At 53.7% G+C, this 70301-nt stretch overlaps 2 protein-coding genes across 2 annotated transcripts; one reads left to right on the top strand and one right to left on the bottom strand.

Annotated features, from left to right (window-relative positions):
• Positions 1 to 24701: 24701 nt before the first annotated feature.
• On the bottom strand, positions 24702 to 31835 carry LOC124993765 (uncharacterized). Its single transcript, XM_047565539.1, has 5 exons — positions 31772 to 31835; positions 29424 to 29460; positions 28422 to 28486; positions 26124 to 26383; positions 24702 to 26090 (listed from the first exon to the last, which is right to left on the bottom strand). Exons 1-5 carry the CDS (start codon positions 31833 to 31835, stop codon positions 25707 to 25709), a joined length of 810 nt encoding a protein of 269 aa, XP_047421495.1. The 3' UTR covers positions 24702 to 25706.
• Positions 31834 to 42110, top strand: LOC124993766 (uncharacterized). Its single transcript, XM_047565540.1, has 4 exons — positions 31834 to 31938; positions 39139 to 39400; positions 40863 to 41055; positions 41758 to 42110. Exons 1-4 carry the CDS (start codon positions 31834 to 31836, stop codon positions 41948 to 41950), a joined length of 753 nt encoding a protein of 250 aa, XP_047421496.1. The 3' UTR covers positions 41951 to 42110.
• Positions 42111 to 70301: the final 28191 nt, after the last annotated feature.

The following is a 70301-nucleotide window of genomic DNA, read 5'->3' on the forward strand; positions in this document are numbered from 1 at the left end:
GATTCCTGGGCTAGCCCCTCACAGCCTCCTGCTCCACCCAATCAGATAGTGTCCTCTACTGCTCCCTCTTCACGGAGCCCCATGTCACTCAGGGCTAGGAGCAGAGTCCTCACAGAGTGGCCCTGACCTTCTCGACACCTGATCCATCCCTCTCCTCTCCCTCCATGTCCTCTGCCCTTGCTGGCCTAGCTGCCCCATCACAGGGCCTTGGTCCAGCCGCCCCTCACCTGGAACGTGTGCACCCCAGAGAGCAGGAGACTCCCTCAGCTCCCTAGCCCCTCCCCCCTCCTGTGCCCACCGAGGTCTATCCTGACCCCGGGGGTGAGCATCACCCCTCAAATGCGCATCTACGTGAGACAGAACGGGCGGCCTTTCCTAAGCAGCGTCCTTGCAGATGTAGTTGGTTAGACTCTTGAGATGAGATCGTCCTGGATTTAGGATGGTCCCTGAATCCTGTGACTGCTGTCCTTATGTCAAGAAGAGAGGACACACAGAGAGACAGAGGCCGAGGAGTGTGACCACAGGCCACAGTGGGCAGGGACACCTCCCTGGGGCCCCAGCGACGGGAGGCCTGCTGGCCCTGGCCTCAGCCCTGCCTCCAGAGCTGGAGTGAACCTCGGCTCCGCTGGCCTCTTCCGCTTTTTCTGCACTTATCACGATGACGGGGAGGGTCCGTCCTCCCTGGCAAGATGGAGGAGCCCTCTCCCGGTGACACTGGAGACGCAGCAGAGAGCTGTGGCAGGAGGGCGCCGCCCTGCCTCCCCGGGCTCAATCTGAAGGCTTGGCACCGCGTGTCCCACCCACCCAGGCCCCTGGACTGCAGAGGAGCTGGCCCCACCAGCCACCCTGGGATTTCACAACCACACACCTCAAGGGGGATGAAGCCGCGCGTGGGCCACCACAACCACGGCCAGAGGCTCCGTCACCACTGAGAGCCACCGAGCCTCCACCTGCGGGCAGGAGGTAGGCAAGGGTTTGGGGCTGGGCGTGACTAGTGTCCAGTGTCCACCTGGGCACGGGGCAGGGAGCCCAGGAGCTTCCTGAGGCTTCCCCTGTGAAGAGAAAGACCCAGCGCGCGGAGGAGTACCCATGCCAGCGCCGGATGTGGCGATCACTGGACGTGCACTGACTGAGGAGCAGGCCACCTGGCCTCCACCCGCCCAGGGCTTCAGCCCAGCCGGGCCAGGAGGGCCTGGGGACTGTGACTTCTCCAGCCCCCGCTTCCCACCTGCTGCTCGGCTCGAGTTTGCTGTCGTTTCCTGCACCTGCTCTGCTTCATGAGCGTTCTGGAAACTCTGCAGAGGAGGCCTGACCTGGGGCCCCTCTCAGACTCCTCTGGAAGGTGCGTGTGGGCATCGTCCTCCCAGGGGTTCCGCCTCGGGAGCTGCGGTGGCTGCAACTGCAACCCCACCTGGAAACCTGGCCCCCATACTGAAGGGGAGCCACCCAGCCCCACGGGCACAGCTTCCTGAGCGAGAGCCCGTTCTGGTAGGTGATCTCTTGGGGTTGGCATCTTACCGGAGAGTTGTCCTCACTAAAGAAATTACCTCCATCGCCCAGAGTCCAACGACTGTCACCACGTGTTCCTGTGATAGATACGCGTACATGTACACAAGCACGCACATCTACGTATCACCATCTCCCTTTCCTGAACCATTCGAGAGCAGGTTAGACGCATCCCGGTTCTACATCCCGGTTCTACACCCTGTGGTCCTTAGTATCGTGTTTCCCTTTTATCTTACTGCTCGGGTAGTCATTTCTTAAAAACACGGATATTCCCTTAAAGATCCACAACAAAGATAGCAAATTCAGAAGATTTCACAAAGACACATTTTCACTAACCTCTGGTCCCACTTTCATGGTTATCCCCCCGGCGTCTCTTGTAGAAGTTTCCCTATTAACGCGGGTCCCCTCGGGACAAGAAGCTGCATTTATTTGTCACGTCTTTTTGTGTCTCTCTCCCTCCCTCTCTCTTTCTTTCCCCCATACCGAGGACCCAGAGCGCATGCATGTTAGGAAAGACACTCCCACTGGACTGCAGCCCCAGCCTTTTTACTTTCTTCAAGGTCTCACTGCATTGCTGAGGCTGGCCTCGGACTCGCAATCCTCCTGCCTCAGCCTCCTGAGTTTTTGGAATTACAGGCATGTGCCACTGCACCCTACTCTTTAAGTCTCATTTTCGTCTCTTTTAGTCTTTAAAAACTGCTCTCGGGGCTGGGGCTAGGGCTCAGCGGTGCAGCGCTTGCCTCACATGCATGAGACATCAGGTTCAATCCTTAGCCCCACATAAAAATAAATAAATAAAATAAAGCTATTGTGCCCATCTACAACTAAAAAACAGAAATTGCTCCCAATCTCTCTCGTCCCTGAGAGTTTGCAGAATACTGGCCAGTTATTTTATAGGCTGCCCCCCGAATTCGAGTTTGACCAATGTTACCCAGTGGCTAGATTCAAGGTGAACTTCCCAGCTATATACGTCATGAGAAATGTTGTGTCCTTCTTAGGAAATTTTCTCTAGAGGCATCTGGAGTCATCTGTCTCTTTGGATCATATGGTAAAGATATTATGGTTTCTTCCTGGCATCAACTCTTCTTCCTCCCCTCTTTCGAATAGCGCTCTGTGTTAACACCATGTGACTCTCTTCCTCTCAGCGCACACGGCCGGGATCGAGCATCCGTGGGCATCTTTTCTGAACTGATCTTCACTGTGATGGCTGCAATACGATGGTCTCCACCCTGAAGCACCCCTCCTCCTCTCTCTCGTTTCTTGTCAGTGTGTCCCCAGCATGGGGACAGCCCAGCCCTTGAGGCCACCACTTCCAGGACGCACTGTAAACGCCACTCAGGGTTTAAAGTGGGAGCTGAGCGCCGACTTCTTTGTTCTATCACGTCTGCACATGGACGGAAGAAATAGATGCCTCCACATTCACGAAAATCGAGAATAAAAATAAATCAGGCGATATTTTAAAATATTATTTCATGATGCCTATATGGAAACAGAGAATAGAAACTTGTAAGCCAAGTAACATCAACATTTTAACAGAAAGAAATATTATGTATTCCTGAAACCAGACAAAAATGATTGATGAGTCACAATGGAGTATGAACTGTGTTGAAAGAACCTTCCCGAAGAGGAGGAGGCACGAGTTCTGCAGAGGAGCATGGGTGGAAATCCATCAGCTTTGGCTCCGCAGGCCTCCGAGTACCCAGCCAGCAGGAACAGCAGGGACAGAGGTGAGACCGCGTTCGGAGTACATGATGGGCCACCCAGCGGGCAGAAGACGGGTGGCGCTTGCCCATCACAGATCACGCGCCAGCTGGAAGGCCCGGCCCCACGGTAACGGCAGGAGGTTCTAATTAGGCAAACCTGTGATTAGCGTCTGGCTCGCATCCTTAGAAATCTCGGCTCTCACAAACTGGAGCACAGGGGCCGGGTGGCACTGGTCACGCCCAGCAGGCTGCCACCCAGCCAGTCCAGGCGCGGGAGCTGCTGGGCTCCAGGTCAGCGAGTTAACGTAGCAGCCCAGGGAGGATCCTGACGCTGCCCTCCTGACCCGCCAGGCAGGACCCGTCTCTGCCCCTCCGGGACGCTGGGACCGAGTCTTCTAAAGCGCTGAACTCACTTGCATTCCCTATACACAGCGCAGCTCCCAGCAATCCGGAAATCATTCCTCAAACCTCTCTTCACCCTTTTTTTCAGTGTGGATGAAACTTTATTCTTACTAATTTATATGAGGTGCTGAGAATTGAACCCAGTGCCTCACACGTTCCACCTCTGAGCCACAACCCAGCCCCCGACTTCACCTGCGTGTGTGTGTGTGCGTGCACATGTGTGCACACCTAAAGGAGCGGAAGACGCGCGTCCACAAGAACCTGCACACGACTCTCTTGACAGCAGCCTTCTTCATATTTGAGGAAAGCTTGGCAGCAACCCAGACGGTCCATCTGGGCGGCCTGCGGGCCGTGGGAGTCCAGGGAACAGCCCCTGGGCAGGGCAGACTGTGGAGAGGGAGAGAACAGTGAGCCGGGGAACGGTGCGCGGCGGGTGCAGAGGTTTCAGGGCGACCTAGGCACACACAGGACGCGGCAACGGGGGCACCTGTTGCCACACGTGTGTCAGGGACAGCACAGACGGTCCAAGCGAGGGTGCCCCCTGAAGCCACAGACGTCGGGCTACCAGGCATGGCCCGACACCGGCTTCTCCACAGTAACGAAGGAGCCACACCTGTGAGCGCTGTTCCTGACAGGAGACATGTAGGCGCTCTGCGTCCTTGCCAGCACCTTTGTGAACCTAAAACTGCGACGACAAAAAATAAAAGTGAAATCTACCAACTTGAATATATATAGCAGAGCCACAAGATCCACTCTGCACAAGACACAGGGTTCTACGTCCCTGCTGGATGTGTTAAAGTTAGTAGGTGGACGTGCCCGTGGCACCTACTGAATTCAGATCCCCTGGGTGCAGGGCTGGGCCTGGAGGCTGGGTGCTCTGGGCTGGGGTTGCTGGCATGGGTCAAGGGAGGGTGTTCATCTTGAGACATGCACGGGTCCAGCAAAAATATTTTGTAGAACAAACAAGCGAGGAAAAATTTCAAAGAAAAAATTTAATTGAATGTTTGAGTTAAAACCAAACCCCAGTGTTCCTGGCCACCCTCATGAATCTCCCAGTCTAAACACAGGTGCTCCTACGCTGGGTCCCTCCAGTCCCTTGGCACAGCTCTGCCTAAACAGAGGCACCTAAGTGTTAGCATTTCTTCAGTTAAGCCGAGGGATAAGCCTTCGGTGGAACACGGCACCGTGTTTTCAAGGCTACAGACTCTGCTTTCAGGTCGGGAAGCGAGCGCTTGCCCGGTCCATCCTGTGAAATTGAAGCTCTGTGCAGATTCCAAGAGAAAGGAGAGCTGTTTCCACCGGGAACCCCATAGCTCAGACCACATGTTCTGCTGCAGCTCAAACCTAAACGCAGAGCCCGTCTGCATCCCTCATACACAGCCGTAGAACTCGGTGGTGCCAAGTCGGGCTGGCTGAGGCGGGAGCTCTGCTTCCCGGGCTCCCCAGTCTCCTAGGCTGAGAACAAACAGCGCATTCAGGGAGATTATGAGCCAATATCAGGGTTATTTTATGAAACGGCTCCTGGGCAGAAAGACCACCTTTATAGAAAACCAACCTAGAGAGGATCTTTGAAACAAAATAAAATTCAAGATAGTAGACTTCTGTTTTAAAGAGCGTTCAATTGAATAGGTTTTTTTTTTTTTCTTTCTTTCTTTTAATCAAAATTGTGTTGGAATTCTGGTCCCAGAGGAGGTGAGTTCAGATGGCCACATCATTTGGGGCACATTGCAAAAGGAAGAGGCAGTGCCCTCTCTTCAGGAATTCAGAACTTCCCTTCCAGGCGGCAACACACAGCAGTATGCCGTGTGCCCAGCCCCTCTGAGCACAGGGCCCGGAAGGACTGAGAGGCGGAGCGTCAAGAGGCCGGCCCCAGCAGCGTCCTGGACCCCGCCCCGAGCCCCGGGTGCTGTGAGACCCTGGCCAGCCACTCACACCCCGCCAAATTGGAGAAACCAGAAGCGCATCTGGGAATCTTCCAAACCTCTGCCTCTTCGCAGTGAAGCTAGAATTTGACCTACGTCTGCCATATACCAGCATGAGAATCGTGTGTTTTGAAAATGATCCTTTTTATCAGAACTCGACCCTTTTCTTTCCTCTCAAGTTTGAGGCATCTCACACCCCCATCCTGCATCTGCGTGAGGGACTCCAAGCTGCCCTGAGCAAGCCCAGCAGCAGCACCTCCATGGGGGCCCAATGGCGGGGGCCCTGGGGTGCAGCCTAATGATCTGCACACTCAGGTGCCCTTTCCTGGTGAGCTCACCACACATGAAACCTTTCCAAAGAAAACCATTAAAACTCCCTCCATCCAGCGATTCTAACTCTTGGTTTCCACGCACCCCCTCCGAAAAGCCACACCACAGAGACGAAACACGGATCAGGAGAGGTCTGCCTTGCTGAGCCAAACAGCGAGGACTTTGGTCTTTGCTTCTCTGCTTTACCATAGTTGTGCAGCCATGAAGTCTGACATTTGTTAAAACTAAAAAGCCATTAACCCCAGCAGCAGGGCTGCCCAGCTGACAGAGGGGCTGTCCCCTGTCTAGAAAAATAAAGGGGCTTTACTGGAAAGGATTTGAGTTGCTTTCCAACTGGATCATATTTTCTTTTATTATTTTAATAAAATTTAAAAATAAAACCATTGAATGCTTGAATTGATAACATATCCATAGGGTATCAAAAAAACGTACACGTGAGGTCCTCCCTGCCCCCTCCAGGGTGACGCCATTCCCTCTGTCTCTAGGTCGCCACCCTCAGTGAGTGGTTTTCTACCCTTCCAAGATTATCTCGTGAACACAGCGGAGGCAGGCTCTCTCCACACCTCGTCACGCACGCGGGCAGCCTGCCGTGAGCCCTGCTCCGCGCCGTCCTATTTAGCTCAGCTACTTCTTGGAAATCTCTCCTCATTGGCACATAAAAAGGTTTTACCCTTGTCAGTGTCCACTGAGGGAGTGCCCCATAATATACATGACCAGTCTTTTCTTAGGGACAATCAGGCTGCTTCCAACAATTTACAGTGACACAATTACCAGATCTATTTTCAAATGCTGTACGTTCCCGAGCGCCTGGCAGAGCCCCATGCAGGCAGGGAAACCATGACGGAACCCCAGCTCCACGGGCCGCAGGGCGAGGCCTGGGTGGTGGCAGGGACACACAGGACAGGCCACACTCCTCCATTCCACGGCCGTTTGGAGCCCAAGATTCTTCCCCTTCCACCTGAGTTCTTCCAGAAATTTTGCTGAGAATTTGCCTCTAACCTAAGGATTCAGGACTTCTTTATGTCCAAAGGACAAGGGTGAATGGTGCTGATTAAAATGAGACTGGTGGTCTCCACATTCAAGGAGCCCACCAGCAGCCTTAAATGGCCACTCTTATTCTTTCACTTGAGCCCCTTTGTTACATGAGGAGGTGTGAACTTGCAAGGGATGACTAATTTTAGCACAAGAATTACCTGGTGAAATGCCTCTCCTGCGGGCACTGCTCCCGAGTGACAGCCCAGAACAAGGAGCCGCCTGCACCCTCTTCCTGCAGTCAACGAAGCCAGCACCAGAGAAACTACAGGACGGTCACCCTGCCGCGGGGCCGCACAGACCCATCCTCCGAGACAGCGCCTGAGCTCAGCCTGGCCGCAGACCCTGGAGCAGACGGGAGCCCTGGACCCAGCGCGGAGGCTCCCGGATCCACCATGCACACCTGCAGAGAGGCCCTGCCCGCTTCTCAAAGTGGAAGCTACTTCACAGTCACGCCGAGATGGTATTGTCTCTTTTCTCTTGCCATCTCAGCTTTTCCAGAAACCCTGACCCAGAGGCAGAACTGAGGATCCAGCTGTCTCTCATTAAGCCAGTCACTGAAAAAGCTTGAAAAAAATGTAATGTTGCTCTTCTCATTAGACTACTCTCTTGAAAAATATAGGGTTTTTTAAAATCAAAACATGCTATTTATGTCAAGATGCAGTGGGTTTGTTACTGTTACTTTTAAAAGAATTTTTTAAATTTCTCAATGTTACTTTCTAATACATTTTAGAAAAAAAAAAAAAAAAGCTGTTTAGTATAATTAACAATACTCAAGGTCTCCAAAAGTTTTTAAGAATGTAAAAGGGCCCTAGAACTAAAAAGCTTGGGAACTGCTGGTCTGCAGAAGAAACGAGGCTCGCCGCTGAGCAGCGGCTCCCACGAGGCTCCGGGCTGCCACCCCGCTTCTCAGATGGCTCCGGCTCCCTGCGCAGTGCACAGCAGCACGCCTGCGCGGGGCCGGGGCCGGCGGGAAGAGGAGCAGGAACGCAGGGAGGAAGAAGGGGGTCCTTCCGCCAAGTGCCACTAATAGCACAATGAAGTCAGAGAGGAGGAAGCTCGGCAGTAGGTGGCAGAAGCGATGGGGGTGCACTGCTTACCCGTGGGGACTCAGGCACATGGGGCACGTGGGGGGAGGATGCCCAAGACCCACGGGGACCGTGCCGCGGGCCGCCCATCGGCCATCACCTCTACCTGCCAGCCCCGTGGCTCTGATGAGAAGGTGCTTGTGCTCTCTCTCACCATGGATGGCACCGTGGGCAGCAGCCCCGTCGCTGGGCACGGAGCGTGTCTATGCCACCTGGATCACCTGCCATTTGCTCCCAGGCTCCTGCACCTGCCTCCACCCGCACCCGCCGTGCCTGCTGAGGCTCCTCTGCCGCTTGCCCACCAGCGCTCAGCTTCGGAAGCTCCCTGGCTTTGCTACGGATCCAAAGCACCTCTCATTTTTTTGCTTGGCTCTCCTCTCCCTGCTGAGACGCCCCTCCTATCTCTGGGTTGCTGTTCCTACAAACTGCCCGCTGACTTCCTCCAGCATTTCCCGTCAAGACTTGCTCTCACTGACTTGGTGTCTCTCCCGTCTCCTTCACTGGTGTTGATTATGGACTTGTCTTTCTCAACCTGGCGCCATCTCCGAATCTCTATCATCCTCCCTGGATCCGTGGGATCCTCGTGGGCAACAACATGGTATCAACTTGTTTACTTACAACATGAGCTTTTTCCTTTCCTGTTTCTAATAGGGCCAAAGATATCATCATCGTCTATGGAAAGTGTGGTTTGCCTTTCACATTAGGTTTCAGCCCAGCTGGAGTCAAGGTTGATAATGAAACATCTTTAAATTGTAAGATGAACCGTGAGCAAGCAATGCATAGAACCAGGCATTTTATCAGCAGTTCCAGTTACCAGAGGGTTGCTGTGCTGAGCCGCTACCTCTGGGGACTACTCTGTAGGTGTGCTGGTCAACTTGCCTAGGCCATGAGAAGAGCAAGTATTCTCCATATGATTGTGAAGATGTTTTGGATTAAAGTGACATTTGAATCGGTGGACTGAGCAAATCAAACAGGAGCCTCGTCTAATCAGTTGAAGGCCTGAATTGAACTGTTAAGACTGACCTTCCCTCTCTGCCATTCTGGACCATCTGTCTTCTCCTGACCTCAAACTCAGATGGACCCAAACTACTCCCCTTGCTGACTCAGATGTTGGGACTTCTCAGCCTCTATTACCATGTGAGCCAACTTCTTGTAATAAATATTACATTTACACACATAACCCTTAGATAAAGAGATCATACAAAGTATGCATTCTACATCTCAGTTGTCCTAGGTTCTCTTTTCCTGGAGAACCCTGACTAACACAGTAAGGATAGTCTAAATGTCAGTGGTTGATCCCCAAGGGGGTCCTTTTAAAGGAGCTGTTTGGTTCAGAACACCTGGGAAGAATAGCACTGCCTCCTTCAGAGAGGCAAGCCCACTGGGCACCACCGTCCTGGGGTCACTTGGTACACGGTTTCTAGGAAAACTAACTGGTGGTCCACATGTGGTAAGCACGGTGTCACCGGATCAGTGTCCACAATGCATTTCTGTCCAGCGCTTGTCTGCCAGGACCCGTCGTGAGCTCTGTATGCCTTGTGCTTGGTCTTGGTGACGCCCGTGTCCTCATGGAAGCCTTCTCGCTGGGCACACTCCAGGAAGGAAGCATTGGGACGCGGCGGGAAAACACCAGGCTCGTCGCACCCCCAGGAACCTCTTGCCTGTCACTCCATGCAGCATCTGCTTCCTGGAGCCATTATGGTCCCTACGCCTCTGAGCCCAGCGTTGCTCGAGATAATGGAGACAGCTTGACTTTTTAAATTCAGCTAAGGCTAAAGCAGAGTCGCTGTCAGAAATTCCCGCTACTCAAGTTGCAACTAGCTGCTGCCCAGGCCCAGGTGAAGTGAACCAAGCCCTCAATTCTTTGCAGGCTGAGGCAGGACGGGACCCTTCCCGTTCCTTCCAGTGGTTCTTGAGTTTGCAGCCTCCACGTCCCAAAGCTGGGGCTTGTGCTCCTGTGCAGGCTGTCCACCCCAATCGGGGTGGGCCCTGCCGGAAAGCGAAGCTCATTTCTTCCGTCTTATACCAAAACACGTGTGCACAGGACACACAGCACACCTGTGCGTGCATACAGGACACGTTGTCACCCATGAGGAGCCGTGTGCCTTGGGCACAGGCACACACGTGAATATCCACACACGTGAAAAGTGTGCATGTGCAAACATGTATGAATGTGCATCTCCGTGTGCACACACTGCACCCCTCCCACCAAGGCTGCCTCACCAAGCACCCTGCACAGCCCCAGACTGTGCTGACCATCGGCAGCCCAGGGAGCCGAGGAGAGCCCTGGAGACAGGCCGGGGCCGTGCCTCCTGCAGCCCCCGCTGCTGCGTCCCCGCCAACACGCCTCCCTCCCTGCTTCTCTGCCTGTCCCTGCCTTGGACAAGGCAGGTCCCTACACGGATTGCCTGGTCCCCATAACGCTTGCTTTCTTTGGGAAGTTTCACGACCCCAAGATTGTCTCGAGGAGTTTTTTGAGAATTCTGATGCCACTTGCTCATCATTGACTCTGTAAAACCTCCTCATATAATAAGAATCGGTGCCTATCAGATCACCTTTATGAAGGACAAGATCCCAAACACTGGAAGCAGGAAGATCAGAACCCCTGAAGATTAAAATCCTGAATGTCAAAACCCTGAGAGACGAATCCCAAAACCCATCCATTAAAAACAGCAGCACCAGGTGGAAAATGAGCGCGAACACTTCTCTGAGGACAGCCCTGCCCTAAGAGGAGACGAGCAGCTTTCGTTGCCCTGCAAGACTTCAAACCCACCAATGATGGAAGGGGACCACCTCCCGGCAGCTGCCCGTCATCCATCCCTGAAATACACTTTAGCATATGTCTTTCTTTTCTTTCTTTTTTTTTTTAGTCTTTTGTTTTTGTTTTTCTGTCTGGAAGAGTTAGGTTCCCCCCTTCTTTCTAAAATTTTTTCCCACTACATTCAGTTGTCAACCTTGTATTTTTTTTTACAATTCACTCTGCTATTCATTCCGTCTTTGCATCAACCTCGATACTTGAGGCAGAATTTGCACAAAGACTTCAGGAGTTCTAACTCACCTGAAGCATTCTTTCCCAAATCTGACTCCACAGAAGTGTATCAACACAACCCTGGTTCAGTACATAAGCATTGTGTGTGTATATAAAAATGTGGAGGCTTCTTTTATCTCCATAAACAAAGAGATGTCCCTTTTGTACATTTGCATGTGTAAATGATAAAATTTCTTAAGAGCTCAGCTCATTAGGTGACTCTATGGCAGTGAGGCTTTGTGGCTTTCAAGTCGTTTTGTCCAAAGTCTTAGGGCACAGCGGCGCACACCTGTAACCCCAGCATCTGGAGAGGCTGAGGCAGGAGGATCGTGAGTTCAAAGCCAGCCTTAGCAACTTAGAGAGACCCTGTCTCTAAATAAAACATAAAAGGGTTGGGATGTAGCTCAGTGGTTAAGTGTACCCCAGTTCAATCTCTAGTACAAAAAACAGAAGTTGAATGTTATTATTGCCTGTGACCTATGAAATAGTGTCGTGTTTTTATCCATTTCTCAAATAAATCCCCTTTTTAAAATGTAAAATATATTTTAAAGAACTCTTAGATTTTTCTCCAGAATTATGCTTGCTCTTTCAGGTTTCAACATTAGGAATCTGGGCATGTAGAGTGTGTCTTTCTGTATTACAGCCTGAATCCAGAAGGAACCCCAGTCTCCAGGAAACTGGCCTGCCAAGGTGGGTTCTGAGTTAGACTATCACTTCCCAAGAATGCTGGGTGCCTCTCAGCTACTTTGCCCATTGTTCTCTCAGGACCAGAGACAATGCCAGGATCGCAGATGTGGCGTTGGGCCAGAGTGTTCACAACCTGCCCAAGCGACCCCACAAGACGCCCTGACGTGTTCTCAGTGAACGGGAAGTTCGCACAGGTGACTGTCAGTGCTTTTAATCTCTGGGTGCACCTTCCTCTGACTGACCCTCCCACCTAGAGGTGGCATGGAGTTTGGAGAGCCTGGAACAGGAGGTGGGAAGGCTGTGGACATGACCTGGCAAACTTGGAATCCTCACAGGCCAAGGGTCAAGACGCCAACAACAGACACAGCCCCCCGCACAGCATGGAGGAGCCTGTGATTCTAAGCCCTGAACCAAACTCCAGTACTGAATAAGGACAACAAAATCCAGAGCACAGGGTTGTCCCCCTGAGAAAGGAGAGGAAGGAGGCTTAGCATTTCCAAACCTTTCCATGGATCAAAGGCCAGCACCGTCTAATCTGCAGGGTGGAAGGGTGATAAACTCTGCAGTTCCCACTTAGCTCCCTTCTGAATCCTAACTCAAAACCACAAAGCAACTTTTGGAATCGTTCCACTTGGTCACCTTCTGTTGATTTAACGATGTGGACACTGAATCATGGTCCAAGTCTCTGGGCTCTTGGAACCACCACCGAAGCTTACCTCGGAATTCATGGTTGGTGTCCAGCTGACTGGAACGGAGGCCCTCGCCACACCCAAGCCAACCCTCGGGCTCTTCCGGGAACGTTTTCCCTTGGGGAAAACTCGAGGAGCTCAACTTCAGTCTGCCAGCTGCCTGCTGCCCAGCACCTTGCTGGGAAGTCCAGACAGTATCTATCCACTTCCACCTCACTAATGGGAGTGGGAACTGGTTTTTTCCCCAAGAGGATTCTTGACAATGTTTTGCAATGAAAAGAATAAATGCAGAAAGAAACACATGCTGGATTTGGGAAAAGGTCCCTTTTTCTCTATCAATTCCAATGAAACATATATTCCAAGTGGCCAAATTTCATTGTTTCAAAATTCAAGGACGGGCAAGAATTGGCTCTGAAAAAAAGAAAAAAAAGACTGTCATGGGGTATAGGCTGGAGCTGAATAAGACCCCATGGAGTGTCCACTTAGTGCCAACGATATTAAACCCTACTAGAAAGTTCACCAACAAGGTGTATTAATCCTTTGTGACTTCTCACACTCAGAAACATTCACTTTTTCAAGATCACTCAGTAATTGGAAAAACCAAAATTCCATGCATAATTTTGTCTGATCCAAAACTATTGGTCTGTACCCGTCTATTTCGGATGCTAAAACAAAATATCGCGGACCAGGTGACTTAAACAAAGGAATTTATTTCTCACATCTCTGGAGGCTGAAGTGCATGATCAGGGTGCCAGGAGAGTTGCTTCTGGACAGTTGTTTACTCTGACTTACAGACGTCACCTTCCCACTGTGTCCTCACTTGGTCTTTCCTCAGGACTAGAGGGAGAGAGAGAGCTCTACTGTCCCTTCTCCTCCCCCTCCCCCTCCCCCTCCCCCTCCCCCCCCCTCCTCCTCCTCCTCCTCCTCCCCCTCCTCCTCCTCCTCCCCCTCCTCCTCCTCCTCCCCCTCCTCCTCCTCCTTTGGTGGTGCTGAGGATTGAACCAGGGCCTCGCACACGCTAGGCAAGTGCCCTACCACCAAGCTCTATCCCTAGTCCTCTTCTTTTCTTAAATAAATTCTGTTGTGTTTAGTCAGGGTATACAATATGACACGTTACATATAAACAGTAAAAAGGTGACCATAGTGCAGCCAATCAGCATAGCCACCACCCCATACAGTTAATCATTTTTTGTTTTGTTTTTGTGGCAAGAACAGCTAAACTTCACTCGTCTGGCACAAATACCAGACACAGGATGATTTTGTCCCCTCTTGCCTTTTGCTGTGCATGAGCTCTCCAGACCTGTCCACACCGCATACCTGCTGCTTTGTGTCCTCTGGCTCGCATCCCCCCAAAGTGGGCAGGAGTCAGTAGTTAGCAGGGAACGTCCGTCCACCCCCAGGATGCCAGCTGTGCCCAAAAATCTGCCTGTCTCAGAGTCCTGTCCACCTAACATCTTTCCCCGAAGAAGACCAAGCCAGCAAATCAAGGAAAGGAGGGAACAAGAGAAGAGAGATTTGCTCCCAGCAGTGAAAGACATCATCTTTTTCTAATATTTTGATTCCCTTGCAGAGCAGAAATCATTTTTCTCAGTTTGTCGAGCTCACAGGAACTTCTCACTGCAGGAGGGACTTTAAATATGTTGGTGGGATTCTGCACCCCACGAGGCCTGGGGTTCACAGAAAAGCCTGGCCAGACTATTACCCAGCGTGCACCGGGAGCCCCAGTGCAGCCACGGACTCGGAGGGACTGCGTTCCAAGGCAGACCAGGAGGATGCAAGACCAGACCAGACCGGCTGCCCCTGGGCAACAGGGAGGCGTGTGGACAAGTGACTGAAGCACAGCAGGCTTTTTCCTGGGGAGACCAGAGGCCAAAGGACACTTTCAGAGAGAAGGGAAGTCGGGAACTGAGCTTGGAAAAATGAATGAATGGCGAAGGCGAGGGTGGTTACAACCACGGGCCTTGAAACAGAGGTACAGATTCAGCTTCCAGCACTTTCCAACAGCAGGTGCTCTGATCAGCCCCGGGCCCCTGGTCACCTGGGAGCGATGTGTGGGTCTGGGGAGAGAATTGATTCCTGAAGGCCAATCAGGCATCCTGGACTTGGGATGGAGAGATTTTCCCCAGCTCCAGGCTCAGGGTAGGGTGGAGGGCAGGGATGAGAGCCACCAGAGCTGGTGGCTTGAAAGGAAGAAGCCAGCTCCCTCCTGGTGTGGATAGGGAGGGACTAACCCTTATTAAAATCTTCCTTAAAAGTTTTTCCACTTTTTGCAACTTTTTAAAATTGGAGTGAAAGATACATATCATAATATTTACCATAATATTTTAATTTGTCTGGTGGGGGTTCTGGAGGTTGAATCCAGGCCTTGTCTTGCTAAGTCTGAGCTCCGCCCCCAGCACCATTCAAGCCCCACCCCCTACCCCATCCCAGCTCTGCCCCCATCACCACCCAAGCTCCGCCCCAGCCCCACCCCCAGCTCCGCCCCCATCACACCCAAGCTCCGCCCCGGCCCCACCCCCAGCTCCGCCCCCAGCCCGTTAAGTACTTACCAGTGGAGGAGGCAGCAGCTCTGAGTCACCCCCGCTGTTGTGCCGCCAACACCACCCACCTCCAGAACCTCGTCTTCCCAACGTGAAACTCTGCTCCCCTAGACACCGGTTCCCGTCAGTCCCCCTCCCCAGCCCCTGGAATGCCATTTCCCCTTCTGCCTCCAGGAGTTTGACCTCCAGGGCCCACACCTTGGTAGCATCACACTGTACCTTCCTTTTGTGCCTGGCTTCTTTCACTTAGCATAACGTCTTCAAGATCCATCCACCTGGAGCAGGCGTGGGGATTCCCCCTTCTAAAGTTGAGCATCGTTCCACGGTGTGGGTGGATCGAGTTGTGTTTATCCGTTCATCTGTCGGGGGGCACTTCCACCTTTGGCTACTGTGAATAACAAGCAGGTGTCCCAGGGGAGCCCCTGCTTTCCTGTCTTGCTGACAAGTCTCAAGATCCGCACGGTAGGGGTTAACAGACCTGGTGCAACACAGACATCAGACAGTGCATTTCACTCTACAAAGTGTGCGTGTGTGTGTGTGTTTCAGCAGTGTGGATTAGTGCCCAACAGCACTGAGTGGACAGAATGACCTAGATTGCCTGACCCAAAGTCAGATGACCGCCACGCCAGGGAGCTGCATGCCAGCCTGCAGGCTGCAAGGGAGACTCCAGGGAGGGGGCCCCGGCCTGAGCGCAACGTTCTAACTGGAGTTCACACCCAGCCCTGGGCGTGAGTCAGGTGAGAAGGCTGCTTTGGGCTGGAGCAGAGATTTGACTCGAAGGGATGGGGTAAAGTGGAAGCCCGGTGGCGGGACTAAGAGCCGGGTGTCTGACTGGTGTCCAGCATGCACAGCTGTGGTCTGAGGCAGAACCCAAAACTTGTCATGAATCCGAGCGGCACATGAGAAACAGGCCAACACCTCCAAGGCCAGTGCCAGGGTGGTACCATGAAAGTGGACCTGTCCTGCTGTGTCCCGTCCCCCCCCCCCCCGCGGGACCCGAGTCAGGGTGGGGCACCAAGCAAAGAAGGAAGAAGCCTCCCCCTTTCCCAAGCGGATCGTCCACCTGCCGCTGGCCCTGGGAAGCAGAGGCCTCAGTTTGGGGTGAGGTGAGACGTTTCACGAGTACCTCGATTGGGCTGGACTTTCTGAGTTGTGACTCTCAGGGAATAAGTGACACAGAGAGCGATGATCTGAAGGCAGCCGGAAGGCACGGGCCCGCCCTGAGCTCCAGCAGGCTGTCCGAGAAGCAGCTTTGGGTGCGACGTGCAGGAGAGAGCTGGGTGGTCCCCTGTGACCTGTAAGTCCTCGCATCCAAGGTAATGGCACGTGGAGCATCTGGGAGGACTGGCCAGCTGGCGGGACACTGGCAAGGTGGTTGGAGGTGACCAGGGAAAGTCTCAAGGTGGGCACTCGGGGAACTCAGCTGGGCCTGGGAGCCCAGGAGCCCTGATTTCACCTTTGATTGTGGGTATCCTGGGGGGACAAAAAGAAAGTGAACCCCAACTCAAATGGTTCTTGAAGTTATTCTCACAATGCTGAGTGTGCTGGGACATAAAATGGTCAAATAAGAGATGGGACACCCCATTAAATTTGAATTTCAGATAACCCATGAATAATTTTTAGTATAAGCATGTCCCAAATAGTTCCAATAGTATACCAAAAAGTTACTCAATGGTCATCTGAAACTCAGATGCAACCAGCATCTTGTATTTTTAACCCCTGTGTCGATGTAATTTATATATCATACAGTTCACTCATTTAGAACGTACGATCCATGCTTTTAGACTCGTCACGAGTCGCACAACCATCCCCACAATCGGCTTAGAACACTTTCATCACCCAAGGAGGAACCCCACGCCTGCCAGCTGCCACTCCCCATCCTATCCCTGCCTCATGCCCAGCTCCTGCTCCATGAGGCTCCTTTCTGTGTCTTTGGAGCCGCTGATTCTGGACATATTTTAGTAAATGGAGACCATATGTGGTCTCTCAGGACCAGCCTCTTGGATTAGGTATAATTTGATGCTAGATTCATCTCCGTGTGTATCAGTGGTGTGTCCTCTTTATTGTCCAATAGTATCCCGTTACCTAGCGATAACACTGTACCTATCCATCATCCACTGACGGGCGCCTGGCTGGTCTGCCGTTTGGGTCATTCCGAGTGATGCTGATGTCAACGTCTGTGTGCAAGCTTCACAGGCTGCTTCGCTTCTCTTGGATGTGCTCCTAGAGATGCGTTTTGAGAAGCTGCCAACCTACTCTCCGTAACAGCTGCACTATTTTTTGTTTGCTTTAATTCTCAGGAGACATGTGCAAAGCCCTCTGATTTCTTTACATCCTCACCAAGCCTAGTCGATTCTGGTGTTCTGATGATAGTCATCCCAGCTGTGTGAAGGGCATCTCATTATTGTTTGGTTTTCATTTTTCTTATGGCTAATGAGTGTCCCTTCATGTGCTTATTGACCGTGTCATATCTCTTCTTTGAAGTAGTATCTATTCTAATACTTGGCCTATTTTTTAATTGTGTTTTCTCTTCATTATTGATTTGTAAGAGTTCTTTATATATTCTGAACCCTGGACCCTTATCTGATATATGACTTGCGAATATTGTTTCTCTCTCCCATCCTGCACGTTGTCTCCTACTTTCTTGATGATGTCTCCCTCCACCTCGCAACCCCTGGCTCAGGGGGATAGAAACCAGGGTCATGAGCATGCGAAGTCTTGGCAACACAAAGCTTTTTCGTTTTGATGAAGTCTAATTTGTCTGGTTTTGGCTGTTGCGTGTGTCTTCATTGCCCTATCTGAGAAGTTTTGAATAACCCAAAGTCACAAAGATTGATCCCATATTTTCTCCTAAAAACTTTAAAGTCAGCTCTTCCATTTAGGTCTGTGGCCAGTTTGGCATGTCGTCAGGAGGGGCTCCACTGCCACCCTTTTCCATGTCTGGTGGTCTTGGCTTGTTTTTTTTCAGGCATCATGTACTTTTATTTGCTAAATCTGGCAGTCCACACCAGAGGTTTAGCACCTGGAGCAAAGCAGGGGCCTCGTTAATCCTCGGCAGTTTAGAGCTGGTCTTTCCCAGGACGGTGCCTGTTCCCTTCCTTCCTCTCAGCTTGAATTCAACCCTGTCCTTTAACCCTAGAGAGGGTCTGGAGAGGAGAGGCCCGAGCCTGCCTCTGGTGCACAGTGTAACAGTAGTGCAGCTGTTAGCTCTGCAAAGTTGACACGGCCCTCGTTGGATCCAGCTCTTGGCCAGGGTTCAGTTATCTGGACTAACCTCCATTTCCACTTCAGGTTTGGAGTTCTGTGTCCTAAAACAGCAAGTGACACTCACAAGTGTTCCCTGTCCCCTGAACCCAGCCCTGCCCAGGCCTCCTGTATTTCCTCCATGCCAAGGTGTGAACTTTGCCAAGATGGCAGCACCAAAGCTCTTTCTTCTTTGTCTGGGACCTCTGACCCATGCCAGGGGTTACTCTCCCCCGGCTGCCACCTCAGTTCCCAGAAATCCTCCTCTGGGCCTCAGGCCACCTGCCAAGTTGCACAATGGATTCTACCCCTGAGAAGTCAGGAAACCTTCACTGGACTGTGTCCTCTGAGTGGTGTGGAGGCTGCTCAGCAGAGCCCATCTCTGTGAAAAGACCCCACACCGGCAGCCCGTCTTGCCCCCTTGTCGGGCATCTAGTCTGAGAGCCAGTCAGGTGATTACTAAGGTTCAGACTCAGCATGTCTCATCACTTTCTCCTGAGTCCATGAAGTCGCTTCCCACACTAACCCTGTCGCCTACACGCGATGACTTGCTCATTAGCAACAGCGAACAGTGTCTGGGCACACCGCTGGATTTCCCCCCAGAGCAGGCTGGGGTAGGCACACACGGAGCCATCTCGCCTGCAGAACTGCGTGAAGCAGGCACCCGCGATGCTTCTGGCCTCCTGGGTCACGATGACAGATCCTCTGCCTAGGCCCATCCAGACTGCCCGGGGAGGGCCTCAGCACAGCCCGGGCTTGCGCTCCGGTGTCCCACGCCTTAGTGACCCCTGAGTCAGCCGCAGAAGGACAAGAACAGATCTGCCTCTCCACTCAAACTGATCCTTTCTTCTCCCTTCTGGGAAGCCAGACCATTAAATTTTCACTTTATTAAGGAAGCTTGTGATCCGCACTTAGACCTGGGTTTACCATTATAAATGTGTCAGTCAGGATTCACCAGAACAGCAGAACCTGTCACACACACACTCACACAAACATGTATACCTACTCATATAATTTTATGAATATATGAATTTGTGAATAAATTTTAAACGTAGAATTTTACATGTGTGTATTTACTCATATGTGTCAGTTTTACCTGAACACCCTCTGACCTTGACCCCAGGAACTCCTGCTCCATCCTCACAACCCAACCCATGTGCCACCACACCCAAGAAGCTCCCAGACTTTCCCACCCTCCTAACCTTTCCACCTGACCTCGGCCCCCTTGGGTAAGGTAGGTGCCTGTCCCTCCCACCTCCTGCAGACCCACAAGCCTTCTGATCTATCCCAGTGTGACATAATGATGCTTTTGTTTCAAAAAGGTGAGATATAAATAATCCATAATTAAGATTCTGAAGTTTTTGGTGTGTGTGTGCACACACGCGTGTGCAGAGTTACTATAGATCAAGAGGTAGAAAACCACCACCTGCAGGCCAAATCCAGCCCACCACCTATTTTCTAAATAAAGTTTTATTGGAACACATCTGTCTATGGCTGCTCTCGTGCAGAGATGGCCTACTTGAGTACTTGTCCAGATGGCCCCAAAACCTAAAATACCTCTCTCTGACTGTTTAAAGAAATTTTTTGCCAATCCCTGCAAGAGCCTCTTCAGTGAGAAGATGCACTTCCTCTGGCCTCTCAGGAACAGCAGGCAGGGCGGCATGTTCTTTGGAGGACAAGAACAGAGGGACCTAGGGAGCTGCATTAGCGAAGGTCGTGGGGATCGAGGACTGCCGGTGGAGACTCCTCCACCCTGGCCTTGGTGGGAGGAGGCTGCCCGAGAATCTGGCAGAATCCCACACTCTCAGGGTCGGAAAAACTACTCCCTCCTCTCCTTCCCCGAAGGAAACTAGAAATGACACTTAATTTTCCAAGCAACTCAGCAGTGGAGTGACAAGAACCCAGAGAGATTTCTCGTCAGGGGGATCGAAGACAATGACAATTCCCAACATGACTGGAGCTGCAACTGCAGCAATGACTGATCTGCTACTCAGAACTTTTTTAATTGCCTTGGCTGCTTCCTGCCCTTGCTTCCAGTAATTTTATTATTATTATTGTTTGGGTTGATTTTTCTGGAAAACATCTCAGTGTCTTTTCAACAGTTGTCATGGAGAGTTGGCATCATAGAAACTTCCTGGAGGAAAATTACTTCAAAGGCTCACAACACGCACACACACAGGGATTTTTCAGGAGAAAAAGGAAGGAAATTGAAGACTCAAATATTGTGATGTGATCTACAAATTCATTTTTTCCTTGGCACCCATTCGGGTTTTCCATCTGCCATCACCTACAAATTATTGGATTTCATTTCAACTTTATGATGCCACATGACAGAAAATACACAACTTTAACAAATTAACAAAGCATAATTGCCACAACTGATAAGTGATTGAAAACAGCTGCAAATAAAAGCTCGCCTGAGTGGGCGTGGCGCTGGAGAACACGTCTCCGCATGAGTTTGGGGACACCTTGTACAGTTCAAGGGTGCAGGCTGAATTCCAGGATCAGGAGCACCTCCCGACTTCTCCTGCTCCTGAGAGTTGACTGGATAATCCACAAGGTCACTCGACCAGGACCCACAAGTTCCACAATGCCGGGCGTTAACACAAAACCATCTGCCTTTCTCGCGGGCGGATCCATGGGTGAGCCACATACCTGGAGTCTGATGAAAACCTTGGAGTACCCAAGTGCACGTGAACCCAAGAGAAGCCCACTGCTGTCAAAGGAAGTGCCTCGTGCTGCCAGACGCCACCATCTAGATTAACAAATGACCGTTGAGGAAGTTTGAGAAAGAAAATGCATGATCCCCAAAGCCATTTGATCTTCCCATCGTGGTTGAGCTCTGAGGAAAGGCTTTTCCTAGAAGACAAAAGATCAGGAGAGGAAAAGCAATCAATCCAACGTGTGCGCGAAGCACGCATCCCGCCTAGGCGGTCTCCAGTGGGTGGCGATTCCCGGTCTTCCTTCTCATTGCAGTTCCTCCACCCACCCCCGTGGGGAGACCCCAGGCAGCGGGAAGTCCCATGCTCTTCTCTGGGGTCTCCACTTTCTTCCCTCTGCTTCCCATCTCATCCCTGGCCACGCCAGCACCCCTTCTCATTTTCTTGTTCTTTCACTCTTTTCCTGTGTCCTCTCTTTTAGGTTCTGCTTGGACGTGTTTCCCTTCTCATATTCTCCTTTTAGAAATTCACGACATTCACCTTGGAAGTCTCACCTCCAATTTTTTCCTCTTGGCTAAGTTCCAGAGGGAGAGAAGAAACAAGACTGTCCTCGCGTGGATCATCGAGGAGGCTGGTGATCCAGTGCAGCAGGCTCATGATAAACTGCTTGCTAGGATGTCTCTCAATTTTCATAATAAAAGCTTTTCAGATCATGCTTCCAAACAATTTTCAGTGACATGGAAAACGTTTATGCTATAATTAGTAGAAAAAAAGCAGGCAAGTATCAATACAGTAAGACCCACGCTACACAAATCAGGGTGCTCGCCGCCAAAACCGTCACTGCCATGTTATTATGGATACTTTTCAATCCTCACTCTGCACACTGATTTTCCCACTTCCTACAGTGGGCGTGTATACGTTGTATTACTAAGAAAAGCAGAATCTGTTCCCACCAAGGAGGAGACTCAAGCAGAAGAAAAGATGATCGGAACGTAAGCGGAGGGGCTGGGGTTGCAGCTCCGTGGCAGAGCGCTTACCTAGACACTCAAGGCACTGGGCTCCATCCCCAGCACCACATTAAAAAAAGACTAGATAAACAAAATAAAGCTATTGTGTCCATCTACAACTAAAAATAAAATTTAAAAAAGAAAGAAAAAGAAAAAGAATGTAAGTGGAAAAAGAAAAGGCTACTCTCAGCAGTCAGCAGATGGGCCAGAGGACCAGGTTGGGTGAGCTTCCCGGAGCACAGTCCTATGGACAGGGTCCATGTGGGAAGCCAGGACATCTACAGAGGAGAGGGAAGTCCTTTTCTCACCCCTGCATGGGGAGGGGTTTGGCTCCATGAAGTCGCAGGACCCCTGATGTGTGCTGATTCCATCCTCTCCGTCCCCACCCATCTCCACACCCTGGACAAGGAGAAGAGGCCAGCACCCTGCCTTCCGGGTCCTCCTCCAGCCTCTCCTGGAAATCCCTGCCAACGTCGCCCACTAAACACTCCTACAAAATGTGCAGCAGCACTGGCCAGAGCACCGGCAGGTGGGTCCCGGGCCAGTGCCTCTCCTTCACCAGGCCTCTGGATTCACCGTTGCCGCTATAACACGTCATCACCATCGTGGTGGCCTAACAACACAAACATACTTTCTTACAGTCCTGGAGGCCAGGATCTGACGTGGTGGACACTGGGCCAAAACTGAGGTGTCGCAGGGCTGGGGGAGATTTGTTCCCCTACCTCTCCAGCTGCCTGGAGGCCTCCTGCCCTCCTTGGTTCCCTCCCTCATCCTCAAAGCCAGCAAGAAGAGGAACGTGTCAACACTAGTGGGCACGTGAAAGAACCATTTCTGAATGGCAGGTGTTTCCATGAGTGTGTGACAGTTTCTATTGGGGTACAAAGTCTTAAGAGTGGCCCTTGGTTTCCAGTTTGAGAGAGAGTAAAGCAATGACCCTTACTCAGACAGGGGACACAGGGGAGAAGGGGGCTTGATGAGAGCAGGTCATAACAAGAACTAGCATGTACCCATTTGTTCATTCATAAATATTGATTGGGCGTCTATGTGCAAGGCAGCGTGTTCGAGGCACAGAGTAGACAGCAAAGAACGAGACAGATAAAACCTCTGATCCAGGAGTCCTGTGTCTTCTGCTAGAATCCATGCAACTACTTGTTAGCTTGCAATTAGGGCAAAATCTTGGGGCCTTTACAATTCTTTGCAAAGTTTTTGTAGAAGTACATGTCCTGAAGACTCATACACAAAATGTGACTTTAGTCTATAATCTGCCCAAATCGTGGGGGAAAATATTAACAGTATATTAATTGTAAATGCTTTCCCAGTGAATGGAAAAGCATATGAATCTCAAAGAAATGTAGTATACACTAACCCGCCATCCTCTGCGTCAACAAGAGATGATTTTCCCACTTCTGAGGTGGTCTGACATGCCAGCTTGCACGTAGGCCTGGGGTTGCAGAAAATGCCTCCCGTGCTGAGTGTTCCTGGTATGTGTCCTTCTGCATCCTAGTCACACAGCTGGGCAAAGTGTCCCAGTGTCCCTTGCAAAGAGGTGAACTGTAACCTTTCTGGCCAATGGGATGCGGGCAGAAGGAGCATGTGCCATTTCATAGTCTGACCCTAAAAACCTGCATGTTCCTCCAAGAACCCTCTTCCCACGTCCACGGACTGAATGCAGAGGATGCTAAGGCCCTGGACAACGGTACCATTGTGCTACACTTTGGTTCTTGATTGTCCCCAGAGGACCCTGTGCCAAAGGCTTGGTCCCCAGTCCATGGCGCTACTGGGAGATGGTGGGACTTTAAGGAGATAGGGCCTAGTAGGAGGAACCTAGGCCTCTGGGGGAGCGTCCTTGAAGGGATAGAAGACCCCAATCCCCCCCTCTTTCTTCTCCCCTACCCTGCTTCCCAGCCTCCTGTACCACATGCTCCTGCCAGGATACACTGTGCTGTCACGGGGTCAAGCAACCATGGACTGAAATCCTGAAGCTGAATCAAAAGGAGCTTTCCTCCTATGAAGCTGGCCATGCGAGGTGCTTGGCCATAGTTACAGAAAGCTGCCTAACATGCACCATGAGGCAGATGGAGCCTGGGAACAAGAATGATGCTTTGGGGCAGACTTCCTCTCCCTCCCCAACATCCCGCTGCCATCAGACTTTACGTAAGAGCGTCTTTTGTACTAAGCCACTGAAATACTAGGGTTGTTTGTTACAAAGACCAATCAGCCTATGCTGACAAATTCAATTTCTGAATACAAGAGTCCCCTTCACGGGCAGAGGATATGGTCCAAAACCTCCAGGGGATGCCTGAAACCACAGGTAATATCAAACCCTATGTATGACATGTGTTTTCTATATATACAAACATACCTGCCATAAAGTCTAATTCATGAATTAGTCATAATAAGATATCAACAATAATAAAAATACTAAAATAGAATAATTAAAATAATACACCATGATACATAATTTATGAATGTGTTCCCTCTCTCCCTCCACCACTTGAAATAACTAACTGTACTGTAGAGCTTAGCAAACCCAACATAGGACTTTTTTCTTTCCTTATTAAGTCCTAAACTTTTACCTTTTTACTTTAAAGAAGCACTTTGCAGTTTATTTTGGACAAATCTTAATCCAGTATCATTCCTCATGCACTTTGGGACCATTATGAAGTAAAAATGTCTCACTTGAACACTGCAAGGCCATCACAGTTGAACTGACACCAAGAAAACTTCTAAGTGACTCACGGGAGGGTAGTGTATACAGCATGGATACGTTGGAGAAAGGGATGATTCATGCTTCAGGCAGGATGGAATGGGATACACAAGGTTTCATCATTCTTCAGAATAGCACACAGACAACACAGTTTAAAACTCACAATGTTTTTTATTCCTGTAATTTTCCACATAATAGTTTTGGGCCATGGTTGACTCCCAGTAACTAACACACTGGAAAGAGAAACCTTGAATAAGTTGGGCCAACTTCATGGATCTGAGATTTCTCTCTCACATACAGAAGTAGACATACATAGATATATGACAGCTGGCAGAAAACAACCAGGACACAGTCCCGTCTACCATCACACTTAATATTCTCCCCTCAAATCTTGCAGGTTCCTCTAAGACCCTGAATGTCCCAGATTCAAGTATTACAATTGCTGCTATTTTTAGCAGGTTATATAAGTTACAAAGTTTTATAAGGTATTTAAGTGACCACTCTTACTTTTGGAAGAATACCATAAAGTGGAGCTTGGTTCGGAAGGAGGCTCAGATGATCCACTTGAAGAGACCTTGGCAGTTTGACCCTCCTCGTGGATACTGAGAGTACCGTGTTTATGGAGTTGGTTTTGGGGATCCGTGCACCAGAGAGTTCCTGGCACCTTCATGTTTACCTGTGGTCTCTTCTTTGGATGCTTTGGTGAACAGCCAGCTACAGCAAAACACAGGGAACTTCTCAGTCCCCAGGAAGATTTCTAGCTGCTCTGGTGTTTATTTAAACCAGGCTGCTCAGTCAAATTCTGTGAACCAAGACATTCCTTTGTGGGTGGGGAAGAGGGCGGCCAACACATGAATTTTAGTCTAGGCTCAGCTACTTCCTTTCCTGACCTGTGGCTATTAAAGGAACATTTCTAAAATTGGATCAACCAAAACGTGATGTGGAAAGTGCCTATTGAGCATGTCCTATGTGAAAGACCAGAATTACCAAGAGCCCAGGACGGAGAGGGCCACGCCCTACCCTCCTGGCTTCCCGGTGCACAAAGCTCCTCTCGTGGTGGTCTGCCTGTCCACTACCTGCGGGGCAGGCAGGGTTGGTGCCTCCTTTTGAGGATGAGAAAACAGGTTTAGAGGCACAAAAGATCTTCCAAAGGTCGCAGGGCTCATCCATGGCAGAGCTGAGACAAAACACGGATCTGGCGGACATCCAGCGTCTGTTCCTCCACCCTCACGACACAGCGCTGCAGATGTTTGTAGGACAACTCCAAGTCCTGTTCAGTCACAGAGCATTCAGAATTTGGGAACCGAATGAAGCTCGTCTCAACCAACAAAATCTGTAGCTGCCTACGGGGACCGAGGAACAGCCGTTGCTGCCGCTCTTCACACGCCCTGAGGGTTTCTAGAGCATTGCTGAGATTCCTCCCTCTCTGGCGCTCATGTCTGCAGCCCCTCTTGGTGTGGACAAAGGGACAAGTTACAGGGTGCACCACGGCGAAGAGATCGCCTGGGATGACCTGCAGCAGGAAGAAGAGATCGCCTGGGATGACCTGCAGCAGGAAGAAGAGATCGCCTGGGATGACTGCCAGCCTGATGCTGCCGAGACAGCCTGACCCGGGTCCTGGTCTTCCCTGGAGCACACTAGGGCTGGCAGACCTGCGGGTGCCCCTCACGACCGGCACTTCCCTCTGTGGGGGCCGAGCCTTCTGCCCTTGCACTTCTGCCCCAGCCCCACAGAGCAGACTCGGGGCGGTGGTGACCCACACAGAGTCCCTCGGGCTCCAGGCAGAACCGGGGTCCCAGTCAGCACAGCGGGGCCGGGAGAGCGCCGACACCACAGGAACTCAGAGGAGGGCCTTGCAGGAGAGGAGAGGGCCACTGCCCGCTGCCCAGGAACAGGGACACACCCGCCAGCCTCTCTGCCCTCTTGGTGTTCCCTGCACAGCCACCTGCAGCCCACCTTCCTTCAGCCCTCTCTCCGCCTCCCACCAGGGGGCACAGATACGTTCATCTTTCTGAACCAGCAGTTTGGTGTCCCCAGCTGGGAAGCTTGTGAGCCTCCCCCAAGCTGAGTTTAAAGGCATCTAGCTCAGAAGCAGCTACGATTAAAGTTCGCAGGGAGCCAGAGCCAGAGGGGGACGAGTGGAGTCGTCATGCAGCTTCCAACCCGTCTGGGGATGGTCGCGTGGGTCGAGTGGCAGACCCAAGCTTCCCCGTGCAGGAATCGGTCATGGAGTTTGGAGATCCGACAAGGTCTTAGCTCATCAGCTGTGTGTACACTGCCTCACCCTCGTCCTCAGGGTGGGAGCTGAGGACAGGGGACGGACAAGAGCAGCTGGGCACCCGTGACCTCTCTGAGACCCCCAAAACTCAGCATCTTCCTTGATCCGCTGGAGGCGTCCTCTGCCTGTCACTCAGGTGGCAGATCACCACGGCCCACCATGGAAAAGTTGGGGTCTCCTCTTGCAGAACCTCAGCCATCTGCAGGCAACAACCACTCCTGCAAGATGGCACCACACAAGCAGGATGCGTGGTCCGCAGCTCCTCCTGCAGCCGGGCAGTTCCACACCGCTGGCTCCGGTGGCTTAATTCCACAGAAGTACGGACCTCACCTTCCTGAGGAGCCTGGGCCCTGCACAGCCAGGGCTGTGTGGCCACCCCTGTCGCCTGCTCCCCTGCAGTGCAGCTCAGACAGCACGGAAGTGTGAATTCCCAGCAAAGCACCCACTCTCCCTCCCGCCTCACGAGGGACACCCACAGGGTCTCAGCCCACTCTTTCCATCCACGCATGTGTCTCCACGCCCAGTTCCTCATGACCCACACGCTGGGCCAACTCAGGGCTGCCACGGAGGCCGACTGGCACCTAGACACTGGCAGACCTCAGACCCCAGGATGCTGATGTGGAGGACCAGCCATCTGGCTCAGACCCTCTCTCTGTGGGAGTAGGAGAGCCACAGAAAGGAACCAACTCTAGCTCGAGCAACGCCCAGGATTCACACAATGGGGCAGAAGCAGAGGCCCCATGTAGGGATTCTGGCTGTGCCCACTCCTTCCTGTCTACGCCTGAAACAGACACAGTCTAGGAAGCAGACACCAAGTGGAGAGGCTAAGGGGACAGGGGACACTAGGACGGTGGTTTGTGTTGCTGTGACCAAAAGACCTGGCAAAAACAACCTAGAAGAAGAAAAGTCTATTTTGGCTCATGGTTCCAGAGGTTCAGTCCACAGTCGGCCAACTCCATGGCTCTGGCCCGAGGTGAGGCAGGACATCGTGGAGGAAGGAGTGAGAAGGACAACAGCTCAGGACACAGCCCCAGGAAGCAGAGAGAGCTCCGTTCTTCAGGGACAGACACACACCCAAAGGCAAGCCCCCAGCGACCCACCTCCTCCAGCCACACCCACCTGCCTTCAGACACCCTGTGGATCCACGTCAGTGGATTAATCCACTGGTGAGGTCACACCTCTCACAATCCCATCACTTCAGCTCTGGACGTTCCTGCATCATCTCACACCTTTGGGGGGCACCTCATATCTCAGCCACGGCCATGTGCTCAGCAGCCACTTCAGGGACAAGACAACGGGGGACGTGAGGAGGCCACAAAGTGGGCACACAGTCTCCCCCTCCATGAGTCCTGCTGTCACCCCACACACCTGGCCCTGACCACCAGCCCTGCACCTGGGAAATTCCTCCTCAGCCTGCTCGCCATTCTCACCCACAAGTTCCCCCCTATTTACTCTGCAAAACGCCTGGGTCTTGGCTCTCCCCCGACAATGGGCTCGCGTGGCAGGGCTCCTGTCCTGTGGAAGTGCACTCTGACCCCTCGCCAGCTCCTGGCGCGCCAAACAGCCCTGCTCAGAGGAGCTGTGGCTCTGTTCCCTTACCCGCCACCCGCCACGCACTGCCGGGAGCTGCCAGGCAGCGCCACGTGATGCTGGTGTGCAGGGACCTGCGCCAGCGCAGGAGGGCAAGTGGGGAGTCACATGTGGCGTTCAGCTTCACCTTCCGGGCGGTCAGCAGGAGCCCCAGGTGATGTCCAAGAAGGAGAAAACAGTGGGCACAGGGAGAGGTCAGCTCACAGGGTCACGGGGTCCCGTCTCCCGGGCCTGTGCACGTGTCTCACTTCTGTCTCACGGGAGCTGCCCTGAAATATGGCACAAGTGTATCCAGAAAGAGTGTGTGCCACGGGCAAAGGGCCGGTGGGCAGCACCCAGAGCTTCCTACAGAACTGAGGACAGACGGCGGGCGGTCATAACCGGGGAGCGCAGCAGTACCAGACAGCGGAGCGAGGCGAAGAGGTCACCAGGAGCAGGGCGAGCTTCCTGACGCCTCCCAGCACTAACCAGGCACAGTGCTCCCCAGGTACTGACCACGTCTCCGCAAGTCAGATTCTGGAAGGGGAAAAGAAGGTCACAGCTGGTTTCAGTATTGCTCATCACAGGGAACCAAGAGACCACAGGCCAAAAAGAAAACAGAAAAGGAGAGTACTGACATTATACATGAACCTTAATAAAAATATAACCATTAAGACCAAAAACAATAAGCCTTTCATGGTGACAACAGTAACATATTCTTTGCTACCCCTTCCACTCAGAGGAAGAGTCTAATTTCCATCTTCCAAGATACAGGCTGGCCCAAGTGACCTGCCGAAGCCCAGAATGTGGTAGGAATGCTATTCCAGTATTTCTGGAACTGGATCATAAGAAGTCCTGAAGCTTCATGATGGGCCCCTCTGGACAGGCTCTGTGGGAGCCCCGAGTGTCCATGTAAGAAGTCCATCCATCCCACAGGCACTCTGCCTTAGTCTTAGCCTCACAGCCCAGCGTTTGCCTCGAGTCAGCACACATGGGAACAAAGTCACTCGAGTCCTCTAAGCCAACACTTACCAGTCAACTATCAGGACGTGACCTCCGTCCATGACTCCTGGAACAGAAGAATCACACAGCCATCCCTGCACAATTGCCTGGCCCACAAAATCATCTCTCAGTATGAGTTCATGATGTGTTTTATCTTGAAAGAAATCAGAATTATCTTTAAGAAGATATAAACCACCCACTGAAATGTAGAACCAACCCAGCAGCGCTGAGCACCCACAGTGTCACCCAGTGGTGTCTAAACACCATGCCTCACCCAGAGAACACAGCTGCTGGGAGCAAGAACTGAAGGAAGCACAGGGGTAAACCTAAGATTTTGGAACCCAGAAAATAAGGAAACTACCAAAAATTACTGGGGACAGGTCAGAAGAAATTAGGAGTCCATTTGAATAAGCTCTTACCCAAATGCACAATTTCAGCATCATTAAGAATGATAACTATAACATATTAAATCCATACATTTATAATAGTATTTAACAGTTCAATGGTCAAAACTGGACAATGGCAATGAACTCCATCCTTACTTTGAAACCAATAAAGAAAAAGGATCAGGAATTGAGGGTGCAGTTTCCCATGCAGCTCACTGTACAAACTCCAGGGTAACAAAGGAATCAGTGAGGGAAGGGTTCCAATTCACCAACAAAGAAGTGGCCTAAGGTCATATTGAAATTAATTAATGGATCAAGGCAAGAGTAATCACCTGGAAAAAAAAAAAAAAAGAGAGAACCCGACATTGACTACTTTCTGATAAAAGACCCCAGATCAACATCTAGGAAGCTGCTTTGACTCGCCCAAACATTTGAACCTGAATCTGATCAAATCCCTGGATCTAATCACCAAAGTACAGGGAAAACTAGGGATGGAGCAACACATCAGATAAAATCAACAATATCATTTAAATGTTTCCTATACAGGTATGTATAAGAAATTACAGGGCAAATAAATGCTTTGGTTTACTCAATAATAAATTACAATACCAGGAGAGAGATTCAGTAAACCAATCCAAGTGAACCAAACCTGTTTGGGTTCCAATACAAACTGTAAAAAAAATTAAATATGTAACACAATTGGGGAAATGTGAACACCGACTAGATAGTTGGTGATATTTTAAAATATTATTTTTACTTGGAAAAATGGTTTGTGGTTACTTTTTTTGAGTTCCTCTTCTGTTCCTTATCTTTCAGATACTGCATACTGAAATATTTAGAGAAAGTGCTTCCAAATATTTGGGAGGGGCAGAATCAGGGGGAGAGAAGAACCAGACTGGCCACGTTTTGGGGATCATGAGGCTGAATGGCGAGTACATCAGGCTCACGAAACACTGCTCTCTGGGTTGGGATAGTCTTCTAGTTTCCATAATAAAAGTTTTTTTTAAATCAGGCTTACAAATAGTTTTCAGTGACATGAGTATGCTTGTGGTATAATCAGTAGAAAAGCAGATTAAACCTCAATACAGGCAGAGCCAGCCCGGCAGATCAGCGTGCTCTCTGCCAGGCCACCATCGCTGTCACGTTATTATGGACACATGTCATCCCCACTCTCCACTGACTGTCCAACTTTCTACAATAAGCACAGCTTGGATACCTAGAGAAAACAGATTTTATTCTGATTTTTATGAGCAGATGAGTCATGGCCATGGGAAATGATGCCTAGAGCCTGGAGTCTCCTGTGGCGGAGACGCCTCTCAGAGGGCTGGTGTCCACCCACGGGCTTCTTAGCCCTGAGTCCACCTCCTACCAGAGGCAGCAAGTGTGTCCTGGGTTCCTAACCTTCATAAGTGAAGGATTTCCTTGCTTCTTCTTCCAGAGTTCCACCTAGTGTCTCCAAGGAATGAAAGTCCCCAAAATTACCCAGATGCAACTCCCCGGATGTTCCCCAAAGGAACAGAGCCAGAGAAATGATTAAGTTCTCATGTTCTAGAAACCTCTGGGCCCAAGATGACTAGAGTCCTTCCCTTCCTTCGTTTTGGTGAAAGACAGATCCTGAGGATTCTGCTCCCTCCTCTGGGCTTTCTCCAGGGAGAGCAGAGTCCATCCTTGGGCGTGGAGGCCGTCGGGGGCTCTCCTGGGCATTTCCTCAGAGACCCATCACCTGCACAAGCAAGGAGTTTCTTGTTCGTGTACAAGGAATTTTAATGCCACTGTCTTCTCAGGGACCTTTCTTTAAAGTCACAGAAAAGGAAGGGACAGAAATGTGAGAGAGTTTTGCCTTACCCACCAGCCTAGAAAGTTCCGGAAGACTATCCTGGGCCTTTCCCTCTCCCATGGACTCACGTACATCCTGGAAGGACCTCACCGGGCATTTTCTCCATAGTCGGATTTCTTCATGTTGGGTTTTGCTTTCCTCTTAAGGACGCTGACCTCTCTGGTAGGATCTTGGCTTGGGAATTTCTTGGATCTCCTGCTCGCAGATCACCACCGACATGGCCACCGTCATCTCAGTGAGTGCTGCCTTCCTTCCCTCCCGCTGCCTCCCCAAGTCTTCGCCAACCTCAACGAGCCCCTCTGGGCTGGAGGTTCATGGAAGGGTGAGTCGAGACCCCCGGAGGGTTTGCTGAGGAGCTGGGCTCCCAGCCTGTACCCAGCCCAGGCCTGGCTGGCTCTCTTCAGGAGGCACGCCCAGCTCACACCGCCTGAGAGTCCCACTCTGACACCTGAGGCCCCATCTAGCCTCCCCCCAAGGCCTCCTCCTCCTCTGCCTCTCCTGTTCCCCCTTCTCCCCGCCTCCTCCTCTTCCTCACCACAGGCACGTCTGTGGGGACCCCAGCTACCCAGGAGCAAGGGGGTGAGTCAAAGTCACAGCACTTGGACTGATTTTCAAGTCAATTTCACAGAAACTGCCATTTACAGGGGATCTGAACTAACCCAGTTGGTCACCTTTACGCTGAGTGAAGGTGAGAGGTGACGGCTGGGAAGCGTGGGGTTAAGTGCACTACATTATCAAAACCGAGTTTACGAGTTTTTTGCTTCTTTTAAATGTGACTAGAGGAGAAGGTTCCAGGAGGAACATGCCCACCCGGGATGTCTGCTGGCAGCCTGATCTACAGAACTCGGCGAGCTCTCTGCCTGTGATTCCTGTGAGGACTTAGAGACCACTTTACGGCTGTCTGCCTCCCCCTGGGGAATGTACCGGCCACCAAAAGCTCTTGTCAGGCCACCTCTGCTCACTGGGAAGTGGCAGGACGGAGGGCTGATGGAAGCCAGAGTTTTTAATTAATTTTTATTAACACATAATATTTGTACATATTTATATGAAACCAGATATACTTACCTGTCACAGACTGTCCACGCAGTGGCCGATGCTTCCTTTGAATATTATCATGGTGGCTTTTGATGCACAGCCAACCCCAGGTGTCAAACACCCATCCTTATTAAAATCACCATTAGGTCTATTTGACAAAACGGTCTCGGCAGACCTGCTGTCCCAGTTTCTGATAAAACCTGGAACTTGCCAGGAATCCAGGCTGGCAGTTGGCAAGGTCAGCCAGTTCACCAAGGCCGCTTTACTGGTGGTCCCCTCAGCTGCCCTTCCAGCTGGAGGCCCCCTCAGATGTTTTGGGAAGAGAAGGCCTGTTTGTTTCAGGCCTCAAGAGGGAGGCAAACATTTGTTAGAAGGCTCCAAAGGTCTTTGCAGAGATTTTCCACCAGGATTTCCAAGCCAAGGCTGCTTGTGTGACATTTGGGTATAGCGCGGGGGCTGCCCGGGAGCAAGCTTCCAGGAAGGCGCGCTTGGCGGAAGTTCGCCTGCGTGGTCTGTGGAGCCTGAAGCTCCACAGCTGGGCCCCGCAGAGACGCAGGCGACCTCTCAGGGAAAGCCCTGGGCCTCACGGCTCCTGCCTCCTCTGAGGAGCTGCCCATCTGTGACGGGACATCTCTTGGTTTGCTGTGGCTGTCACCCCCTGAATTGTCATCAGTGAAGGCTGATCACACAAAGGCCAGGTTCTCCAGCTCTGGACATGAAGGTTACTCACGTAGTGTAACCTGGACTGTGCATGAGGGTTGAATCCCATCGAATCCTGACCCCCAGACCTTGGGACAGGCCCTGCTTTGCAAAGGTAACCCAGTAGAATGAGGTCCTCAGGGCAGGCCCAGCCCACTGTGACATTGCTCCCCGGGAACAGGCAACGTGGACCCAGGCGCACACTGGGTCGGGGAGGTGGGGTAGGAAACCCACCAGAAGGCTGCCGCCACCAGGAGCGTCCGGGGTTACCCGGACCCAGAAAGGCATGGAGCACACCCCTTCCAGCACCGTGGGGTCGCGGCCCTGCCGACACCTCCCGTTCAGACTCGCCTACCTTCAGAAGCGGGGGAGTACACCCTGATGCTCTCGGCCACCGGTGAGGACACGCACACAGGCCTGAACCCTGACAGCTCCTGGGACTGGTTTATTTCCATCGCTCTGACACGCCGGCCCAGCTTGGTGTCCTGACCACAGCCAGTGGCTTGGTGGTGACCACTTACAGGCCCAGCGTCTTGAGAATGTGCTCAATATCAGGTTGACAGAACTAACAAATAAAGACGGAGGATACCCGGTCCAATCTGAATTTCAAATACACAAAAATTTTTACTATAAGTATGTCCCAAATACTGCATGGGACAGACATATACTAAAACCGTGTCTGTTATGTGTCTGAAACCCGACTTTACCTGGGCATCCTGTATGTGGGTGGCACTCCTAGAGAGAGGGCTTCTTTGGAATACTTTAAACTCCTGGAAAGGACGTGACCTGACAAGGCAGGTTGGGAGAATTCCCGTGGGACTGGTTCAGAGGACAGGCCTCTTTGCTTGACCTCAGACTGCTGTTCCCACAGTGAGGAGCGGAAATATAATTTACCCAGTAGATTCTGGCATTTTCTAAGTAGATAAAATATTTCTGTCACTGCGATGTATCTGCTGCAGTTCAAGAGGCAGCATCTGTCTGAACGCACCTTAGTCTGCCCGAAGAGAGGGTCGTCATCGAGGACTGTCCCAGACGACAGGTCCGCGTCAGGTCCGCGTCAGGCCATCAGCCCCGCGGGGTCCCACGCTCGGAGGGGCCTGAGTTCAACTCAGAACTCCGACGTTGCTGTGCTGACATTCCTAATCACTTTTGGGCAAGGGGCCCTGCGTTTTTATTTTGCATGGGGCTCCACGAGGGACGTGGCCAGCGCTGGGACAGGTGGAGCTGAGGACAGGCAGGCTACGCAGAAAGCGACTCATGGCTGAAGCAGACAGAGCTCACGTGGAGCGGCCCGAGCGCGGCGCCCTTCCCAGCCGCCGGCTGGCTTTGGCTGAATTGGCGTCTGGCTGCTTGGCAGCTTGCTGGGCTCCAGTGCCGTGTGACTGTTGCCCGGATCTCCTTCGCACTTGGCCTCTGGGCACCTGGCCTAGAACCTGCGTCTGGCGATCACAGTCGTGCGAGCAGCAACTTGAAGCCTGGGAGGAGGTGACCCGGGAGGCCCTCGAGCCAGCCGCCCCGGAGCCGCGGGCCTCTCGCCAGGCTTGTGTGGACCCCCGCCATCCGCGACTTTTCATTTCCAGTCCCTACTCTTTTCCTCCGTTCTCACGCACAGGTCCCCCTGCCGCCCCTGCCTTTCCTTCTAAATTCCCAGGCGCTGCCCCAAACATTCCCCCACCCCCTTCCATTATCCTTCCAGGCCCCAAGCCAACCCACGTCCTGCTCCGTCTCCCTCCAAGGAACAAGAATCAGAAGAGGAAATTGATCTTGTGCTTGTTAACATCTCTTAAAGGTCTTGACAAGGGTACCGAAGCCAGCACTGAGGGAAGAAATCTTGAAAGTTAGTTTCCAGTCTGGTTCCACCTCTCCACACAGAGAGCCTCAGAAGGACACGTCTGCAAAGATTCCGGCTTGTCATCTCTGCTCTGTGACTCTGGGTGAGTTGCTTACCCCTTGGGATCTTGGTGTCTTCCTCTCTACAAAAAGTACTAAATTAAATAATGATCTCATGAGACTATAATTTGAATATCAAAGGTCTAACCATTAGTTATTCCCACTAACCACAGCAGGCATTTTGTGAATCTAAATTTGTGATCCTCTGTATTCATCAGCCATTGCTGGGGTAATGCTACATAACAAACAGTCCCAAATCTTACAGCTTAGGACAACAAATGTGCATTTCCTGCTCTCCCCGTTTCTGCAGGCTGGCTGGGCAGCTCTACAGATTGAGTTCAGGGGAGGTCCATGTGGCTCTTACTCTGGAACCAGGCCAACCTCTCTGCAGCTACTTGGACATCTTTTCTCATGGTGAATAGCCAGGGCAAAAGAAGCCAGACCAAACCACACAGCACAGGCAGGGCCTGGGTCACTTCAGTTCACTTGCCCAAAGCAAGACATGCAGCCACATCAGGCCACAGAAAGGGCCAGAAGGAAAGAAAGAATACTCTCTACCATGCCCGGGTCCTCTGCACCCTCTAAATTACAGGCAATTTCATGTTGCCAGGTGTTATGGGTTGTATTGTATCCCTCTCTCCCCAGAAAGTATGTTAGAGTCCTCCTCGCCCGAGGATCCCAGGATCTTTACAGGGCCTTCACAGAGCTGGGGAAGGCAAAATGAGGTCTTCAGGGTAGACCCTAACCCAGTGTAGCTGGTGTCCTCAGATGGGGACACTCAGGCACTGACATAAGCAGAGAGAGAAGACAAGCAGAAGACAGAGACGCAAGCAGAGGGCACTGGACGGACCCCCTCCTGCCAGCCTCAGGGGAACCAGCCTGGTCTGACTCCTGGGCTCCAGAACCACATCGGGAAGTTGCCATTGGTGCTTTATTCCAGTGGCCTGGGAAGCCAACACACCACCGTAGGTACATCCGCCTGGAGGGAGGGGCCGTCATTTCCATAAGATCCCGAGGGAGGATCCGTGATCCACCAGGGGCAACCAGCTGTCCCCAGGAGTTCCGGTCACTTTGGCGGAAAGGCCAGGTCAACCCCAGAGCAGCCCCTGTGGGCCAGAGACCTGATTTGGTCCCAGCCCATCTTGGGATGTCTCTGCAGCCCAGGCTGCCCCTACGAAGCCACCACCCTGGACAAGGGCCAGCCTTCTTGGGTCTTGCACTGCGGGGCCGGCCGAATCAGCTTGTCTCCTCGGAATTCTGATTCACCCCGATCAAGAAGGGCCAGGCACGGGCAACCCAGGGTGCACCTAGGATCTCGGCTCTCACACTCAACGGCCAGAGGCCTTGCCCAGGGCCCCAGGCCACTGGCCCCAAATGAATTCAAGTAAAACCTGTTGACCAAATAAACAAGATGCTAAATTGACCTAATTAATCAACTGCTGTGTTTTGCAGGATTACTTAAGAACTTTAACAGAAATGCTTTAACAGCATTGATGAGAATTTTGGCTTTTGATGATTAAAGATAAAGAAAAGCCTATTTCGTCAAGACTTTAGCATTTAGCATTGAATTTTTCATATTATGCTGGCATCAAAGTGAGAGAAAATGTAAGGTGATTGGTCTGATGAATTGATCTTTACCCAAGATCACATATCCAGTTGCCCAGGCTGTGTACTATGCAAAGGAGCACTTCTGAGGCAGGACAGCGAGGTTCCACCTGCTGTAGGTAGCATGAACAGCAGTGTCGTAAGGGACTGAGACTCACGGTGGCTGCATCTCAGATGGGGAGGAACAGCAGCTCAAAAAAGTGTGCATCCAGAAAGCAGTTAATGAGCCCTCCCTGCACCGTGCTAAGTTCTGAGTCTTGAAAATGGTGCATTCCAGGAGGCTTTCACGGGCAAGCTGGCTGGGACACTTCCAGTAGTGGGGAGCTCATTACCTGCAAAATCAGCCTACCCCACAACTGGACGACAGCGCCTAGCCTCCTCAGAAATGCCCAGCCCCCACCAGCACACAGCTGCCCCCCCAGCCAAAGACCCACGGGCAGCCCCGCCCAAGCCGGCAGGAACGTCCCTGCAGCTGGTGGCTCCTGGCAATACCAAAGAGCAAGACAGCAGCCACTCCACATGCCGACGCGCCACAGGGTCCCCAAATCTGGGAGCGCAAGGAGCTGCCTCCCACGAAGGCCTCCGCACCTCAAGGAGGTGAGTCTCCCCCAGGTCACTGGAAAGGTGCAGCACAAAGCCAACCACAGCCCGAAAGGCTGCGCTTCCCCCGTAAAGCCAGGTGACAGCCTCCCGGCTCACAGGCAGCCGAGCACCTGTGAGATCCCCAACCCCCAGTGGCAGCTCAGCGCTCAGAGCCTCGCCACGAAAGGGCTGCCACCTGCCCGCTGTCCCGCAGCCGGCAGAGGACAGAGCAGGCGGAGGGGACGCCCAGAGAGACCTGCCCAGAGCAGCCACAGGGTCTAGCGAGTGGGTTAAAAGAGGAAACCCAGAGTCTTGGGAAACGAAGGCAGCAGAGTCGGGGCCGGGCGAAGAGGGGAGGAGGCCAGCTGGGGCCCCGGACGGGAGCCTCCAGAAGCAGGCCACCCGGCCCACCCTGGCTGCAGGAGACCCAAGGACACGCTGGCACCTGCCGGCTTCCCCTCTTCCTGCCCAGGCACCTGCAAGACCCTGCTCCCAAGCTGCGGACTGCGCAGGGCCACAGCCAGTGATGGACAAAAACGGAACTAGAAGAGAAGAGGACGGAGCAGGGCGAGCGCGGGTCGGGTCGTGTTAAGGTTCAGAAATAAGCACACGTGCGTGTCACACAGGTGGAGCGTCCTAAAAAGCTAAAACAGGAAAAACCCAACCTGACGTACCTAATGCTCGAAACGTTTGGACCACCGACATGATACCACACGTGGAGATGTCACACCATGGAACTTTGTTTCATGCACAAAATTGTTTGAAATATTATTTAAAGTCGCTATCAGTCTACATAGGTGAGGTATATAGAAAACGTAAATGAATTTCATGTTTAGACTTGGGTCCCATTGCCCTGAGACTGCTCATTTTGCTTATACAAATGTTCTCAAATCCAAAAAAGTCTGAAATCTGAAACACATTGGTCCCAAGCATTTCAGATAAGAGATTTTAAGTATACACACACACAAACACACACACACACATATACACACACATATATATGCACATCTATATAGACTAGAATCAAAAATGTCAGCATGCACAAGGCATGCTAAAAATATCATTTTAGATAGACAGAGATATGTACTGTTAGTCTGCTTTCCATTACTGTGGCAAAATACCTGAGATAATCCACTTATAAAGAGGAAAGGCTTATTCTTGCTCATGGTTTCAGAGGTCGCTGATCCTGTTGCTCTGGGCCTGTGGTCGCACAGTACATCAGGGTAGAGGTGTGTGGAGGAAGCCTGTTCATTTCCTGATTCCCCGGAAGCCAAGGTCCCACCCTCCTCTTCAAAGGCACCTCCCCAATGACCTGCCCTCCTCCCACTAGACTCCTCCTCCTAAAGGTCCCACTACCTCCCAACGGTGCCATGGGAACACCTTAAATCCAGGGCTTTGGGGACACTCAGTCAAACTGCAGCATATACACATCACAAACATTCACGGGCACACGTAAGTGCATGGTCCCACCTTGGTCTTGCACACAGGGACACGCAGAGCAGGACATGGGGATCTGGCTGTGACTGACAGCTGGGAAGGACCCATAACCTTGGACGGAGGGTCAGGAGAGCCCTGGGCGCAGTGGAGGCGGAAGGTGTGGCGTCCTCAGCAGTTCCCGTAGGGAGAGGGCGGCGTCCCTTCCTTCCTGGAGACGCAGGGAAGGAACTGATGCTAAGTGCAGCAGCTAAATCCTGGTTAGGTCACTTCCCAGTGTGAAGGGGCTTTCACAGGTACCGCCAGGGCCCCTTTGCATCCACACGATGTCCCCAGCTCCCTCCGCAGCCCTTGGCCCCGGGAAGTCCCCGTTTTCACCTGCGCAGGAAGCACCGAGCGCCGGGGCTCCTGGGCGGGGCGCCACCTGCAGCGAAGCCAGCCAGACGGAGGCCTCGCACGACTCGCGGGGGTCCCCCTAAGGCTGGTGCATAACGAGAAGTCCGAGGCGCGAACTCTCCGAGCCCCGGAACTCCAGGCAGGTATTAGAAAGCGGGGTCCAGGGAGGGTGGAGTCCACCTTCGCTCTCGGTTCCACCCGCCTGCTGCGGGTTCCGGGGGTTCCGTGGTCTGGGTGTTTGCGTCTGCCCCTCCCCCAGCACTCCACCTGTCCCTGGGCTCCCCAGGGCTCCATGTCCCTCGAAGGTCAGGCTGGGACCTCGGCTGTCAGCACACTCTCTCCTCTCCTCCTCCCACACTCCTCCAGGGCAATGGTGGCAACAAGGCTTGCTGAGCACGGCAGGAGCACCACTCACCCCAAGCAACCCTTGTGTTTCCCACTGAGAGCCCCGCGGCCAGGGAACCCCTCGCTGCCCAGGAACCCGGGGCAGACCTGACAGCTGGTCTCCGGAGCCATGCAGGAGCCCTCCTCCAAACGCCGGAGCCCATTCACCCCGACCTCCCATGGGAAACACTGCCATCCTCCATCCCCTCCTGTGAGACAGAACAGAGACACCAAGGCGCACTGCACTTTCCCAGGTCACACAGCTAGAGATGGTGGAACTGGGATTCCAGCCCAAGTTCTGGCCTCAGGACCCCCTCCACTCCCTGATCCATGCCTCCTGCCCTCCCCAGCACCGCCCAGATTCAGCCCTGCGCTTCCAAAATGTGGCCACAGGAGCAGAGGTCAAAGGGCTAAGGCCACAAGTGAGGCATGCAGCGGCCTCTAGAAGCTGGAGAGGCAGGGGAGGGGCTCTACCTGGAGCCTCAAGCAGGAACTGACCCAGCTGAGCCCTCTGTGACAGTCCAGTGAGACCCGAGTCAGACTCTGAGCCCCAGAACTACACAGTGACACGTTTGTGTTGTGTAAGCCACTGTGTGTGATTTGTTACAGCAACAATCAGAAACTAATGGTTTTACCTCATCCTAAGACTCTTACAATCTAGTAGGAAAAAAGTGCAAAGGTCATTCACAGTGAACGTCAAATATTTATGCAAGAGTGAAGCAGGGTAGAAGTGACTTGCCGCTGCCTGCCAGCAGTGGCGAATCACCGCTTGACAGATGGCATGCGACAGCTCACACAGACAAAGCACGTTCCCTTCTAAGCCCCTGTTACACTTGGTAGTCATCAGGCTTGGCACCAACATTCCGCATTTTTTGGTTGAATTCAAAGGTAGGAGAGCACACAGCTCATAAACACAATTTGCTTGGCCCTCCAAAAGAATTAATTTAGATTTTTTTGTTGTTATTTTTTATACTGGGGATCGAACCAGGGGCGCCTAACCAGCAAGCCACATCCCCAGTCCTTTTTATATTTTATTTTGAGACAACGTCTCACTAAGTTGCTGAAGCTACTCTTGAACTTGTGATCCTCCTGCCTCAGCCTCCTGAGTTGCTGGGATTATAGGCGCGTGTCAAATTTAAATTTTGAATTTGTTGCCAATATTTAAACTTCTGGAGATGTGATATCAAAATAAAACTTTTCTTCTTCCTTTAAAAACATCAGGAGACCTGGCAACACGGAGTCCCGGATTCCCGCTGCTGACACTCGGCAAGCCAGGGCTGCCTCTGCAGAAGGGCCGGGTCTCCTGCACCTTCTCCCCTGACCCATCAGCAAGCACTGCTCCAGGTGAAAGTTGGCAGGAAGCTGTCCAGAGGAATGACCTCCCCTCGCGACTGGATTTCTCTTGCCCCTGCCTGTGAGCTCCTTGAGGGCAGCCTGTCTGGCTCTTTAAATAGACTCCAAGGTCCCAGAACCCCCCAGTGTGCCCAGCCTCACTCCTTAGCAGGCCAGTCTGGGCTTGGCCACGTCCCCTGGTGGGCTCCTCCCTGGCGTTCAGCAGTAAGGCACACACCATGCTCCTAGCTGGGGAGACTTAATACAAACCCAAGGACAAGCCAGCACCCAGCAGAGTTTCACGTGAAAAATAAAGAATGTGAGTCAGTCCCCAATGTGCTGCAGTCCTCTGTGGACGACAGCAGAGGACAGACGGTTCATAGGGAGTCCTGGCAGCTGGCTGGAGGCCTAGAGGTTGGAATCAGATGTCTGCAGATTCTTTGGGGGACAGAATTCAAGGGGTCTAGAACTTGCCTAGGAAAATAATGTCATTTTCACTTTCATTAATATCTAGCTGAAATTAGTATTTCCTTCCTGGGGAATAGACAGGCCACACAGCGTCAGGAACAGTACCTAACACTTGGTCACTGATCAGAAATCAGAGTCTTTCACCAAATGTCACATTTGCTCCCAAGATCTCAGAATAGCATGTTTGTCCATCACTACTTTAAAGTTAGCTATGGGACGTGTCCATAGAGCTTATGCAAAGTGTGTTAGAAAGAAGGTTACACATTTTTCAAAGAAGACTTGAAAACTGTCCGTGTTGGTTCCCCTTGTGATCCAGAGCGTCGACACTTAGAGACAGACTAACTCGGGGTCTGCAGAAGCCACGGCACCGGCCCTGGCCAGGAGCGCAGCGCAGAGCTGAGGACGCAGGGGACCCGGCGCGCCGCGGCAGGCCAGCTGGGACAGACTCCCGGGAAGGCTGGGGACCCGGCTGCAGAGCTCACCAGTCACACTGCAGGAAACCGGGCTGACGCAAGGCCTCTGCGCAGCGGCGACGGCTGGGTACAAAGGCGCTTTATTCTCACCTAACAGTTTCCAGCCAGCGAGCCCCGGCCGCAACCCGGGAACTGCCCGGCTGGCAAGCTGGGCGTGTTGTCGTTTTTTTAAATAAAGAAACTGAATCTCAACGAAACTTAATGCCTCTCCTGGAGTCGCTGGATCCGTCCGCGCGGGGGCAGAGGGAGGCCCGGCGCTGTCCTCTGAATCCCCGCACCTGACCAGGCTGCGGCGCACCTGCGGCTACTGCGCATGCGCCCTGGGATGGCCCCGCCCCGCCAGGCTGGCCTCCCAGCCACCTGCCCTGCCCGCCGGCCCTGCCCAGCACTGCATGCAGCGCTTAGGCGGGTGGGACGGCGGGTGCTGATGATCACTGGGTCAGGTGTGCACAGCTGGCCGCGTAGTCGCTGGTCTCCTCGCAGGCGTGGCACTACGTCGCAGGTCTTTGCCTGCAGGGTCGAGGAGCCTTAGCACCAGTGGTAATGAGGGAAGCCCGCACCAGCCACCCACCCTCTCCCGGGTAGTGATGAAATGCACGTCGAAGTCCTAAGGCCCTTCTGTTTCCTGACCCACCGGCCCTTGCAGTTGCTTCGACTGGGTCCCCCATCAAAGCCCAGGTCCTAGAGAGGAGGGCTTGGGTTTCTGGTCCTCAGCAGGTTGGTGATCCGTGGTGGTAAATCTCCTGGGGAGCCAGCTTCAGATCCCCAGCAACAGTGATAGGAAAGACATTTTTCTCCCATTTTACAGATTCAAAATCGAGCCTTCAGCAGTGGAAGTGGAAGCTGAGTCCCTGCCTGGTCCTGGTCCTGAGCCCTCATCCCCCCACCTTGGTCCTGTGTAGGACAGAGGGCAGGCAGACCCCGCTGCTCTGGATGAATCTGGATCACCCTTCCTCTGTGTTCTGCAGGCATGATCACCTCCAAATAGGACCTTGAAGACAACCCAGGCTTATACCCTCTGGCCTCTTAAAACTCCAATTTCTGGGGACCCTTGTCACAGAATTGCATGGAGAGGAGCTGGGATTTTTTTTTTAGGATACAAGGTCCTGTTTAAACTGCATTCTGTTTTGCAAACTCCCCGTGTTTAGGTCAATCTCCTGAGTCTGTCAGAGTGGGGGCCAGTGGGGGCCTCATGACTCAGCCTGGCAGGTTGCATAAGCCTCGTTCACGTGCGATGAATGAGAATCAGGAGCACATATCTGAATAAGCCTCTGCTCATCATCAGATGCTGGATAGCGTGTCAGCCTTCTTGGGACAGGGAGGCTGTCTGCTCTCTCCAGCTCTCGGAGCAAAAGGCAGCTCCTTGGGCCTGTGTGTTTCCAGGGAGGGTTGCTGTGGGGAAAGCTGGGGTCTCACCCGCTATTTTGCTGACTTCCTGCAGGCTCTGGTTTGGTCTGGCTTTCTCCACAGCTGCCGGGCGCCTTGTGCCTTTAGCCTGAGTCCCAGAAGGGTAGGTGCAATTGCTCTACCAAGGTCAGTCCCAACTTGTGATGGTCTGTCTTACAATTTTTCAACTTTGAGATGGTGCAAAGCCAATATGCAAGAAATCTTACTTGGAATTAGTTTTGAATTGGGAAGATAATCTTCTCTCAGCACGCTGGGCAGCAGCAGTGAGCCGCAGCTCCCAGTCGGCCCTGTGAAAGGAGGAAACTTTGACACTCTCTATGCCATACAGCTAAGCCAGGGCACAGGGTAGGGTAACTGTGCTGAGCCCTGTTCCTGGCTTTATCAGGACACAGTCACATTGCAAGTGGAGGAGCATCTGTAGCTGGAAGCACAGAGCAAACACCCAGGGCTCCTGTGTGCACGTGGAGAGCTGCTCACAGTGGTGTTTGGAACAGAAATTAGAGACTCCTTGATGGCCCCCCTCACGGTGACTTGGACATTCACCTCTCTGTTCCAGTCTGATCATTTGATCAGTCTGATCAGTGAATTAACAGGAGGAAGATTCCACCCTACACCACCTCCATTCCCAGCCCACGCCTGCCCTGCTCCCTCCCGGCCCAGCTCAGACGTGCCACATCCTCATCTGCCTGGACCCCCTGGGAAAGCTGTTGGCCTGGGTGGGTATTGGGCACTTTGGGTCCCTCTAGAGCTTTTACTCATCCCCCCCACCTGGGGAGGGCGGGACCCATATTTTATTTCCACTCCCTCAAGCTGCTGGCCATGGAGGAGCGTTTTCACAGGGAAGGTGCTCAGTGAGTATTTTCAGGGGGCAGAAGCATCAAGAAGCCCTGGTGTGCTGCTGCTTAGGAACGTCTCTGGGTCTGCAGACACCGTCAGAATGGACGCACCAGGCCTGGGCCCCACAGCCTGGAGTGAGCTTTAGGTCCTTCACTAAATCAGGAAGCCACAGCCTCCCCGGAAACAGGCCTCACAGTCATCCTGCCTGCAGGGAAGTTCCCACAGGTCCTTCCAACCTGCTCCTGTTAGGGATAGAAAGAGCCTGGGCTTTGGGGTCAGTAGACCTGTGTTCAAGGCCACTTCACACTTAGTACCAATGTCAGTAGAACTCTTAACCTGCGGGGACCTTGGCCACTCCCCTCCTCTGGTCTTCCGGAAGAGTCCTGCCTAGCGCACCCAGTTCCTCCCCTTCCTGCACCCCTCCAGGGGGACTCTCCCTTGTCCTTGGGAGGCATGTGAGTCTGGATCCGGGAGAATGGGGCTGAGCCAGATGGAGGCCTTGCAGGTGCTCAGGAGAGTCGAGCTGTCTGTGAGAAACAGAGGAAGGAGAGGGTGCGAAGCGGGATCTGAACCCGCGCTGCTGCCAGGAACTGGGCTCCCAGACACCCTGGCCCCGTCTCCCGGCAGACATGTGCAGCCCCAGCCAGCCGGCCGCAGGGCTCCAGCTGGGCCCTCTCCCCCAAAGTGAGCCAGATCCAGATCTGCAGACTTGGAAACAGAGCCCAAGCTGACGTCTGAAGCTCAGATTTGCTCTGATTCTGCCCCATGACGAGCCAGTGGGGGTCTGAGTGGTGGTAGCAGCGATCTCACAGGGAGGCGCGCAGCCTGTGGCGGGATGGAAACCAGACAGGGGCTCCAGGCCCTGGGGCCTGCCATCCACAGCGTCTGCAATGAATTAAGACTGAAGGAGCTGAATAAGCCTTTTGTGGATCAAAAGCACTCGTTGGAAACCCAGCTGACAAACCCCACAAGGCTGGCTTCATGGCTCCTTAAGAGAAAACCCTAATTCGCAGAGGACTGAAGAAGAGCGAGCGTTCTGCAGTCCTCGGGTGAGCACCAGACGCAGAACAGCGTGGCCGCCCTGAAGCAAGGCCAGCCAGGTGTCGAAGGCCAGAAATAACACACCCCGCTGCAGCTGGGAGGGTGGCCAGACAGCCCTTCATGGAGTTCTTTCCGAAAAAGACACCCCGCCCCAGCCAGCGGGACCAGCCGAGACTTGAGAGTTGACCACAGATGGTGCCAAACACCCCTCAGGAGGCACCAGGCTTCTCGGGGTCCATTAATCAGTCATAGAAAAACACAGAGAAATCCCCTCCCTTCACAACCAGGTGCACCCTGTATTCACCCGGGGCTTTGATGCTCCCAGCCCCCCCGAATTCCGTGTAAGTGGCCTGGGGCAGCCCACACCCTCCCTGGGTGTAGAGGTTGCAGTGGTGTCTCCAGTCCTACAGTTTGTTTTGGGTTCTTTGTATTTTGGGTGTAAAGCTTTTTAAGTTCTTTATAAACTTTGGAGATGAGTGCTCTGTCTGAAGTGTGTGTGGAAAAGATTTTCTCCCACTCTGTAGGCTCTCTTTTCACATTACTGATTATTTCCTGTGCTGAGAAAAAGCTTTTTAGTTTGAATCTATCCCATTTATTGATTCTTGCTTTTATTTTTTGTGCTCTGGGGGTCTTGTTAAGGAAGTCTGGTCCTAAGCCAACATGATGGAGATTTGGGCCTACTTTCTCTTCTATTTGGTGAAGGGTCTCAGGTCTAATTCCTAGATCCATGATTCATTTCGAGTGGAGTTTTGTGTAGGGTGAGAGATAGAGGTTTAATTTCATTTTGCTGCATATGGATTTCCAGTTTTGCCAGCACCATTTGTTGAAGAGGCTATCTTTTCTCCACTGTGAGTTTTTGGCACCTTTGTCTAGTAAGAGTCAACTGTACTTAAGTGGGTATGTCCCCCTGTCTTCTACCGTGTCCCGCTGGCCTACCTGTCTGTTTTGGTGCCAGCACCATGCTGCAGCTTGTTTTGGAATATGAGTCTCTGTAGGTATCACTAAGGTAAAGGCTCTTGGGGAGACATACTGCATTAGGGTGGCCCTAAACCAATGACCAGGGTCCTCATAGAACACCAAAGGAGGAGGCAGACAGAAGGCCATGGAGAGGGAGGCAGAGGCCCGTGTGATGCTGGCACAGGACAAGGACCACCCAGGATGGCAGTGGCCCCAGGGAATGCAGGGGGGACAGAGCAGAGCCTCCATGGGAACAGCCCTGCCTGCACCCTGGCTGGAGAGTGAAGTCTGTTCTGAGCCACGTGTTGGCAGCGCTTGCCACGCAGCCCCCAGGGAGGGTGCACCAGGCGATTAACAGGACTGACCCAACCTTGGTACGTGTAGCCCCCAGTGCGATGAGGACGCGGTTCATCCGGGACGGGCGCCAGGCAAGGGCCGGAGCTGGAACTCCGTGCACACCCCTGGAGCTGCAGCGCCCAGCCTGGCTGTGCGCCAGAATCCCAGCCTGGGCCCCTGTGGACCCTGCCTTGGTGCTCCCTGTGGAACCCTGCTGGGGTATCGTGAAAAGCCCCCAGTGCTCAGAGGCACCAGGGCGCTGCACGGGGCAAGTCCAGAAGTCCCGCTCAGCTGTGCCGTGGAGGGCGGCCACGGAGCCTCAGGGTGGGGAGGAGGAGCCACACCACCACCCTCTGTTTCCAGTCACCGGGGGCCTTGGAGGTCCTCCACCCTCTCCCCTTAACCTGGCGAGGGTCTCTCCTACGTTGCCCTTGGAGAAGAAACCACTGGCAGGGTGGGCACCAGAGAGGCAGGAGGGACAGCCACCACAGATCCACAGTGACATCCCTGTGCAGGCACTTACAAGCTCCAGGTCCTTGAACCCGCTGCAGACTCTCTCTGAGCCTCAGTTTCCGCACCTGAAAAATGGCTCAACATTGCCTGTGCCTCAGAGTTGGTGACAACGTCCGCGCTGACGGTGACGGTGGGGTAAGCAGAGCCACCACGGTCATCTCTGCAGCCACCACCACAGCAGGGGTCCTGGGCTGCGTCGTGTCCTGGACCTAACAAGTGCAAGTCCTGACCCCCGGGACTCAGAACGTGACTGTGTGAGGACACAGGGGCCTTAAAAAGGTCCTTGAGGCAGAACGAGCTCATTGGGATGCTCCCTAGACTCACGACTGGTGACCTCGTAGGAAGAGGAGAAGACAGACGTGCACAGAGGGACGGCCACGCGAGGACGCAGGGACACACAGCCAGCTCCAGGCAAGGAGGGAGCCTTGGGAGGCTGAGGCAGGAAGGTCACAAATTCAAGGCCAGCCTCAGCAACTCAGTGAGACTCTGTCTCAATATAAAAAATAAAAATTGCTGGGGATATGGCTCAGTGGTAAGGCACCCCGGTAAATCCCAAGAATTGTGAAGGAAAAAAACAGATGAAGAAACCAGCTCCTGACTTGGACCTCTGGTCCCAGGACCGAGGCAGCGCTGTGGCCTACGTGCCTGTGTGGCAGGGCCGTGCAGCCCAGCGACCCTGCGCTAAGTACTGCTATGTTACATTTTTTGCCCCTCGAGTTGTAAATTGTCATAAATGGCCTTTTTTTTTTTTTTTTTTTGGTGCCGGGATTGAACGTAGGGTGCTTACCCGCTGAGTCACATCCTCAGGCCTTTCTATTTTTATTTTGAGGCAGGGTCTCTCTCAGTTGCGTAGGGTCTCTGAACTTGAGACCTCCTGCCTCGGCCTCCCCAGATGCTGGGAGCACAGACGTCCGCCACCGTGCCGGCTTATTTCTGCCTTTCTGCATTGAGAAAGAGAAAGCTGAGAGAAAGCGAAGTGGCCCCAGCCTCACACGTCTGATTGATGTCGGACCAGGAGGAAATGGGCCCTCCTGTGCCACTCCCGGGCCAGGGCTGGTGCCGGAGGCAGGTGGCCTGGAGCCAGGGGAGGCTCTCTCCCAGCGGGTGAGCCACGGCTGCGGGCCCCACTGTCCCGTCACCCAGAGCCTGGAGCAGAGGGTGTTCCAGCCCTTGTCACCTCGTCACCTCGTCTTGGGGGCCCTCGTCTACCATCAAGAGCAAGAGGCAGCACCCCGAGGTGGCCACGGGGCTGTGGGATCGTGGCGAGCATCCTGGCTGAGGAACCTCCAGAAGGGGCCCCTCGGGCAGCAGGCCAAGGACGGTGTCATAGTTAAGAAGGGACACAGGCTAGGGCAGGCCCAGTGGGAGCACGAAGCCCTGGCCGGTCCATGGGCCTCGCCTCCTCTGGCACCTGTGCGCTCGCTGCGCAGAGACCAGCGTGTCTCAGCCTCTGCAGCAGAGCAGCCAGCCTGAGCCTCAGAACAGTCCAGCCGCAGCGACGAGGACAGAAGGACTGTCCGCTCCACGGGAGCCTCCACGCAGCAATCTCCACTCTGCCTCCGTTTCTCCTCTGCAGACAGGGCCAACACCTCTGGCCGCCCAGGCTGTAGGGGAGGCAGACAAAGCCACCCACAGCAGCTGCTCAGTGAAGGCCATGGGGAATGACGTCACACCCAGGGGCTTTTTTTTTTTTTTATACAGGGACTTGAACTCAGGGCACTCAGTCACTGAGCCACACCCCAGCCCTTTCTTGTGTTTTGTTCAGAGTCAGGGTCTCACCAAGTTGCTTAGCACCTCGACGTTGCTGAGGCTGGCTTCGAACTCCCAGTCCTCCTGCCTCAGCCTCCTGAGCCTCTGGGGTTAGAGGAGTGCACCACAGTATCCAGCCACACCCAGGGATGGACGCTGAGGCAAGACACAGCCGGAATCAAGGCCCCCGGGTTCTAGAACTCTCTGTACTGGGCACGACACTCACAGCACCCACCTTATTTAGGAAGTTGACTCATGAATTACAGCCTGGGGAGGAGGCACTGGCCACACACTCTGGAGAGAAAAATTAAGCCCATACATTGAAAAAAATAGGTCCTAGTCATCGTAGGGCAGAAAAAACTGAAGCTGGGAAGCTGCCCACAGTAAGCTTGTTCCAGAACAGCCTGTACACCAGGGTCCCTTCCAGTGTGAGAGGATCCTGCCCAAACTCGACAGCAACACATTCGAGCACAGGGAGGGAGGGAGGGAGGCGTTTTCCCTTTTAATAAATCTGTTTTCTAGAATGAACAAACACTAATTCTTCCATGGCAATGACTGCCTTTAAATAAATTGAAGACAAAACTGTCTCACTTAACTTAGCCCCACGGCCTACAGTGAGTCCAGCTGCCTTCCCAGGATCCCTGAGAGGGCCTGGGGGGCGCCCAGGGGCCAGGAAACTGCCCTGTACAAAAGAGCCACCTCTCCTGGCTCCTACCCCGCCGAGTCTCAGCCCTTAGCCGTGTGCAGAAATGGGGCAGCATCCTCTAATGCAGTTCAGCCTCTGGGAGTGAGGGGCCCTGTCCTGGCCAGGAGGCCCCGGGAAGGACCCGAGGCAGGCCGGTGTCCAGATGGGCCCAGGAGCAAAGCCACCACCTCACTGGACGTCCTACGGAGGCGTGCCACTTGTAATGACCTCTGCACTTCTCTTTAAAGGCCATCTTCCTGTGGTTGGCCCCAGCTCTGGAGCGGAACTTGAGTTTGTCCAGAGTCATCCTGAAACTCAAAGAGCAAAGTAAGCCCCGCCCAGCAGAGACCAGGATTACTTATAATTTCATCATTTCATCCTTTAAGATCTTCTCCAAGTGCCCGGCGAGCACGGTTCTTCTCTCAGGTCGGCTAACGTGGGCGCAAGCCCCGTTTCCCCGAGCAGGGCCTGCTTTTCTCTTGAATGGAATTGTTCTGCTCGTCCGTCTCACTTCCTCTTCGGGGACACCCAGGAACATGCGTTCCTGTTTTCCTGGTACTGGACGTGCGTCAGTCCAACCGTGAGCAAATGAACTTGAAGGCTCAGAGGCTGGCTTCGCCTCTGACGGGTGGCGTCTGCAGGAGACTTGAGACACCATGGCTCACCCTTGTTTTCTTTTGTCCAGACGCAAGTGTCTCCAAAGAGACGTCTGTGTGCCTGGCGGTGCACACAAAGACCTGTGACGGGCAGAAGGCTCTCGGTGGCCCCAGGAAACCCACCTGGAAGGAGTCCACAGGGCCACTGCTTGGGACATGGAAAGGCCAAGACCCAAGTCACCATCGATGGCAGGATGTGGGTCCAAGGCCACCTGGGCCCAGGACACCTCGCCACATCACGAGGGCAGTGTCAGGCTCCGTGCTTCCTCCACCCCTCTGGGACTCTGGACCTTCAGCAGCTTCTGCGTGTGGAAGGGACCCCTTCTGATCTTGTTTATCACTCCTCGGTGTGGTCTAAAGTCGATTAGCAGGAAAACACAGTGTCCAGATGCCACAGCTGACACGAATCTCCTCCCCTGCCTGGGACATGCCACGGGATCCCAGCGAGGGCCATGTAGAGGGCCACAGTGTGGGAGGGCCACAGTGGGGCTGCAAATTGGTGCAGCCACTCTGGAAAGCAGGATGGAGAGTCCTTGGAAAACTTGGAATGGACCCACCATTTGACCCAGCTATCCCAGTCCTCGGCCTATACTCAAAGGACTTAAAATCAGCATCTTACTGTGACACAGCTACATCAATGTTTATAGCAGTTTAATCCATAATAGCTAGGTTGTAGAACCAACCTAGAAGCCCTTCAATAGATGAATGGATAAAGAAACTGTGGCATATATGCACAATGGAATTATTCAGCCATAAAGAAGAATAAAATTATGGCACTTGCTGGTTGATGGTTGGAGTTGGAGAATATCATGCTAAGTGAAACGAGCCAGTCCCAAAAAAACCAAAGGTCAAATGATTTCTCTGATAAGTGGATGATGATGCATAATGGGGCTGGAGAGGCAAGAATGGAGGAAGGATGGATTGTATAGAAAATGAGGGGTGGGGAGGGGTGGGGGGAAGGAAGGATAATAGAATGAGGCAGACCTCGTTACCCTGTGTGCATGTATGATTATGCAAATGCTGTGACTACTTCCCGTACAATCAGAGAAACGAAAGCTGTGCCCCATTTGTGTACAATGAACCAAAATTTTAAAAAAAGAAAGCCCACCACAGGCCCGACGCTACCAGGGAGCCACTAGCAATTTCACAGTGAACCATGAACAGCCCTCCTGGTGTCCGTTACCTTCTTCTCAAGACAGACGCCACTCCGATCCCACCTCTCGGAGTCCTTATGAGCTTGCGGTAAGGGCAGTTCTGAAGTCTCTGCCCTTCTGAAGTTCCCCAGCTCCCTCTGCTAGAAGAGGCACGTGTCACCTGTTCCCCTGTCCTCCTGCGTCTCCTTTGGACACCAAAAACTGGGAACTCTCTACTGCGACCTTTGGGGTCTCTCTGACACACAGTTTCCTATTCTGCATTTTCTTCCTTGGCTTCAGTCTCTGGAAATGGCAACCGTGGATGACCTCAGGGCACGGGGGCTCCTTGTGCTTTGCAGTAACGGCAGAGTGAGGCCAGGTAGTGAACGAAAGAGGTCGGGGTGCAGCCTCCAGCGCAGATCCTGGCCCAGGCCCAGCCTGCCCGGCCTGGGCAGACAACTGGCTTGTCCTGTGGCAGCTCTGGGTTTCCTCAGCTGGGTATTAAGAGGAGATGATCGGATAAAACCCAGCCCCAGTCAGGCCTCGGTGACTGCTAGTTGCCCCCACATGCTGAGGACTAACGTCAGCACCGGAACAGACTGGAATGGGCCCCATTGCAAAGCACAATGCTGCCCAAGGCCTGGTGCTGGTGCAAGAATCAAAGCGCTCCCCAGATTGCGGACCGGGGGGCGATGGGAGGGTCCTGCTGTGCAGGGAGAGCTGCTCTGAGACCTTGAGCCAGCCAGACCTGAGGCTGTGAGGTTCAAGCCAACTGCAGAGAAGTAACCACAACCCTGGGTTGGCAGAGGAGGCACTGTCCTTTCCAAGTGGCAGGTACCTCAAAGCACGTCTAACTCCCTCAAAATCTCACTCTGTGCGGAGACCGCCAAGAAAAACGTGTCCCCTTGCATTACGGCATGAACCTCAGAGGAGAGGTAACTTAACGCTCAGGACCACCAGCCAGGGAGTGACAGTGGATAAAGGGGTTCAAGAGACCCACTGAAGAGTGCCCAGAGGGGAACCATGATGTTGAATATTAAGTTTTAAAAGATTTGAAGGCCAGATAAATACCCTGAGCCAAGGAAAGTATGATCTGTGTGACGGCGCCAGGCAAATCCTTCCATTAACGCTTATAAACAGGCCTTTAATAATTTCTCCCAATTATTAAAGGATCAAGTGCTCAGTGCAGCCCACAAGGCTGGCTTGAAGGCATCTACCCAGGCTCCCAGGGAACAGAGACTCTGCCAGCCGGGCAGGGATGCCCAGCAGCGAAGCCACCAGGGTCCACCAGGCAGGCTATGCGTTCCAGCTCTTTCTGACGTGACAGATGAATTTCCCAGATGGCTCTTTGGGAGCTACTCTTTTTGCAGTGGGAGAGCAAGGGGGATCTTAAAAATCTGAAAGAGAATCCCACCACAAACCCATTCGTTCCTCCAGGGAACACTGGCCAGCACCTGCTGTCTGCACACGCTGGAACCAGGGACAAGGAGGGACCTGCTGGCCTCTGGACACCGGGCAGGACGAGGGTGCCAGGTGGCTACAGGTGCAAACAGGCTCGTCAGAGCTTTGGGGGAGGAGGCCGACCACGCTCTGAGGCCTAGTGAGCTGCACTACAGTCTGGGCTGTGCCCGGTCAAGGGGGGCGCATGATGGTGGTGTTGGCGTGGGGGATGGCACGGACACTGGAGAGGTGGCTGGGGAGACGGGCATGTCCAGAACACACCAGGGGCTTGGTTAGCTGGCCATGGGGGCCAGGAGGGAGAGCCCAGGGAGAACTGCAGGCGGAGGGGTCCCAAGCCCCACCTGCCAGGCCAAGGGAAAATTGCCCGCAGGTGGCGTGAGCAGCGGAAGCCCTGGACCTGCCCCCTGCACCCACCCTCCCTGCGAGGCCCTGGGCTCTGAAAGGGACTTTCCTTAAGTGGGGTCCCACCAGGAAGGGGCCCAGCCCCTGGGAGTCAGTCCATTGGTCCCCTTCCTTTGGCAGGGCCCTGTGTCCCCCGCCTCACCGACTACAGTCTGGCGCGGTGGGTCTTCCTCCCCTTTTCCTCCCCATGGCCTTCCTCCCTGCGCCTGCTTCCTGCTCTCCTGCTCAGCCGTGCTCCTCGGGGACCAGCCTCCGTGACCCGGGCCTCGAAGGGGTTCCCAGGCCTCTCCGGCACTGCTTCCTCCGCCTGCGTCTTTCCATCTCAAAGCTCATCAGATGGGTTTTACCGCCCCTCCTGGCCAGGCACCCTGCTGCCTCTGAAAGCCACGGAGCGGTCAGAAGATGACCTGGGAAGGAAAGACTGGGTCCTCCCAGGCTTCAGCACAGCGTTAGGGAAGTGAGAGGCCCGGCCGGGCAAGAAATCGGAAGTGAACTCTGCGGGGCTTGAGCAAGACTCCCGAGGCTCAGAGTTCAGCAGAAAGCTGCCTTCCCTTCTGGTGACCGTGGCCAGGCTCCCCCCAGGGCCAGGTGGCTGAGGGCAGCAGGACAGCCCCAAATGGTCCCCAGGACCCATGTGACCCAGGTCACAACAGCACCACTGGAAGCTCTCATCCCAGAGCAAAGCCAGTTGCTCCCCCGCCACTGGCCAGGAGGCCTCAGAGCCCTGGACGTGGTGCAAACAAAGCCAGAAAGCAGGAAGCTGAGGCAGGAGGACGGCTTGAGCCTGGGCCTTTGAGGACAGCCTGGCTCTGCAGCCAGACCCTGACCCTCAAAATGAAAAGCGCATACGTTTAACTAAGCAAGCTAAAACCAGAACAAGGGTATTTGCTCTGGGGGTGGTTGGTTTGGTTTTGTTTTTTTGGGGTTTTTCATTTTTGTTGTGTGTTTGCTGCTTTTGAGCTTCTTATATACTTTGGATATTAATCCCTTATCAAATGTACAGTTCAGAAATATTTCCTCCCACCCCACAGACGCTCTCTTCCGTCTGCTGATGGTTTTCTTTGCAGCCATTTGCAACAACATGGGTGGACCAGCGGTTTGTGTGTTAAGTGGAATGAGCCACACAGGGGACTGCCCCGCTGCCAGGCCTCACGCACCCCAGGACCCAGAAAGCCTGGCCCTGCACAAGCAGTGCAGACGGTGGTTACCGGGGGCAGGCGCAGGGGCCGAGTCGTGGCCCAGACGGCACTCTGTTGGTCGCGGAGGGTGAATGTCAAGAGCCGTGTTTGGCAGCATGGCGCCGCGGTTATCGATGGTCGGTCATCTGCTTGAAAAGCGTGAGAGAGTGGCTGTCCAGTGCTCTTACCACCAGTATGGTGGCCCCGGGCCCCGCAGCATTTGTGGGTGAGCGAGACTGACCCCCACGGCACATCTGCACTGCGTCCAGCTGTGCTCAGAGCAGCGTGTCTGTCAATTTTCAAAAATGCAAAAATATAAAAACCCTGCCTTTCCCCATGAGACCCTCCAGAGCCCTGCCGGTGCCCAGGTTTCCGCAGCCGCAATGCTCTTGATTGCATCTGTCTTTCCTCGGAAGCAGAGTGTCCACTGTCCCCACTGCAGCCGGCTGCTCATTTCGCTGGCACAGAGCCACCGGGACGACGGTAAGCTCTCCTCCTAATTAGGGCGCGGGTGTGACGCGCTCCTCCTCCTCCGTCTGGAGACCTTCCACTCCCACCCGAGCCTGGCGGCCCGTCTCTGGCACTGGGAGTCACCAGAGCTGCAGGGCCCTGATTTGCAAAGTGAAAATGATCCTCAGTATAAAACTGTCTCCGGAAAGCTGCAGGGAAGATCAAAGAAGCGGTGACGCGCTCCTCCCCCACACCCAGAGGAGGGAGCTTCCCCGGCAGGAAAGGCCCAGCGCAGGGCGCAGCGTGTAGGGCACGTAAGTCACCACTTGGGGTGTCGCCTCCACAGAGCCCTGCTCTCCATGAGAGGCCAGCAGCGCACATTTGCCCCACGTTGGTCCCAGGGTTCCCAGCTGAGGCCCTCTGCTCCGTGTCCACTGGCCCGGCCCCTGCCAGTAGCGGATTGTGAGCCACCTACCCCAGGAAAGGGCAGGGTCAGAAGTCACCCCAAAAGGAAATATGGCCTCAGCCCCGGGGCCTCCCATCTCTGACTCCAGGAAGCTCACATCTAGCAGATCAGGTGTTAGAGCCCTGAACCCTGAGTGCTGCTTAACCTCTGACCCTATCAAATGACACCAGCAAACAGCTGCAGTCTCTCATTCCCCGGTGCCCCGAGGACCGCAGAGAAGAAAAGGCCAGGGACGGAGGCTCTCCAGGTCTCGGACATTTTCCTTGTTGTTGGCACCTTTACAGCTTCCCCCAAAGACTGTCGTCATGGTAACTGATGGCTTCACCTTTAGGTGTTCAATACATAAAATGGCTTTGAATTTTTTTAAATCTCTTTAAGCCTCATCTTAATTATCCTCAGGCGGAAAGGTCTCATTGCATTGAGCAGGTCTTTTAAAGTAGATTAATAGGCTGTGAAGTCTCCTAAGCCAGGCTAGCTCAGGGAGCCCGTACCGCCAGCCGGGGCCGCGGCTGCTCTGGGAACCGTCCTGGCGGGTCATGCTGTTGTAGGGAGAGGGCAACAGTCTGCCGCTCCTCGCGCAGAACCGTGCTCCCAGGTGACCTGGGACTTCAGACAAGGCAGCCCGTAGAGCCCGTGTCCAGAGGACGGTGACTTGGACCGCCGACCACCCCCAGGGCCCAGGACCGGCCGCTCCCTCAGGGCCTGTTCCCCTGCTGCACCTCCAACTGCAGCTGGACGCCAGGCCACCTCCCTGCCCTCAGGGAGCCCACAGCACAGAGTGCCACCAATGCACACACAGCACCACAGCAGAGGGAAATGCTGCCACGGAAAAGACGGAGAGAGCCGAGGCGGAGGGGCAGGGAAACTCCTCTGAGAGGTGGCATTAAGTCCTGCCCTGCGGACGCCCAGCCAGGAGGGCTGGAGGAGTAGAGTGGGCAGAGCCGGGGTCAGAAGGGCTGGCGGGTCGCCTGTCCTGCCCTGGTTGGGAATCTGGACTGGCCTTTCCTCTAGGCTTTCCCTGTGGGGCAGTGCCCTGCTCCTGCGGGGCCAGCGTCCCTCCAGAACTGGGTGCCATCCCTGCAGACAGCCCTCTGGCCAGTGCTCGGCCGCCCGGCTGCGACCTCAGCCTTCCACTTTCCCCGGGCTCCCCTCTAGACGCTTTCCTTGCTGCGGTCCCCCCTTTCCCCCTAGCTCTGCCGAGTCTGCGTGGAACCTCGGGTCTTCATCTGTGATTGTATTTTTCACTTCCATCATTTTCTTCCAGGTCTCTTATATTTCTAATTCTCTGCCCAAATCCTCAACTCGTACTTATTTTCTTGACTTTTTTTTTTTTGCTTGGTTTTGTTGGCACTGGGGATTGAACCCAGAGGTGCTTAACCACTGAGCTACATCCTTGAGACAGGATCTCACTAAGTCTCTTAGGGCCTCACTCAGCTGCTGACACTGGCTCTGAACTTGCAATCCTCCTGCCTCAGCCTCCGGAGCCGCTGGGATTACAGATGCACGCCACGGTGCCCGACTGTTTTCTTGACTCTGTTAAGCGTAGTCTTTTAACATCCACTATTTGGATTCCCAGCTGATGGGTTTCTTTTGCCTCTTCAACCTCCCTCTCCCCCTGGCCATTGTCTTACCTCCTCATGCACCAAGTCTCTGCCTGAGTGACAGGTGCTGTGTGGGAGATCCAGGAGGCTATTGCTCTCTTTCCAGAGACATTACATTTGCAGGCAGGTGTGGGCGCCTGCAATCCCTAATCTGTGATCCCATCTGAGACTGGAATCATTCAAAGCCAGCTCCACTTGTTGCGAGGGCCGGACTCTTTCCCAGCCCCTCATCCCTCCACCACAGCCCTGGGCCTTTCCCAAGCTGGTCTCAGGGAGCTGGGGTGAGGGGCTCGTGGCCTCAGTGCCTGGTGGACCCTCAATGCTGGCATGGCTCCCCTGTCCCTGGCACCGTCCACAGCTCTGCTGGCCTCCTGCTTCCTCACCCTTCTGGAGAAAAGATGCTGAGGGGCGGGTGCTCACACAGGCTCACTCTTGCGTGTCTCGCTCCTCTCCCACCCCGGCCCTGAAATGCTTCCTGCCTTGTAACTGACACATGTCTTCAAGTATTTTAAATATTCTCTTCATTACTCAGGAGGCAGGCTGACTTTCATTTTATGTGTGTGTGATAGATTGCTTGCAAAGATAACCCAGATTCTCCACCCCACCTCTGCGTGTGCACACACACCCACACGCAGGTGCATGCACACATGTTATTTATAAATCGTAAGCATGCACTGTTTCAAAGGCTGGAAAATGTGTAGATGATCAGAGAGGGTGTGCCAGTTCTGCTGTCCATCCCTGCAGACCAGGGGCCCCGGGACAGCCGGGGCTGCGCTCACAACCATGGGCAGGAGTGGGCTTCTTCTCTTGAACAATTCGGGAGACGTTGCTGTGGACCAGGGTTTGGCAGTCCTGGGACCAAATTCAGCCAGCAACCTAAGAATATTTGTTACAGTTTTAAATGGTTGCTAAAATGCCACAGAAGAGCAAATGTCTCATGACAAGTGAAATTACCTGAAATTCAAATTTCAGTATTCCTAAATAAAGTTTTTTGGAAAGCCCCGGTGTAGCAGAGTACCACACAGGATACTATAGACCGGGTAGTTCAAACGGCAAACCTCTATTTCCCACGGTTCTGGAGAGCAGGCGTCCACGTGGCTGGGCTCTGGTGGAGGCTCTCTGCTGGTGTGCTTATGGCCACCTTCTTCATGCTCCCGTGGCAGAGCCCAGGTCCCTTCCTCCTCCTGTAAGGGCGCTAATCCAGGGTGGCGCTCCACTCCGCAACCTCATCCAACCTGAACAGCTCCATCACAGTTTGGATCTTAAATGTCCCCAAAGGCCCACATGTGAAGGTTTGGTCACCAGCCTGTGGCACTCCTGGGAGGTGGTGGACCCTTTAGGCGCTGGGGTCTAGTAGAAGGAAGGGAGGTCAGTGGCAGGTGACTTTGAAGGGGATATTGGGACCTGCCCCCTCCCACTCTTTCACCTCCGACTGCCATCAGTGAGCAGTTGATCCACCTGCCCTCCACCATGATGAGCTGTCTCGCCACAGGCCCAAAACAACAGAGCCCACTGACCATGGGCTGAAGCCTCTGAAACCACGAGCCACAAGGAGGTTTTGCCCTTGAAGTTGCTTATCTTGGGCATTTTATCCCTGCAACAGACGCGCCTCCCTAAGGCCTGGCCTTCGAACCCCTCACACTGGTAGTTGTGGCGTCAACATATGGATTGGGGGGTACACACACCAGTCCCCAGCATCCCCCACGCTCACTCACGGATCATCCATGGCTGCCTTCAAACTGCAGCTGCAGAGTGCAGAAGATGTAACAGAGACCAGGTGTCCCCAGACCTAAAACACCTACAACCTGGCTTTGGACAGAAGCAGCTCGCCAGCCCCGCTCCAGACTCCCTCCCACACCCCGAAGTTTGAGGGCTCCCTCTCCCTCCGCCTCCCCTCCTGGGCCCCGTCCTCCCTCAGCTCTGCACTGCCCGGCCAGCAGGGGTCCTGCCCATCATTTTCCCACTTTGTCAGTGCCTGAGCATAGGGACAGGCCCAGAGGGCTCCCTGGTGGTATTTTTTGCCAGGCGAGGAACATTTGTTAGGAGGTGGCACTTTTTAAAGAGGACGGTAAGCAGCTCGTGGAGAACGCAAGTCCTGGAGCACCAGAGCCTGGACAGGCGGGCGTGGCTGCCACATGGACAGCCTCCCAGCAGTGACCGTCACTGGACACGCATCTGCAGTTTCTCCATCACTCTTCCCCAGGAAGAACCCTCAACCACTGGACCGCATGACATGACGTAAGAGCTCCAAAGCAATCAGCACTGCCAACCGGATGACAGGTGTCATCCCCAGGCTGCGCCCTTGCAGGGCCAGTGAAAGCCATTGAAGACAGCTGTGACAGCCACTTATAAACACGCTGCCACCAGGCCACCCTACTGCTGGCAAGGCCCAGGAAGGGCTCAGAATGGGCCTACGGACCACGTGCCTAAACATTTAGAAGTAACGAACTGTTAGACTGTGAGCTAACACTTTGCCTTGATAAGTACACCTTATCACAACCCGGAAAACCCACATGGAATTTGGAAGTCTGAGGCTCCCAGGACAAGGCTGGAATCCAGTGGCAGAGGGCGGGGTGGTCCCTGTCCACTAGGCCAGAGCCCAGCCCCCTACTTTCCCTTTTCTCTTCCCACACCCCGCTCTGTCCACCTCCTAGGAAACCTCACATGCTGTGGACATCCAGCCTTGCATGGACAGACTGGGCTGTCCATGAGCAGTGCCCCATGGCCACACCTTGGGCCTAGGGGTGCACAGCCTGCCCTGGCATACCCCAGGAGGCAGAGCCTAGGAAGCAGCAGCCCTGGGACCATTTAGGTGGGAATTCCAGCGTCCAGGCCTCAGGTCCTGATCTACAAGGGGGCGGGGTCCTCTTACCCCAGGACTACTGGCCCCAGGAGAGGCCAAGGCGGGCTCTTCTTGCCCAGGCCTCAGGCAGGATGGGAAGCTCAGTTGTTCTCGCTAATATTGGTCAGAATGACAGCGGCAGCTCTTGGCGAGCACCCTGAAGTCAGGTCCCGCTCCTGCCGTTGCTTCACTGAGTGACAGGCTTCCCTTCATGAAGTGGATGCTCTTCCACAGCCCAGCAAGATGTCACTTCTCATGGAGGAAGGATTCTAAGCTCACTCGCACCTGGGGAGCAGCAGAGGGTCCTCCCTGAGGTGGGAGGGCCCCCCTCTGGGGGATGAGCAATGTGTAGCTGAGCAAACGGTGGTAGACACCCAGCACCTGCCTCTCTGATCCGGCAGATCCTGGGCAGCGGAAACCTGACTCCTCGTGGCCACACCCCAAGGGCAGGGATGCAGTCTCTGGAAACATCCAGAAAGATATCTCAGAGTCTGGAACAAGGGAGCCAGAAGCTTACTCTCCCAGGCAGAGAGAGAGGAGGCTGCTTCAGCTAAGAGAACCTGGGAGGGGTCGGAGGGCGCTAGGAGGCCTGAACCCCATGACCTAAGGTTGGGCCCCTCTTGGCTACGCACAGCGTGCAGAGGATCGGGGCCTCAGTGAGGCCGGACTGGCCGATCACGCAGGTAGGCTGCAAGAAACCTGAGGAGGAGCAAGAGTGTCTCAAGTTTTCCTCCGTGGTAAAGAGAAGCATGTGCGGAGCAGCAGATCAGGCTCTGAACCATTCAAAGACTAAACGACATGACGCTGGGGACATGAGAAAAATCGTGCGTGGGCGTTGCACAGGCTCCTCCAGAACCGTGGGGACACACGCGGATCACCCGACCCCGCCCATCCTGAGCCACCCGTCCGGGATAAGGGCCCAGGACCACGTATTCCCTCCCCAGTGACCGCTGCCCCTTCCAGGCGGAGGGCCTTCTGTGCACCCGAGATCTCATCCGGGCACAGGGGCACGTGTGCAGGCAAGCGTGCAAAGCAGAGCCATGGAGGCCGAAGCACGGGCGCCCGGCTCCCTCCGCGATCGCCTGGGTTTCTAACGCAGTAGAGAAAAGGTCGCCACCCTTCAGCGGCCCAGCTCCCGGTGTGAACGAGGGTTCTCTCCACTGGGCTCTATCTCTGACTTCGCCGTGAAGGTGGCAACCGCCCTAGCTGCGGTGACTCATGCTGCTGGAACTGGCATGCGTGGTTTTCCGTACATCCCCCAACTCCTAACTCTATGTGGAATCAGAAGTCATTCCTTCAAAAAAATCCTTTCTATTATTTAGAAATTTTTTTCAAATGTATTACCCAAGAACAGGGAGCCCAAGGTGTGGGGAGGCCAGCGCCACCCTGAGGACTGGGGTGTGAGCCACCAGGCGGCACAGAGCAACCGCACAGGAAAACTAAGTAAGGACACATAGAAAACATGAGCACGGCCAACTGCTGCCCCCACCAGCCCCAGCCTCCAGAAAAACAGATGAGGTGGAGGGAGAAACAGAGAAGCTGATTTGCTTCATCTTCAGCCTCTCTTGATTCACTGTTCAAATACTACCTACCAGACTTGCAAGCCATACCCAGCCTGAGAGAAAAGGGCGGCAGGAGCCCAGGCGAGCCCTGGACCGCCAAGCTGAGATGCTGAGCCACGTTCGTGTCTTTGTGTGGGTTGAGATCGGTTTTCTCTGGGTTTGGTGGATTGGCATGGCACCCAAAGTTTTCCAAACAACGTCAGACAACTCTGCCACAGCAATTAAGCTGTCTGCCATCTGCAAGAGGCTTGGCTCAAGGTTTTACTGAAGTTAAATGTATTTTGAAAAGAAAAAATTAAGGCTTTCCATGTTCGGCCTACCTGTCAATCTCAGCAACATTAGCCTTGGAGACTCTCAAAGGAGAATTGTTGTCCCTCAAGGAAAAGTTGCGTGTTGGCTTGCTGGAATTCCAGGACCCAAGATACACCCCAAACGTGAACTGCTCCTTGAGAAACCCTGCACCTACTCCTGGGAGTGGCCACGTTGAAACTCTGCCCAAATCCAGCCCAGCCTTAAGATCGAGGCTTTTGATCGTCTCCCCAAATGGCAAGTTCTTTTTAAAACCCAGACCTGGATGCCAGCTGAGTTTCCATCCCTTCCTCAGCTTCTTAGATGACACAGGGAAACTTGGAGTCACGCGGAGGAGGCCTAGAGTCTCCTTCCATCTCAGTCAGGTTTCCAGGCTAAGTTCAGGTTCATGGTGATCTGCAGTTGCCCGTGTCTAACCCAGACTTACTTTTTATTCTTTCCTAAGAGAAAACATTCTGGGAACTAGACAGGCAGAGCTGGAATTTCCCTCTGAGGAACCGACAGGGCACGTCCCTGTGCCCTGCTCACCCTCCGGGAATGAACGGCAGCAGGTCCCCCTCACCTCGTGCAGGGGCTGCTGGCGAGCAGCTCTCCCGGAAGACTGGCCGGCCCCCTGGTGGGCATCTCCCACTCGCGCAGCGAAGCTATCCAGTCCAACAACCAGAGGGCGAAATTCCCAACCATTCAACTGCAGTTCCCAGGAGCTGGTGCAAAGCCAGCCCCAGCTGACCACTGTCTTGGGAGACCTGTCGCTCACCTAACAGACAGGGGAAGATTGACAGGCGTGGGTAAAACCTCAGGGGATCAAGGAGAAAGGGCTCTGTCATTACCGTCCGCAGAGTGCAGGCCTCAGAGCTGCTGAGAGCTCTGGTCCCATGGCAGTGGGTGGGAATACTCTCTTCCCTTCTGGACACCCTCTTTCAAGACAGCCCAGACGGTCCAGGGAAGATGGTGCCCAGTGCCGAAAGGAAATGGTACTAGGATGGTAGAGGGACCCGAGCCCAGAGCTGGGCAGACCCAGGGCAGGGCAGCTCTTTGTCTCCATGGGGGTTGCCCCTGGGAAGAGGATCGCTTTATTTTGCTCCACAGATAAAGACTAGAAAGACTAGGACCCTGGGCTTGGAGACCAGGAAGCTGACTTCCATTCAACAGATGAAAACCTTTAAAAACTCGAGTTGAGATATGAGAGCAGAGAAGGTGGTCATCCCCACAGCAGCATCCCTTCCTCCTGAGATGGCGGCCAGTTCATACAGGACGTGCATAGTCCTTGGCCAGTTCTCACCGCAGCCCCATGAAGCAGGTCCCAGGCACCCTTCACAGATGAGGAACCCAGGCCCAGGGAGGGAGAAGCAGGACCCAAACCAGGTCTGCTAATTCGAGTTTGTTGTTTTTCTCTCTGAATAATTTTAGACCATGCCACACTGAACTAGTTAAAGGAACTAAAGTTCGTGCTTCTGCCAGTCTTGCTGGGCCGCCCACCCTCTCCTGGACACTGGACTGGAGGTTGGGCACAGAAAACCATTCTGGTTCCTTTGGACTTCTGGAAATGGGCAGGGCGCAGGTAGAAGAGAGTGGCTGCCATCAGCAGGCCATCAAACCCGAGCACCACGAGACCCTCCGGGTCCTGTCTGTAAGCTGCTGAAGGCACCCCAAGGGGCAGGCATGCAGAGGCGGGTGCTCCTCCCTGAACCCAGGACGCCCAGGCCAGCTCCCCCACACAGCCCTCCCTGTGTGTCTGGAGGCACAGCCTCCTGGGGGCCGACATTCCTGGCCGGTGAGTCTGAAGTGAGCTTGTCCATGGCCACACCGCCCCCAGCCAGGAAGCTTCCACTCCAAACGCCAGGCTCGGGCCTCCGGGGGGGGACTGGCCCCTCTGACCTGCACACGTGCCATGGGCTGGTCTGCACTCGAGGCTAAGTGGACGCAGGTGCGTCTCCCCACAGTTGGGGGCTCCGGGCCCTGTGGGTGGAAATGAAGCCTCACTGTGAAGGTGCTGAACGTCCTCCAGATAACACAGTGGGGACCACGACACAAACCAGGTGTGTTCCATGCACACGTGGCAGGAACTCACGAGAAGCCCCAGCACACTTCATCCTGGATCGGGATTTCCAACTCTCTGGATTTGGGCATCTGGGGACAATCCTCTGGTGCCTGGCTCTCTCCAGAGGAGGCGGAGTGGGAACAAGCTGTCCCGAGGCCGAAATGCTATCAGTCAATGTGGATATCATTCCAGCCCTTCGCCCCACCAGAAGGGGTGCGTTCTGGCCTCTGCAAAGGCAGGACTATGGGGAGCTGGGGCAGTGCTCCCTGGCCTTTCCCGACTCCATGCTCCCGCTGGATGCTCTCTGCTCCCTGAGGTGTGTCTTGGGTGTACTCGGTGCCGCTCCTCTGATGAGCATGACCTGCCGTCTTAGTCTACTTTCCATTGCTATAACGGAACACCTGAGACTGGTAATTCATAAAGAAGAGAGGTTTATTTTGCCTCACTGTTCTGGAAGCTGGGAAGTCCACGATGGGGCAGCCTCATCTGGCGAGGGCCTGTGCTGTTCCAGTGTACGACAGAAAGCAGGAGAGCAAGCGACGTGTTTGGAAAGGGCCAGCCACCAGAGATACCCCGACTGTGTAACAGTCTGTGCGCCTGGTGACTAACCCAATTCCTGAGAAAGGTGCTACTCCTTCTTCAGGACCTGATCACCTCTTAAAGGCCCCCCACCACTCAGCAGGCTGTTGACCAAAGGTCCTGTGTCTCAAAGGGGCGGGGCAAGTTCAGACCAGAGCTCCTGGGCTCAAGGCCCAGACCCTCAGGCTCCAGAGCCCAGCACCGGGCTGATGTTCCACAGTGTCGCGGATTCTCAAGGGCAAAGGCCCCACCCACAGCAGCCAGTCCAGGGTCGTGCTGTCCCCAGCTCCCTCCGTGGCCCACACCAAAGACAAGAGCTGCAGATGAAGAACAGAGGCCAGGAGTAGCTCTGCCCACGCCACCCAGGAGGCCTGGCAGGTCGGGCCCTCCTGCAAGCTCTGTTCCCGCGTCCTGCCCGCGTGACTGCGCCTTCATCGCCTGTGGTTAGTGGTCGCTGGCTGTGACCTTGTGTGTCAGCTCGGCTGGGCTGGGTGAGCAGCGGCTGGGTCACGCCCTAGCCTGCTGTTGCTGTGAAGATGTGCATTAGATAAGATGGACACTGGAACCAGCAGACTTTGGTCAAGCAGATCATTCCCCATCAGGTGGGCGGCCCGTGTACTGAAGCCCCTCGAGGAAGGTGGAACTCTGCCTGCAGTTGGCCTTGGATTCCAGCCATAGTATCAGCTCTTCCCTGTGCTCCACCCTCTGTAATGACAAGACCAGCTCCTTAAAGACACAGAAAGGGATGGAGACACCCCTGACCTACACACTGGTGGCCTGGGGGCCTTCCCAAATGCTCTCTGGATTGTTTCTCATGCAGAGGCAGAAACCAAGTTTCTGTGACCTCTGCCACAGAGGAACCCCGTGCACACAAACGATGAAGGGGTGGCACCCGTGGCCGGGGAAGGCCAGGGAAGTGCAGGGCGGCTCGGTCCAGGACCCGCGGGACTCAGGTCTGCTCCCCCGCACCTGGCCCCCCAGGTGTGATTCGCAGGCATAAGGAGGTGCACCTGGTCACGCAGGTGACCTTGCTTGTCGCTGGGACCCACACCCCACCCCCGGGGGCAAGTGCCCAACTGGCACCATCATAAGTCTCACGGGGTTCGCCTGGTGTGCCCAGGTCTGGGTGGGCTGTAGGTTTCAGTGGCTGCGCTCTCCCACAGACAATCAGAACCTTCTGGAATCCTGGGCTGTGCTCTGAGGAGCTGAAAGGCACACTCATTTCCGACAGCCCAGGGGCTGGGCAGGAGGACTCCATCGGGCAGCCACGGGCTGCGGCTCAGCTTTCCCAGACTGCACATCCCCGGGGGGGAAGAGGGCTGGCGGCCTTCTGCTGCGGGTCTGACCCGCCCTGGCAGCTCCAGACTGGACAGGACTACCGGGTAGCAAAGGCCCCTCTTGGATTACCCGGTCATCAAACTTAAAATTCCCAGCATGGCCCAGGGCCCCGCAACAAGCACCCGCCCTGCCGGGCTGGGGAGGCCCGCTCTCCTCAGCAGGGGCCCATTCTTCCGCGGCTCCCGCCTCTGCAGAGCGTGAACATGGCCCCTTCCTGAGTCCCGCACCAGCCTCGCAACCTCGTAGCGTGTTCTGATGTGGAAGACACTGTGCCCTCGTCCCCTCCTCCCTCGCTCCCTCCCCCCCACAAGATAAACGAGGTCCAGAGAGAAGTGCCAACGCCCCTGGCCAGTCCTGGCCACACTGATGCTAGAGGACCCGAGGACACCTGAGGGCACAGGAGGCCTTGCGTGAAACTCTTGTTTCAGATTTGTCCAGAGCCTTGTGTTGTCCACACAGGATGGAAAGTCACCGTCACCAGGGCGGCTGGCCCCTCCCCAGAGACCACCGGCTCAGAGGGAACAGTGGCAAAGAAGCCGCTGTTTCTAAGCAACTCCCCATCGAAACAGAATAGGGCCGCAGAGAATGTTCCCAGTGAACGTGAGCCTCCTGGTGACCTGCAGGAGTGCTCAGCAGAGACAGAAGGGAAGGGAAGGAGGGTGGGCAAACGGACAGAAGAGGACGCTGGAGCCAGACCAGGGCAGGCGTGGGCAGGATGGGCCTGCACGCTCCGGGCAGCAGAGGAGAGGCGGAGAGTCAGGCGAGGGGCGCAGCAGAGGCAGAGGGGGCGGGGGGCTGGGAAACACTTTTAAAGAGATGCATTCCCGAACCTTCAGACGACAGTTCACAGAAGCCTGGAAGGACAGGCTCACCCCACGACCGCTAGGTAGATAGTGAGAAGAGGGGAGCCAAGAAGGTAGACTGCTGAATCTTCCAGAGAAAAGCGGATCACCTGCTGGTCGGTCTCCCAGGGCTGCCTCAACAAAGTGCCAGAAGTCGGGGACGGGGTGTCCCAAACAGGAATCTGTCCTCTCAGTCGAGCGAGGTCCCGAGTCGGGGGCAGCAGGTGTGCTCCCTCTGAAGGCTGCGGGGGATCGGCTGGTCCCCGCCACCCCTGGCTCCTACGTGGCCTTCTCCCCATGTGGCCGCATCCTCAGCTCTTCTTTTAAGGACACCAGGCCTGTGGGTCGGGGGGACACCCCCTCTTCCACACCAGCTCAGGTTTGTGGCACCAAGGGCTCCAACACACCCTGCCAGGGACACAGTTTCACCATGACACCCACAGAGGAGTGGAAATAAGGCTCCCTCCAGGCCTTCGGTGGCAGCAGAACACAAGAGTGCTTCAGAGAAATGGCATAGTATTTTGAAAGAAAAGCATTTTTAACCTAAAACAGTATTGCTAATTAAATCAGCTCACTCAAGGAAGAACAGCGCTATTCTCATGTGTGTATAGTTTCAAAGAACCTGCTTCACAAAGGCCTCTTTGAGAAAATCCTAGGAAAGTTTACTCTGGCAGGAAGAAAAATAAATGAATCCAAGGGAAAGATCAAATAAGGGTCCATATAAAATTCCACCCCCCAAAAATTGTCGAAATTAGCAGGGAGTCACAAATACTAGGTTCCCAAAGCCTTGGGTCAAACTCCCTGGAGCAGGGCCTGAGACGGGGGTCCTTACAGAGGGCTGGAGGGGCGGGCCCGACGGGCGCCCACAGGGTCCACTCTGGGAAACCACCTCCACATGAACCGGGGTGAGCAGGTGCAGTCTGGGGGTGGGAAGTGGGGAAAGGGGCGAGGCAAGGGGCAGACAAGCGTGCCCGGGCCTCCTGCCACGCAGGAACAAAGCAAGTAAATCACTAGCTTTAGAGGCTGAAAGGAGAAAGGCACCCAGAAGAAGCAGGCTCGGCATGCCAGGTGACAGGCTGTCCAGTGAGGAGGTGTGGCCTCAGGCCAGCTGGGCCATGATGACCGGGAGCAGTCCACTGGACCCTGGGTGGGAGACTCCTAGCCTTTGTCCTGGGGTGGCAGGTGAAGGCACGGTCCCCTGAGGGAGCACACAGGACTGTGGACTCCGGACTCCCCCGCCTCCCACTGTGGTCCAGGGTGGTCAAGGCAGTCCCTGCCCATCAGCTCTTCTGTCAGAGAGGCCCAGCCTGAGGGACAGGTGCCAAAGGCACACGGGTGCTGTAAGGACCCCCAGATGAATGCCCCCTGGACTTATGGCTTAAATGTATCCATGCTCTTAGATTTAACAATCCCACTTCTAGAAACTTCCCCAAAGCAGTCGGAGAGGGGCTCAAAGACTTAGGTGTGTGGACTAGCACCATCACATTAGTTATGATTTTAAATCAAACCAACTTTTGTGTTCAACCCAAGGAGTTTGCTTATATAAACCACGAGGATCACATGGTGGTGAGGGAGACGGGGCCTCGCCTCAGCTAGCCAGGCTCAGGGGCCAGAGTGTCCCTCTGGCCACCCTGAAGCCTCTAATAAACTCGGCTCAGTCTCCTCATCTGAAAATGGAGGCAAAAGCAACTCCTTGCAGCGCCAGTGCCCCCGCCCCTGGCTGAGGCCTGACACTGGGCAGCATTGCAGGACCGCTGCTCCAGAGCTCTGGAAACTCAAAGGCAGCAGACAGGTGACCAGAAGGAAGGACCAGGATTCAGGCCACCCACCCAGCAGGAATTCCTACCATTCCCTTTTCCCTGTGGCCTGCACTCAACCAGCCCAAGCCCAGGGAGGCCAGGTGGACAGAGAACTCCAGAACTCGCCAAGGGGCTCTCAGCCGAGGCCCCAAGCAGTCCTTGCCCCTGCAGCAACTGGGGCTCAGGTGCGGACACACCTGGCCATGCCCTCCTCAGGCCTTGAGCAGAGGCCCTGCCACCTGCTCAGACTGTCTGTCCAGTGTCCCAGCGCTGCCCTCCTACGAGTCCCTAGGCAAATGGACTTTAATGAAAAGGACTTCCCTGCCCTCCTACAACCAAGTCACTGCACGCTCCCAGGCCCCGCCTGGACTGTCTCAGCCCTGCACATCCTGAGAGTGCCCTGGGGGCCTTCCCGGTGCCCCTGCCTGGGGTTCAAGTCCCTTGGTGCCAGAGGGGTCCTAAAATGTTTGTGAAGCTCCACAGCTGATTCCACTGGCCCGCCCTTCCCAGGCCTCACGGACACGTCACCAGCAGCCACACGCCACCATCGTTGCGTAACTGCTTGAGAGCCTGTCTTCTCCCCAAATGGGAGCTCCTTAGAGACAATAGCCATGTCCCTCTCATTCCCTGCAATCTCCAGGCCCAGAAGAGGGTCTAGCATCCAGCAGTCCACTCAATAAATATGTGTTCAATGGATAAATACATGTATCATTAGGATTTTTAAATAAGCATTAATTGCTAGGTAATTACGTTATTCTAAAATTTTTTAAAAATTTAATCTAAAATTAGCAATAATTAAAATAATAAAATCAAACATTAAAAGGTCATTGGGAGATGAAGATATTTGTGTATCCTGCATGGCACTACAAACTTAATCTTGAACAAAGAGGCAACGTGTATTGAAAAGTATAAAGGTGTTTACACCCTTTATACTAAGACCCCAGTGAAACGGTCAAAGAAGAGGGAGAGAGACCGTGGAGATACCACAGCAGCTGGGTTCTAGGGCAGGATTCTACATGATGCTGTAGTGATAGGCACACATTATTATATGTCCATCAAAACCCACAGAAGGTGCAACACAAAGAGGAACCCATAGGCAAACTCGAGACTAGTGAGTAGCAGGGAAATCAGTACTGGATCATGGATTATAACAAACGCACCTCCCTCGTGCTAGATGTTAATCTAGGTTGCTCATCCTTATCCAAAATGCTTGGGACCAGAGTGTCTTGATTTGGGGTTTCTTCATATTTGGAAAGGTCATACTCTGCGGGTGTGCTGGCCTGGAGGAATCTGGGCATGCATGGAAAAGATGTCCCAGCTGAAGGGGACTCGAGGACATTTTCTTCCTTGGGGGTGCCGAGTAAACTGTGTGTTGTCCCTGGATTCTATCCCCAGCACAGAAAAAAAACTTTTGATTATGTGTTGTACACCTGTGTTGGACTACAACCCGCACACGAGGTCAGGTAGAATTCCCACTCGTGATCATGTCAGCATTCAAAAAGTTTCAGATTTTGGAGAACATTTCAGATTTCAAGGTTTTAGGGGGGTTGCCTGTTTTGTTTTGTGGTGCTAGGAATCAAACCCAGGGCTTCACACACACTGGGCACAAGCCACCTCCTCAGCCCCAGATTTTAGATTTTCAGACCAGAGATGCTCACCCTATAGCAGGAAGAATTATGGGAAGAAGGAGCAAGGGGTACACAGGAACTCTACTTTCTGCTCATTTTTCTGCAAATTTAAGACTACTCTAAAAACTAACCTATTAATTTTTTTTAATTTTTAAAAGCTACAGTACTATTTTTAGGAACAACTTGAAAACCTAGCAACAGAAGAACAACAAGGGAACTACTAAGACAGACTAGTGATGCCACCTTTGCAGAACATGGACAGTTCTTCTCAAATCTCACACACACGTGGTACTGGCACAAAAACAGACGCGAAGGTCACTGGAACAGAATGGAAGACAGAGACAAACCTAGGCAGACACAGTCGTCTGATCCTTGGCAAAGGTGCCAAAAGCATGTTGGAGAAAAGACAATGCTGGGAAACTAGATACCCGCAGGTAGAAGGATGAAACTAAACCTCTCTCTCACTCGTGCGTGCGTGCGCACACGCAAACTGTACAAAAATCAACTCAAAAAGGATCCAAGACCTCAAAAAGGAATTAGACCAGAAACTATGCAACTCCTAAAAGAAAACATAG

This window comes from Sciurus carolinensis, chromosome 9, assembly GCF_902686445.1.
Source record: "Sciurus carolinensis chromosome 9, mSciCar1.2, whole genome shotgun sequence".
Classification (NCBI taxonomy): Eukaryota; Metazoa; Chordata; class Mammalia; order Rodentia; family Sciuridae; genus Sciurus; species Sciurus carolinensis.

Excerpts from the sequence above, each read along its gene's own strand:
- LOC124993766 (XM_047565540.1), top strand. The coding sequence starts at position 31,834 with ATGGCCACCGTCATCTCAGTGAGTGCTGCCTTCCTTCCCTCCCGCTGC. Across the intron at positions 39,401-40,862 it reads AGCCCCGGAACTCCAGGCAG|GAGACCTGGCAACACGGAGT; the intron begins GTATTAGAAAGC and ends TAAAAACATCAG. Across the intron at positions 41,056-41,757 it reads GATTTCTCTTGCCCCTGCCT|AGCGTCGACACTTAGAGACA; the intron begins GTGAGCTCCTTG and ends CTTGTGATCCAG.
- LOC124993765 (XM_047565539.1), bottom strand. The coding sequence starts at position 31,835 with ATGTCGGTGGTGATCTGCGAGCAGGAGATCCAAGAAATTCCCAAGCCA. Across the intron at positions 29,461-31,771 it reads GCCAAGATCCTACCAGAGAG|GAGTCATGGACGGAGGTCAC; the intron begins GTCAGCGTCCTT and ends CTTCTGTTCCAG. Across the intron at positions 28,487-29,423 it reads CACGTCCTGATAGTTGACTG|GTCCCTGCACACCAGCATCA; the intron begins GTAAGTGTTGGC and ends GCGCTGGCGCAG.